This window comes from Drosophila busckii, chromosome 2R (assembly GCF_011750605.1).
Source record: "Drosophila busckii strain San Diego stock center, stock number 13000-0081.31 chromosome 2R, ASM1175060v1, whole genome shotgun sequence".
NCBI classification, from domain to species: domain Eukaryota; kingdom Metazoa; phylum Arthropoda; class Insecta; order Diptera; family Drosophilidae; genus Drosophila; species Drosophila busckii.
The window spans coordinates 23,534,475-23,606,563 of NC_046605.1; the positions used below are offsets into that span (position 1 = coordinate 23,534,475).

The 72,089-nt window shown below is 39.1% G+C and overlaps 3 protein-coding genes and 1 long non-coding RNA gene across 5 annotated transcripts; 2 read left to right on the forward strand and 2 right to left on the reverse strand.

Moving 5' to 3' along the window:
* The first annotated feature begins 13,237 nt into the window (after positions 1-13,237).
* Positions 13,238-20,067, forward strand: LOC108603175 (protein abnormal spindle). Its single transcript, XM_017991735.2, has 6 exons — positions 13,238-13,314; positions 13,383-13,559; positions 13,638-13,850; positions 13,917-18,852; positions 18,913-19,205; positions 19,266-20,067. Exons 1-6 carry the CDS (start codon positions 13,300-13,302, stop codon positions 19,524-19,526), a joined length of 5,895 nt encoding a protein of 1,964 aa, XP_017847224.2. The 5' UTR covers positions 13,238-13,299; the 3' UTR covers positions 19,527-20,067.
* A 34-nt stretch (positions 20,068-20,101) lies between these two features.
* LOC108603177 (allatostatin-A) lies at positions 20,102-25,612 on the reverse strand. Its single transcript, XM_017991737.2, has 3 exons — positions 25,461-25,612; positions 20,368-20,776; positions 20,102-20,302 (listed from the first exon to the last, which is right to left on the reverse strand). The coding sequence occupies exons 2-3, from the start codon at positions 20,759-20,761 to the stop codon at positions 20,232-20,234; spliced, it is 465 nt and encodes a 154-aa protein (XP_017847226.1). The 5' UTR covers positions 20,762-20,776; positions 25,461-25,612; the 3' UTR covers positions 20,102-20,231.
* A 29,971-nt stretch (positions 25,613-55,583) lies between these two features.
* Positions 55,584-60,461, reverse strand: LOC108601617 (chorion peroxidase). The gene is made up of 6 exons (XM_017989516.1): positions 60,163-60,461; positions 59,379-60,106; positions 59,044-59,319; positions 58,098-58,970; positions 56,856-57,878; positions 55,584-55,633 (listed from the first exon to the last, which is right to left on the reverse strand). Exons 1-6 carry the CDS (start codon positions 60,444-60,446, stop codon positions 55,584-55,586), a joined length of 3,234 nt encoding a protein of 1,077 aa, XP_017845005.1. The 5' UTR covers positions 60,447-60,461.
* An 8,699-nt stretch (positions 60,462-69,160) lies between these two features.
* Positions 69,161-70,226, forward strand: LOC108603178. Of its 2 annotated transcripts, XR_001915285.1 has the most exons (4): positions 69,161-69,319; positions 69,402-69,605; positions 69,670-69,813; positions 69,894-70,226. It is a non-coding gene; the product is annotated as an uncharacterized LOC108603178 (long non-coding RNA). The 2 variants fall into 2 exon arrangements; XR_001915284.1 differs by having other exon boundaries at positions 69,670-70,226.
* Positions 70,227-72,089: the final 1,863 nt, after the last annotated feature.

The window sequence follows — 72,089 nt, forward strand, 5'->3', positions numbered from 1 at the left end:
CTTTTACACCAATTTCCCAATTTATTCGCTGCAGCTTGTTTCTTTCTCGGAGGCAGGCTTTTTTCCCCGTGCTTTCAGCCAGAAACAGCCTTTTTTCACGGCAGCACGGATCAGAGCAGAGGCAACCACTGTTGCGCAGATCCTTGCCAAAGTGGCTTTCAACGCATGAGGGTCGGTACGCTGCGCAGTGCGCTGATATTCTTTCTATGTATGCGTGCCAGCCCTTAGAGCATAGTGTGTGAAGCAGCAGCGGCCAGCGCACTCATAAGCAAGCGTGAGTGCTTGACACACATGCTCCACTTTTTAGTCGATTTGACGCCTCTATGTGTTGTATGCTTAGTGCTACTGCAAAAAATAAATTTCACTTTTTTACAGAAAATATTCGAATTGATATTATTACAACCTGAAACATTTCTAATACAATATCTATAATAGGTATCAATTGTATGAGTTTGTACTATGTCTTGGTTGTACAAATATTTTGAAATGAAATTAGAAAATGCTTTTAAAAGAAATTTTTTGGAAAGAAATATCAACTCTGCGGAGACATACAAAGCGTCAATTAAGGTCAATTAATGTGCGTCCAACTGCATGTCGTAGAGCTAATCATTGTGATTTAATGGTCCTAGTCTCAATGTGCACATTTTTGCAGAGGACTTCGAGCTAACTTTTTTATTTTAATGACTGAATTTCATCAATATTTAATTTCGAAATAATATAAAAAAAAAACCTTTTTTAACACAATAGTCCGTACCTGGACCAGGTGCAGCTATTTGCTTATGTAGTCCTATCATATAGTATAGTGGGTAGTTTGGTACGGATATCTTAAAAAACAACAACATTTTTAATACAAGAACATGGTTTTTAATCAATTGTTCCTATGGCAGCTCTATGATATAGTTGTTCGATTTGAAAACTTTTTTGACAAAGTATTAGAATAGGATAATTGACCACAGAAAACTTTTAAGTTTGGTCCAGATCGCTTAAAAAACAACGAATTTGCATATCCTAAAAAATTAAAAAAGCGCGGTGTCACGCCGATTTTGCTGGCACAGTTTCCTATTGATCTTAGAAGGCTAATGAAAAAATCTGTTGGTTGGATGCGTAGAGCAGGCGGATGTAAAAAAAAAGCTTCGATATTTGAAACCCAAATTTTATCAAAATTTTTAGTTAAATATGTTTTCTTTTAGATAGATAAATGCTGCATTTTATTAATAGATGCCACATAGCGAAGGCAAACTGCAAAGTTGTAGGTTTACTTGCTTCTCTTTTAGAATTTTATTAATGTCAAACAAATTGTTCAAAATAGACATGAACATTCTCAAATTTGAGTTCCAGCGTGTCTGGCAATAATTTTTAATGATGTTTGTGGTTGATTCTGATTTTTGAAGTAATTAAACATTTGTCGGAGTTTTCTACAAGCTCGGTTACTTCAAGGATTTATTAAAAGAATGTTCCAAAGCATTGGCAAGCAAATGGCTCTGCAATTCAACCTTACTTTTTTTCCAAGGCTTTTACAATATTGGAAATATTATTAATCCATATTATAAATTCCAAACTTGGAAAACAATGTCTGTAGTTTATAGAAAATGTTTTCAAAAGTTGATCGCTGGAAATTCATTAATTTCAATCCTAAAATTGAGTCGAACAGTTGCAGTGCTAAGTGACACCTAAGAAATTTCAATGCACATACAGTGGCTCTAACCAATAATCGGACATGCCCTAGTTGAATATTTGTATGAGCTTTTTTATACACTTTGACATTTTTGTAAAAAATGGAAAAAGGGTTATTATGAAGTTGCTCAAATGTATGTAACAGGGAGAATGAGGCGTGGCAGCCCCAGAAAGTATATATATATTCTTGATGCAGCTCGACGAGTCGAAATAGCCATGTCCGTCTGTATGAGTGCGTGTTTCACAGCAATTATAAGAGCTAGAGCAACCAAATTTGGTATGTAGGTGCTCCTATATCCGCAAGTCGAAAATAACGATATAAGGCAGTAAAAAATCGGAAATAATTCACAAAATTGCCTACTCATGTTGTGAAAAAATCAGAACGATCGAATAAATAACTTAGGAATTATTTATTTTCAATTTTCAATATAGACAGCGGACGAGCTGACGCGCCATTCCAAAGTCGCTGCCGACGCAGCAGCGGCTATCTCCAATATCTTGTCATCAAGTGTGAAGCTTGAAAGCAGCCGGTTGCGTTTTTCAACCGCTCTGTAGTTTTTCCCACCGAATTGTCATTTATCTGTAAGTAACAATATTTTTGCTTAGCGCAGGTTGTGTACGGACAATTCGCTTACCTGGGGCGCAGTACTAGATATAGTGATCGTTCCCGCCAGCGTCCTAATCGCTATCCAAACCCGCGTCCAGCTACGCCCACATTGTTGCGTCGGGGCGTGCCATCCCATCGGGTGCAGAAAGTAGAAAGTTCTTATGTCCCTTTCTTCGCTTGCTTTTTTTCTCCCAGACCTAAAAAAAAAATGCTGGAACCAGCTGAGCCTGCGGCATCGAACCAGTGTTGAGAAATCCTTGATTACCAGCTGATCAGTGAAGGGACAGCTGTTGTGAAAGCTTTTTAACAAAAAGCTTTTGCTATCCAGCCCTTGTGTTTAAAGACCTCAAGCTACGCCAAGGAGCGGATGGCATACTTTTAGGCAGGGCCCAATTCAATAATCCGCGCCCTACGCCGGACCTTGAGGCAATCTGGAAGGCTTCATCCGCCGGTCAGCGTTGCCAAGATCGCCGCCGCAGCGCTTTTTACCAGGCCAGACGCGTCTCGCGTGTAAATAAACAATAAGAAAATCTGGAACATTAAGCTATGAGTGAATTAGACACTCATACGGTGGTCCAACGTCAGCAAGACGAGCGTCGGCTCTCTCTGCAACGCAACAAGGCATACCATTCAATCGTGTCAATGCAAGACAACGCGACCGCAAACCCAACAAAAACTAAACAACCGCGATCAATAACACCAAGCCTGAGTAATAAACTCAATCCAACATCGCAAGGCACGGGGCGCTCTTGCTCTCCAGCGCTCTTGTTGGAAAAAACCCCATACCCTTCCCTCATGCCAACCTGCTTAGCCACGGTCACCAGTACAGTGACGTCATTATCAACTGTAACGGCAACTTCTACAACAACTACAATAGTATCGCCTGCTCGCGCAATACCATTTACTGTATTTGCTGTACAAGCAAATAATGCAGCACCTTACACAATTGCGCTCTCTTCAAAACAATGTTCGGTCGTGCAGACTGGTATGGACAAATAAAACGTAAGCTTAGCCCACAGAACTCTAGACTCGGTAATCCTGCTAAAATAACTCGCGGCACCTCAAAACAATCTACAATTGAGAAGCCCATAGAAGCAAACAGATCCGCTATTTTGGCAGATAAATCCGATGATATACCTCCTGAATACATCGTGGGGGACAATAAAAAGCCTAAGCCGCCGCCGATTTACATTCGAGAGAATCTGAATCTAATCGGTCAAGACAATTTCCATATAATTCCATTAACAAAGGGAAATATTTACGAAACAAAAGTTCAGACTAATACGGAAGTAAGCTTCAGAATTTTTTGGAAGTATTTAAACGACAATAATAAAAACTTCTACACGTAGCAATTAAAAAACAGTAAAGGCCAGCAAGTAGTACTTAAAGGTATTAAGCCGGAAGTACCACCAGCTGAAGTTACAGGCGCACTGAAGGAGAAAGGTTTTAACGTTAAAAATGTTATTAACATTTTGAATAGAGAAAGAAAACCTCAACCTCTTTTCAAGGTAGAACTTGGACCCGAAGCCAAATCCAAGCCTCTGAAGGAAAATGAAGTGCATCCTATTTTTACTCTCCAGTTCCTACTACACCGCAGAATAACGGTAGAAGAGCCGCATAAAAGAAAGTGCAGTGTAATAATTGTCAGGAATATGGCCACACAAGGTCTTATTGCACGCTTCGTCCAGTATGCGTTGCTTGTGGAGACCTTCATGACTCCCAGAAATGCCCAAAAAATAAAGATGATCCCAACAGCAAAAAATGTGGAAACTGCAGAGGTAACCATACGGCTAACTACAGGGGCTGTCCAGTCTACATGGAACTGAAAAGTCGTACACACCAAAGAGTGTCCACTGCTCGCTCACATATTCCATATGGAACGCTAACGGCGTCTCACAGCGCAAACTCGAGTTAACTTAATTCCTTAATAATAACCATATCGATGTAATGCTACTCGCAGAAACTCATCTTACAAATAAATATAATTTCTAAATTCGAGGCTACTTCTGGGATTCTGATTAGAAATCGAATCAAGCACTGCTTCCACAATAGCTTTGCCACTCACTACATGCAAGCTACATCTATAGATGTACAAATGGATTCCCGTTCTTTAAAGCTTGCCGCCGTATACTGTCCTCCTCGGTTTACAATATCCGAATCCCAATTTCATGGACTATTTCAACTCTCTGAGCGAACAATTTATAGCAGCAGGAGACTTTAATGCCAAGCATACGCACTGGGGATCTCGACTTTTGACTCCAAAGGGAAGGTAGTTGTACAATGCAGTAATAAAACCAAGCAACAAGCTAGACTGTGTGTCACCTGGGACACCCACATATTGGCTAACAGATCCCAGAAAACTGCCGGACTTGATAGATTTTGCAGTCACAAAAAATATTCCACGCAACCTTATAAGCGCCAACTCCTTATCAGATCTCTCTTCTGATCACTCGCCTGTACTCCTTCAACTAAATCTGCATCCAGTTGCGGTAAATAAACCATTCAGACTAACAATGAATAAAACAAACTGGCTTAAGTACAAAAAATATGTAATATTGAGTTGAATCCACGTTTGAATGACGAAGCTGATATCAACTTATCCACAATCACCAACTCTACAAACGCAAAAAACATCGTACAATTATAGATACACGAACGTTGAAATTGAGCAACTTGTTTTAGCAAAGCGACGCGCACGGCGTGAATGGCAATCCAACAGATCACCATCTGCAAAACAAAGGTTAAAAGACGGCTCTCAGCTGCATTACGTCATAAAGAAGAAAGGTCCCGAAAACATTATATAGAGCAGTTCTCCCCAACGAGTTCCAAGTTCCCACTTTGGAGAGCACACTCATCACTCACACTCAATCGAACCTGCAATGCAATTGTATTTAGGCCATATGAGTTACTCAAAATCATAAACGAACAACTCAATCCAAAAAAATCTCTAGGATGCGACCTAATATCACAAAAAATGAATGTTGAACTTCCTTTCTGTGTTGTTCAAGCTACTTGCCAACTCTTCAATGCAATAACGAGACAAGGACACTTCCCAGAGAGATGGAAAAAGTCGATCATCATAATGATACCAAAACCAGGCAAAGACCGCACAATTGTCTCATCATATAGACCAATGAGTTTACTAACGTGTCTATCAAAACTCTTCGAAAAATGCTTTTTGGCACATATTACCACATATCTCAGAACACACAACAAAATCCCGACTCATCAATTCGGGTTTCGAAAAAATCATGGAACCATTGAGCAAGTCAACCGCATAACATCAGAAATCCGAAATGCATTCGAACAAAGGGAGTACTGCACTGCGATATTTCTGGACGTATCACAAGCTTTCGACAGAGTATGATTAGAATTTAATGCAACAAAATACAGAAAACGATAACAACTTAAATCATTGCCTGGTTCCAAGCACTAGCCTTAGTTAAGCAAATTCTCAGTAGGATGTAACGCTGCCATGTGCGATGACTTCATCATCAGAGCCGGAGTCCCTCAAGGCAGCGTGCTTGGACCAACATTTTATCTTATCTACACTGCGGACATCCCAACGAGCAGGCAACTACTCCACATCCACTTTTGCTGATGACACAGCGATTCTAAGCCGCTTGAGATGGCCCAAGCAAGCAACGACGCAACTTGCTATACACCTGGTGGCAGTGGAGAAATGGCTATCCGACTGGCGGATCAAAGTTAACGAACAAAAATGCAAACACGTAACATTCACACTTAACAGGCAAGACAGCCCTTCACTTACTCTAAACAACAAAGTGGTTCCGATAGCAAATGAAGCAACATATCTTGGCGTACTTATTAAACGGAAGCTAAGCCCCCTAATGCCAAGAGCGAAAATGACCCGCAGCAATATGAAGGCAGCTTCAAGCGAAAAACTTAACACCACCAACAGATTTCGAATTCTAGCAGACAACTCAGTTGATCTGCAGCCCGAAGAAGCCAAAGCCACCTCCGATTTAAATACGGGAGAAAAGTTCCAATGCAAAATTGTGAGCAAAATTATAGAGCTCATTGGACAAGACAACTTCCACATATTCCTTGTAGGAGGTAATATTCGTGAAACCAAAAGTTCAAACGAAGTCAGAAGAAAGCTTTAGAATATTATCCAAGCATCTAAAAGCAGTAAGGGCTTACAAGTGGTCTTTTAAGAGCATAGAATCAGATGGTAACACTGCAGAAATAACTCTAGGCTCTTACTATGATGAAAGGCTTAACGCCAAAACAGTTCTTCAACATCTTAAACATAGGATGAAGAAAAGCCCAAGCCACCCGGCCTCTTCAGGTTGAGGCTGGAGCTAGACGAACATACTCTTAAAAAAACGAACGTGCAACCCTACTATACAAAACTTCAGTTTCCTGCATCGACAGAGATCACTTAGAAGAACCGCATTACGCAACGGCCTGATCATGTATGAATCGTCAGAATATGGCCACACACGGTCTACTGCAGCACTCCGCCCGGTTTGCGTAGTTTGGGGAAGCTTCACGACCAGCCACTGCCTAGAGCACGCAAGACGACGTCTACTAACCAAAAGCGTGCGCACTGCGGTGGTATCACACAGCTAACTACAGAGGATGCCCAATATATAAGGAGTTAAAAAGTCGAAAGTCCACCCAGCGAGTCACCCGCCGCGCTCCGCAATGTACGGCTTACGCCATCTAAATCACACCCAGACGTCTTCTTCTCGTCGGCAACCAGATCGTCGCTTGACTCCGAATCCTCAATAAGGAAAAATGTGACATTTGCAAGCGCTTTAAAATCAGATTGCACCCCACTGCGCCAAATACATTGCACCAAAAAGCACCTAACTCTGAGATAAATATGGCAAACAATTATATGGAACACAAACAAAATAACCTTGGGGCACTGTTCTCTAGCATGCAACAAAGCATTATGGAGTTCATGTCCTTCCATGCGGACAACTTTGCAAGATTTTATGCGTAATCAGAATCTCTTGATACAAATGATGCTTACAACAGTTCAAATAATCAATGACCAGTCTAACGTATATCCACGAGGAATGCTAATGGCGTTTCACGGAGCTAAACTTGAGTTATCTCGAATTCCTGCTCGACAAACAACATGATACGTCATAGTCTATTGTCAGGATGCACATTCTGACCAAAATATAAATATACATTTAAGAGCATACACTTACTATGGACAACATTAACAATCCCAGTATGCAAGGCACGACGGTGGGACATAGATATCACTGATCCGAATAACCGTATCAGCAGCGATACACGTGTTACAAGGGCGTTCGCAGAATTATTTTACAAGCCTTTAACACAATAAGAAGAATAAAACTGGTAAACAACTTATCTAGCCTGAGGAGAGGATATTGCCCCCTCGTATTCGCCCAATGACTGAGCGACGAGTTTCATGAGATTCTCTCGACTCACTAGTGCAGACCATCTCCTAGCAAAGGTTTGGACTTACATAGCAATGCACACACACTGGGGAGTCTCGCGGTGTGTGGATCCAAAGGATAAGCCAGTCTATAATTCTGCATAGTATAAAAATGCCAGGCAATACAAATCGACCACGTTTCCCCGGTTAGACAAACATACTGGGCCAACAAGACTCCCCAAATAATACGTGCCTGTAGGCGATGCTAAAGGAAACTTCGCACATTACCAGACAATTGTACTCGACATTGATCAGTTGCCGATGTACTCCAGGGATCCTCAGTGCTGAACACTCACCCGTCTAATTAAATTTACATCAGATCTGCCAGTTACTGGGATGATCAACCGCTTAAATTGACTTCACACAAAACAAATGGATCTGCCGGTATAGAAATATATAAGCTCCACATTTACGTAAATTCTGTACTTCAACGTTAAAGATAGATATCGATCAGCCTTATGGTCAAAAGGACTAGAAGTCCAACTTGAGCCCGACATTGCAAATCTTCAAAAGCACAGGTGCAGAAAATCAGCAAACGGGAGCAACTCGTTCTAGAAAAGGCGACGCCTTAGGCGAGAATGGCAGTCTCACAGGTCGCCATATTCACGTCAAAGGACCTATAAGAACGCCACCCGCAGGTTGTCAGGTTTAAAACAACAAGAAGCAAATAATCAACATCGCTACATCACAGCAACTATCATCCTCCTTCTACGAAAAACTCACTGCTGGACATAGGCTCCTTCCACACTGCTATGCCCAACAACAGGAATTACTTGTGTGCCCTATTAAGAACACCAATAGGCGGTGCGGCCCGCCAGTGATTGAAGACGTCCAAAACATTTACAGGAACTTTGAAAATGCTGTTTATGCAAATACTGGCCGCAATTCTATTCACAAATACCAACATTAACAAGTGACTCTCACCTTCAACAAGAGCCAATGGAATTTCGCCCAACAAAATCGCACACATCATCAAAAATCAGTTGAACCCGAACAATTCACAGGCTTCCACCAAGTCAATAACCGCAAAATGATTAAATTGAGCTTTGCCCATATTGTGCAGATTGCACCCAACTCACACTGCGCCACTCTTCTCAATGCCATCACCCAAGCTTGTAGTGACTTCCCAGTAATGAAGATGCGGATAAAATGTCAATAAATTAATATGATAGCAAAGCCATGGCAAGGATCACACAAATCATCGTCCATCCAGACCCTATAAGCCTGCCTTGCTCCCATCATTTTGTCACAAACCTGTCTTTGAATATGCTTGCTGACTCGGCATATATATACTCCCTGTCCTATTTAAGAATGACATTAACAAAATTCCCATTCACCTCATTTTGGTTAGTTTGTACGTAGCCAGATAATAATCTCGGACAGGCAACATCTAATCGAGCAGGTTAATCGTCCACATTAATCATTGATATTATAAGTAAGCGCATTTCGAAAACGAGAACCCCTATTGCACTTGCAATATTCTAATAGATAGTGTCAATGTCTTCCAGCATTACGTAAAATAAGAGGCTGGACATAGAAAAGGACTAAACAGCATCCAAGCTCTCAGTAGCAACGCTTCTCTCATCTATACCAATCACAATTATATAGATTGTATCTAGTTAGATATGAACTAGGAAATTGCGATTGTAGTGGAGATAGCAATTTCATGCTTGGGTGACGGACTTTGTTGATTCAGAGCTGGAGTGTTTCCCACAAGGCGTACAGACTTGGACACACATATATGTCCGTTTTACATCAGCATAGATTTCCAACAGGTATAACGAACTACAAAAAGTCACTGCTGTACAATACAGCTGATCTCTCTAGCCGTTCGAGGGGTGCCCGTATGCGCGCTACAGCAGCAAACTGGCTATTCATATGGCGAAATATGAAGTCCTGCTTTAAATTTCCGATAACTTCAAACCCATCTGGACCTATGGCTCCCAACTATGGGGATGAACGCTAGCTATAGCACATTAATTATTGTCAGAGAGTCCGTCAAAACAATACAAAAGAATCTAAATTATGTCACCCAGTAGAGATGTAAGCTGAAACACAAGGTAAAATACGTACAGCAAGCTTTCTTCGCTGTGCAGCTGCTCCCGTCTGCGTCGTTAACGACCTACAACATCGATTAGAATCTAGGAACGTGCAATCCTAAAAAAGTTTAGGAAAACTGTTTAATGTCTTGTTATAAGATTTGTATACTTATTGTTAGTTTCAATTTAAGAGATTCAATAAAAACAGCAAAGTTTAAAAAAAAAAAAATAAAAATTTCTCAGCACTAAAATGTCAAGATAGGCAAATCTGTCCCTTTTACCATTTATAAAATGAAAATTCCCTAGTTCTTTGCTCGACAAGCAGCCACGGACCATGAAAGATACCACTTCGTTTTTTACGGTCGCTTTTATATTTTTAGGGCTAAATTTGATATTTGTTTACGCCATACAAACTTTACCATCCGACAAATTAAATTTGCTTTAATCATTGACTAAAACCTGGAAGTATATATGTATAAATGTTTTTGTATACATGTATAAATCTGGTGATTTCAGCAAGTACTAATTCCCAAATTAAAGTTTACATGCTCAAGGCCTTCCAGTTTTAGATCCTTAGGATTTTGTAGTGCGCTGTCACATATAATCAAAAAAAAATAAAATACAACAGCTAACGAGTCACAGTTCGTTTTCGCTGTAGCGTCAGTACCGACTCCGCGGACTGCGTCGGCAGCGACGTTTTTATGGCGCGTCAGCACAAGCGCAACCCCGCTGTCTATATTGAAAATTAGAGTGTGAATAATTTCCTAAGTTAATTTATTCCGATCGTTCTGAAATTTTCCGCATCTGCTGAACAAACATGACAAAGCGTATTTGTGATTTTTTTTCAGATTCTTAATATTTTTTTAATTTCTTAATATTTTAGGAGGAAATAAAACAAAATAAAAAAAAGCGATATGTCCTGGATATAGAAGCACCTACATATCAAGTTTGGTGGCTCTAGCTCTTATAGTTGCTGAGAAACACGCACTCATACAGACGGACGGACTATGACGACTCAGTTTGTCTTGCTGATCAAGAACATATACATACTTTGTGGGATCTGCCACGCCTTCTTCTCCCAAATGTATATTTACACAACTTCATAATACCCATTCCATTTTTTACAAAAATGTCAAAGTGTATAAAAATATGATATGATAAACATAATTACAAGAATATTATTAAATATACAGTAAAAATAGCGATGTAGTCATCATATTATAGCAAAATAAGTAAGTAAATAATTATCATATTTTAGACAGTTTTAAGAAATAGTTCTATTATATAATAGCAGTAAGCATGCAAAACATATTGTATGCTTAGTGATAATAGATATAGCTGTATATCTTGTCGAAAATGATTTGAAATTTGATTGTGACGATTTAATGCAGGGGTGCCCAAATGCTGCTAATGGCAAAGCATTTTACCAACACACAAAAATAAAAACATACATATGTATATATGTACATATGTATATAAACGCAAACGTTTATTTTACTTCGACTTGAATGAAAAAAAAAAAACAAATAAAAAATACATTTTCATAATCGTATTTTCTACCTAATAAATTCTCAATATATATTTTATTTTTTGTCAATGATAATTTTAATAAGGCCTCCAAATGATTATAATCTATGATAACGAAAGTACGAATGACTTTTTTCAGTTCACATTGTTCAACCATCTAACAACAATTTACATTCAGATTACCGAACTTGCGGTAAAGCCTATGAAAGTGTTATTGCTCACTTCACAAAGGTGCCGAGAATGAAAAGATTACGGAAAATTACGCTTGTAGTATATACATATGTATGTATACACGCATATGCTCTTCCTATACTCAAGAGCAATTACAAAAACAAATGAACAATAGGGTTTTTTTCTTGTCAGATCTGACTTTTTTGAAAGTGTGAGTGCGGGCAGTGGGCTTCTGGCTTTTTTGAAAATGAAAGCAGCTTTTTTAATCTGTCGTTGACTAAAAAAAAAAGGTTACCTGCATGAAAAATACTAGTACATTTATTCATTCAATTTCATCAGCTTTTTTCACAGTGATTGCCCTGTAATCAGCTTTTTTTTTGCCTCAATCCAGCTTTTTCGCCTCGGAAAAAAATGGCAGCACTGCCCTGCTCTAAGGCATGCACACACACAGATAATGTCAGCGCGCCTACGAAGCCCACCTATCCTCATGCGTTGAAAGGCACTTAGGCAAGGATGTGTGCAACACTGGTTGCCTCTGGTTTGATTTCGGCAATGAGTGTTCGGGTCGCGAGATCAGCACGAAAGTTCACGAAGCATGCTCAATCGTCCAAAAATTGTGTCCTGAAACTCTTTTTAGTCGATTTGACGCCTCTATGTGTTGTATACTTAGTATTATAAGATAGCGGATTGCGCTCTTCGTTTTGATTTTTTGGTGTACTTAGCTACAGACGCTCTCATTCACATCGTATACAAAACAAAAAGAGAGAGCGTGAAAGCAGCAAAAAGGAAGCTAAGCTAAGGAACTTATGAGCAGTGCTGCCATATTAGCTTAATACAAGCTAGATGTAGTATATTGAAATGATATAGTTAATAGAATATCCAAAAATGGTCACTATATGGCAAATTGACTTTATTGAATGAGATTTTTTAGCTCCTCTTATGAGTTTTGACGCACATTTTGACGCTTATTTTAGCTTGTTTTTATTTTCAAAATCTGCAAACACTGCTCATGGGCACAATCCGCTACATTATATTATTCTACCATACTTGGGCTTAGGCACCACTGATTTTGCGAATAGACTACATTTCTGGCGATTTTCGATAAGTTTCAAATGACCGATAATTAGCAATAGATCGAATGAAATGTTTAAGAGATGAATGAGTTTTATTTAGATTTTTAATATTATATTCCCAACATAGCTATTTTCACGTCAAACTATGCTATTTTTATTTGAAAACCACCCAATTTGCCAATTCCCAAACATTTTTTTGTTAAGTTTGTATTAGATTATAGAGAAAAATACCCATTGCCTTCTGCTATTTATTAAGAAATCTAGACATTTTTGACTATTGTGGTCTCTATGTTAGCTATAATAACCGAAAGTTGGCAGCACTGGCTGCCAGCTACATATTTATATTATATGCTGCTACTACTGCTCTTAGGCTACCTAAAATACATGTGTCTAACGGATCTTGCAAAATTCGTAATTTTATTGATTTATTTTAATTTAGTTGCAATGTAATGTAATGTATGCAGCTATGTTTTTTTTTCAAGAAGCAGCACTGTACGATACATGAACATGGTGTTCATTAAAAATAAAATTTTTCAATTATCGAATATTACCATCAATATATCGATTCGGCGGGCTTATTTAATCCCATCGCTACTTTATAGTAGCCATTGTAAAGTAATTTGAAATGCTAGCGGCGTCTGTCTTTTAATTTTAGTTTCAAAGACTATTGAAATACGCATTGTATTTTGATAAGATTTACATATGTTATTTACACATACATTTTTGAAGATAATATAATAATAGTGTACCTAATTTTCTATTGCGATGAGTGCCTTTGAGGTTTGTCTTTTAACGATTGTAATAAATATGATCATTTTCCAATTCCTTTTTGCGGTATGTGTGTTTAGATAAATGTGACCCCTTCCCGACTTAGGAAAAAAAAACGCCTAGAAGGGCGCGAACCAACTGTTGTGGTCATGGCGCCATTTTCAGCCAAAGCTATTGTTCAATTCGAGGATGTGCCTATTTCCAAAACAGCTAAAAGAATTTTACGCGTTCTAAATACCAGCGATGAGGACATAGAGGTTAGTCTATAATGCTGATGAAAAAATGTCTGAATCATATACCTATGTATGTGCATAATTTGAACTCTTTATAACAAGGTCAAAGTAAGCCGTCCCATAAAACAAGAGCATCATCTTTGTATTCAGTGGCTGCAGCACACTATTCCCAGGTGCGATGAGGTATCTATGGAACTTGTGTGGAATCCACAGAATGAAACTGCATGCAAGGAGACTTTACAGCTGCTTGATAATCGCAATTTCCGGAAAGACGTTGTGGTTATACTAAAATCAAAACACAATCAACCCGAAAAGGTAAAAAGTTACACCTTAATTTCGACTAAAATGTATTAAGTTTTGTTTCTATTCCCATACATAAAGCTTGCACGAAAATTTCCCACTATAGGTAAAAAGCTGCAGCTAAAATCACCCACTGGTAACCGCAAATCACAAAAATCCGTTACATCAACAATGTCTAAAAAAGAATCTATTATTACGCACGCACGAGCTACAGTTTATAAGTCGGCCCTTCATATTGGTACATCAACCGTTTCACAATCACCACTTATCGAACGCAATATATTTAAATCAGCATTAGTAAATCCCGCGATCCAAACGCAGCACGAGCAGCCCGTAGCTCAATCACATTTATTACCGCTTTCAATTTGCTCCAAAGAGAATGTCAGTCCTGTTCAACCCAGCAACGTCCTCAGCATAATTGAGAAGATGAAATTTACTCCATTGGCTGATAAAAAACCCGTAGCTACATCTACAGCTTTCATAGACAACCTGAAAGCCTGGCCCACACCTACATTGGAGAGAAACATAGCACGTCAGGTTGACAGCAACGATATATGCCCTCGTAGTCTGAATCCTGCGTTGGCTGAGGAAATCATGGATGTTTCCTGCTTGTTAGCTAGTCAAATGGCAACAAACAAAACATTCGATATTAAGATATCAGATTCAATTAATTTGTCTGTGGATACCTTGCACTCCAAAAAAGATGAGATAGTGATGCATACGGCTAATGAGACTTTAAACCAAACAACAACTATTTTGAATGCGCCAGAATCGCAAGTATTAAGTTGCATAAGTGAAGAAGAAGATATTCAAGCAGCCAATAATTATATGGTAATTAAAGCACATCCTGAAACTAGAGCACATGATATGAAAAAAGATATACAATTAGTGGGGTCGCCATTGCGAAAGTACTCTGAGTCAATGAAAAATTTAAATCTGTTGTCTCCTCAAAACAAAATTGCAATTCAGGGTTCGATGCCAAATCTGAACGAAATGCTGCCACTACGATCTATAGAACAAAACCGTTACTATGAGAATCATCAAATATCTAATGATTTAATGCATCGCAAGATGCCATTCCTAAACAGCTCATCTAGCAGTGAAGTGAGCATTCTATTGCATCACGATGTGCAATTTAACCAATACGAGATTTTAGCCCAATCTAGTCGCTTCAACCTACATGAAGTCGGTAGTAAAACAAAGCCTATAAATCATGCGCTCCAAAGTATCAAGCGACGCTCATGCGAGCTGAGTCTATCAGATGCAACCAGCAATGAGACCTTACATCGCAGTGAAACAATTATTATCTCACCGCCCAAGAAGCAACGCTTTGATGTGGTAATTAACACACCAATCAATTCGTTAAGGCCGGGCATTAGGTCATGGCCGCACCCACAATCTAAGAAGATTAAGATGCCACAAGGGTTTGATAAAAAGCCAATGGCTACAATTAATGCGAAAGAGCAGAAAATCCATACAGAAAAGCTTTATGATACCGCCCTGTTTTTGCAATCGTGTATTAATCTCGATCCGTTTGCAGCCAGTACAACTGCTGATCCATTTCTAGCAGCAACCATTTATCTTGATGAACGCTCTGTTGAGCGGCATCAAATTGATTTTAAAAAGTGGTTAAATGCCTTAGTTAGCATTCCTGCTGATCTCAATGCAGATTGTAACAACAAAATCGACTTTGGAAAACTATTTAATGAGGTTCGAAATAAAGAATTTTCTTTGGCACCTACTAAAGAAGTTCAATCGATGACTTATTTAACCAACATTCGCCTGGAGTCATTACGTCGAGCTGCCGTTGAATTATTTTTAAGCGAGCCAATGCGTCTACCATGTTCCAAAGTGGCTGTTTATATACAAAAGCAGGCAATCCGCATACGCTTGGATCGTAATTTGCATCTGGATGTTGTCATGCAGCGTTCAATGCTTGAGTTGCTGCTATGCTTTAATCCGCTCTGGCTACGACTTGGCCTTGAAGTAATTTTTGGTGAAAAAATTCATCTGCAGTCTAACCGCGATATTGTTGGACTAAGCACCTTCATTCTGAATCGCTTATTTCGCAACAAAAGTGATGTTAGTCGATTTAGCAAAGCGTTCATGCTTACCGAGCAGTATTCGGAGGCAATTAAAAAGCACACATTGCAAAAGGTACTATTTTTGTTATTGTTTCTCGATCAAGCCAAGCAGCTTCGTATAGTAAAACACAACCCATGCCTATTTGTTAAAACATCTCCATACAAGGAGACGAAAGACATACTTCTGCGATTTTCCTCAGAGCTTTTGGCAAACGTTGGCGACATAAGCCGGGAGCTGCGTCGATTAGGTTATGTTCTTCAACACAAACAAACATATCTCGATGAATTCGATTATGCTTTTAATAATCTGGCAGTTGATCTGCGAGATGGAGTGCGGCTGGCGCGTGTAATGGAGATCATTCTTTTGCGAGAGGATCTTACTAAGCAGCTTCGAGTTCCAGCTATTTCCCGTCTGCAGAGAATTTATAACGTTAAACTAGCTTTGCAGGCCTTAAGTGATGCCAACTTTCAGCTGGCCGGGAATATTTCGGCGGCGGACGTAGTGGATGGTCATAAAGAAAAAACACTATCACTTCTCTGGCAATTGTGTTATATGTTTCGTTCGCCCAAATTTCATGCTGCTGCACGTGTGGTGCAACTGTGGTGGCGTCGTCGTTGGTTAAGCGTCATTATATATCGTCGCATTTGTTACAAAAAGCACATGATCATAGAACTTGCTACCATCCGTATACAGGCCGTATTTCGAGGACACCAGACGCGCAAAAATTTAAAACTCTACAAGGAAACACGATTGCTTGCTGCAATTGTTTTACAAAAGCATACGCGTAAATTTTTGGCGCAGAAGCACTTTTTTTATGTGTATAATTGCATATTACGCATTCAGGCTTGGTGGAGAGCTCAACAACTGGGCAGCAGTTGTCGCCAAAACTTTCAGCAATTGCAAAATTCAGTTTTATTTCTGCAACGCACATGGCGTCGGCGTATTTTTGTACGTCAACTTCAGTCTGCAATGCGTAGTGAACGATTGCAACGTGAACAGAAACATCAAGCATCGGCTATTTGCATTCAAATATATTGGCGAGCGCACTGCCTTTCCCAGCGAGAGAGACAGCTTTTTATTCAAAAGCGTAATGCGGTAATACTATTGCAACAACGTTTGCGGTCAAGGTGGTTAATGCATCATTGCCGTAGAGAATACAAGCAGATGCAACGATCTGCTCTACTTATACAGCAACGTTTTCGAGCTCATCAAAAGATGCTGCAGGAAAAACGTGCCTATGCAAAATATCGTCAGTGTGTAGTAAAATTACAAGTGCATTGGAGGGCCACACTATATATGAGGCAAGCGCTCAAATTCTATCAAAAGTTAAAATTCAACACAATTGTAGTACAGAGAAGGTGGCGTGCCCGTCTGCACATGCAACAGTTGCGAATGAATTATCTTAAGCTTAAGCAATGCGTCACTCTCTTGCAACAACGCTATCGTGGCCGTCTGGCTATGCTCAAGATTCAGTCCATCTATTTTAAAGATCGTAAATGTGTTATTAGACTGCAGCAGCGCTGGCGAGCAATTTTGGAGATGCGTAGGCAGCACATCTTTTATCTGAAACTTAAATTTTACACAAGTGTGATACAGAGGAAAATTCGGACAAGATGGCAAATGCACCGAGAATGTCAAGCTTTTAAGCAGCTTAAATGCGCTGTGATTCATGTACAACAACGGTGGCGAGCTCGTATACTAATGCGACAGCTAAGAGCGGACTACCAGCGGCTTCGAAATGTAGCAATTTACATACAGCGCTGCTTCCATGCATTAAAGGCCATGCGCCATCATCGTAAAGAGTATCTTGCAATCCAGAAAGCCATTTCTTGCCTGCAAATTCACTGGCGCAGCTATTTGCAAGCAACGGAACAACGTCAAATGTACATTAGTCTACGTCGAGCAACCATCACTTTACAACAACGCTTTCGTGCCAAAAAGTCTATGCGCAAGGAAAGAAACACTTATATACAGTTAAGGGTGGCAGTAGTTCAGGTGCAGCGGCGATTTCGCGCTCAGGTAGAGATGCGTAAACTATCTGGGGTCTATCAATACCAATTGGAGATTATTGTACGTATTCAGCGTCATTTTCGGTCTCGGTTAAGTATAAAAGAGAGTCGCTCACAGTTTCAACAAATGCGTCGAGCAGTGCTAAATATTCAACGTTGGTGGCGTGAATTGCAAAAAATGCGTCGCATTAGAAAGGATTTTCAACGTATACAGTGGGCAAGCTTGTTGCTACAGAAAAAATGGCGAGCCACATTATTAGCTCGCCGCCAACGAGAGAATTATGTTCATATGGTTCAACAGGTGTGCTTTTTGCAACAGCGTCTGCGCCTATTGATTCAGATGTGGCATCAACGTCGTCAGTTTAAGAGCTTTCGGCAGTCGGCTATTGATCTGCAACGACGTTACCGCGCCCATCGGATCATGAATGTTACCAGAACAAAATATCAGCGGCTTCGCTCAACTGTAATATGGATGCAGCTAAAATTTCGGGCAAAAAAAAACATGCAACAGCTGCGTGCTGAGTTTTTAAAAATACGCAACATTACAGTACGTTTACAGCAAAAGTTTCGGGGTAAACGCTTAAGAGTTACGTTTCAACATCTGCGAAGTAGTACTCTATTTTTTCAGTCACATGTACGTGGTTTTTTGGCACGAAAATATGTCCACACGCTTATGACGCCTGTAATGAAGGAACATCTGAATCAGAAGCGTGCGGCTTTGGTTATACAGCGCTATTGGCGTGGTTATCGTTCGCGCTGTCATCTACGAAACGCGGGTCTGCAGCTTATACGACAGCGTCTTACAAAGCTGCGTCAAAGAAGTGAGGGTATGAAAACAGTGCGCGCGAAGGTGCAGGAACTAGTTCGTGTACTACGTGGACGATTTGTAGCGTCGGAGGCACTGGCAGCTCTTAATCACTTAGGTTAGTGAGGATACCTTGGCTTAATGACTTACAGACTTTACAAATGAGAACTAATTTCAGATCGCCTCTCGCGCACGGTGCCTCATTTGATGACGTGCTGCTCAGAGTTTTTATCGTCGTTTTGCTATGGTATCATGGCACAGGCAATACGTTCGGAGGTTGACAAACAGCTAATAGAGCGATGCAGTCGTATAATTTTAAATTTAACACGATATAATTGCAACACCTTTCAAGAAAGCGGTCTGGTGACCATTGCGCAAATGTTGTTGCGCTGGTGTGATAAGGATAGCGATATATTTAACACTCTATGCACGCTAATTTGGATTTTTTCCCACTGTCCTAACAAACGCAAGGTATAAACGTGTGATGTATAAATATATAAATCTTAATATAAATTTAATGCAATTTACTAGATAATACATAATTATATGACAAACACTGAGGCTATTTACATGGTACGTGAAACCAAGAAGCTTGTCGCTCGCAAGGACAAAATGAAGCAAAACGTACGAAAAGCAATCTGTGGACGCCATCATCAAATAGAAAATTTTATGACCGCAATGCCTCAAGTGGATCCAGATTTCGGTTTTATACGGCGGAATCCATATATATTCATATCATCAGTGTTTGCATTTGAAACGATTCTTAGCAAGCTTGAAATTAATCTTTTTTAGGCATACCAATTATCGTACTACATTACCCAGATATCAAGGATATCTCTTAAATTCATAGTGAACAATTATCTTAACTTAGAGCGTTATTTGAATTATTGTTTTATGCCCTATAAATAATTGAAAAATCTCGATTATGCTTGCACATTTATTAGGACTCAAGACGCTTGCTTATTAAAATATATACACAAATTTAATTATATACAAAAATGAACTACATTCTTTAAAAATTACAAATAAGCATTGACATTTCTTGGATATAAGTACATACATATTTTAAAGACCAATCGTGTACATTTCGATACAACGACTGCGCTGTCTTGACTGACTGTCGCAATGCTGTAAGCTAGATCTAAATCCCAATAAATCTTTTAAGTGTTCTTAATACGTTATATTTTAGACCATTAAAATTCAATTTCATTTTTGACTTTTACATCAAGAATACCTACAATATAACTAGCCATAGATTATAAGCTTTAAGAGCAAAATTGGAAACATTTGTTATATTTTAACACGAAGCGCACACATACAAAAACGTTTTTAATTTTTTAGATAAATAAATTAATCTTCGTATTTATATAAGTTTTTGTTTAGGTGACGTTTCATAATTATTTATTTATTTTTTACTTGTATACTTATTTCGGCCTTTTCACGAGATACATACGGTTGCAATGTTGTCTTTGTATATTGTGGGGTTTAATTGAGTTCTTAACGTTTGCCAAGACCGAAGTTAAAGGGCTGCGGTCGTGTTGTTCGCTTGCTTTGTCGACTTTCCCGTCCTGTAAATAAATCATAAATATAAGCCTGTTAATTGTCTAACGAGGACACTTGATGCAATTTTTACCTGCGGCTGATACTAAGGTGTCTGGCATTGGCCTGTAGTTAACCTCATTTTCCTGTTCGTAGTCGTAGTCACTGCGTTTTCCCAATCCGAATGAATATGGCCGCGACCGTTTTCCCAATCCAAAGTTATATACAGGTAATCGTTTCATCCCCACACCACCATTCGTATACATATATGCTCGGCGCCCCAACCCAAAAGCATAGCGTTCCACGCGTTTATTAATGTCACTGTCATTGTCGACCATATCTGCAGCGCCATTTATAAACAAATTGTGGTCGGAATCACTGTCGTCTGTAGCCTGGTTAGGTACATTTTTGCCTATTAATGGACTACAACACATGTAGCCGAAGCAGCATAGAGCCAGCAGCATTATTTGACCGTGCAGTGTATTCATTTTTTGTTGATAAGACTAGGGAAAGCATTGAAGAAACAAATCAATACATTAACGGTTAAATTGTTGCATTCTTTATTATTTAAGGTATTTCTAACTACAACAAAAACCAAGAACGCGCATTGAAGTTGGGGAAGTGGGGACAACATTAATTTCGCGAATTGCTGCGTCAGCAGCGACAATTGTATTGTATTGAAATTGTGAAACACTTCTGTTATTTGGCCGATCCTTATGAAATTTACAGCATCGGTCGAGACAAAGCTTATGAAATTTGAGATTTTTCTGTTAAATATTGTGGACATGAATGATTTTTTTTTTTTTATTTACGTGCAAGGGTCCTGCCCTCCCTCCAAAAAAAAGTGTATTGTCGCGGATCATTCTTTATGTGCACACATACGAAAAAGGTCTTAAGACACATAAATACCCATGCTGTGTTATTCCCCATTATTTAAAAAATATTCCCACTTTTAACGCCTTAAACAAGTGGGCGCAATCAACTTTTATATACACTTTGACTAGATCATCACAGCAAATACATGCATGCCGCCTGCGTCGGCAGCGACGTTTGTATGGCGCGTCAACCAAGCGCACCCGACGTCAGACGAAAATTAGATGTAATAACCAAGAATAATCCGATCGTCTCGGAAAGTTTACATCTGTGAAAAACCATACAAACGCGATGATTCTTTTCAGATTCTTTAAATATTTTGATTGCTTAATATGTGGTGGAATAATTTTGTTTTTGATTTGCGGGAGAAATAAAACATAATAAAAGAGTTGTGGTATACGGAGAACATGTTACTGTAGCCTATAGTTGCTGCGAACGTGCTCCAATTCAGACGACATGGATATGAATCGACACAGTTTGTTGCTGATCAAGAATACTGTTGTGGTGCACCTCCTTCCCTGACATTATATTCCAATTCTATGGGAGAGAATTAGTAATTCGATTTCGAAGAATATTCACTAGGCTTATGGTGGCGTCGCGATCATCTGTCCCCGCTGAGACACACACTTTTAGATATATAGTATACAAAACAGATAAAAGTTAATTGTAAAATGCCTATAAGACACAAAGACATTACACTCCACGTACACTATGCAAATTATTCGAATGCCAGAATCAAACACGAATAGAACGTGCGAAAGAATGAATCGAAACGATTCACTCTGCCATTAACGACCAGAATGCCAATAAGATCAAAGTCCGGGTTGCTCATCGCGGGCGTTACTCTCAATTGAATGCCAGCGCACGGTCGGCAGTAACGAATGCTTTCAATAGGATTTTCAACCGAGCAGCAGGATCACTAAAATCAGATAACTATGGGCCAAAAGTACAGTACAAATGCGCTATTGAATGCCCGACGAAACAAGGCAGACAGATTTGTCAATTTTACTCTTGATCGATGACAAGATCAAATCGTTGGCGTTGCTCATCAGGTTTGCTGCCATATTTGGAAGGCGTGGACGCACATCAGCTGAGCTGCCATCGAATCTTCGACGGGTGACAGCAGCGATAGCAAGAGATCTCGACAGCGACAATGCTGCGAGAGAAAATCATAATTGGGATGAGAATCACATGGCGCATAAGCAACTTTGGATGGCAGTTGCCGAATGTGAGTTAACGGCGTATTCGAAACTATGCGTGAGTCTTGATATGCTATCCGAATTTCTTAAGAACTCCCGTTAGCGTCCAAATCTCAGCTGCCATGAGTTAATTGCAAGCCAATTGTCTATCATGTGAAATGTAAGAAATGAAATTGCAAGAATGACGATGTTGACATAAAAATGGTTCTATTGCAACTGGCCACTCATCACTCCAACAATCGGTTATGAGTCGCTGCGCTGCCTGTCACACACGCTAACAGGGACGCATACATAGAAAAATCAGCGGCGCGCAGCGTAGCCACCTTCATGAAACCTCTAGGCGAATGATGGGCAACACATGCTCGATTTCGCAAATGATTCTTCGTTGCGATTTGATCAGCACGAAACTTCACGAAGTATGCCTGGGGCTCAAACGTCCAAAAATTTTATGCAGCACATTTTTAGTCGATTTGACGCATCTATGTGTATGCTTAGTGCTTAAACACAGCTTAAAAACATTGTGTGTTTAAACAAGTGGACAAATTAAAGTTGGCGACCAACTTTAGAACCATTGACTAGGCAAGCACACGATGCCTCAATGAACACATATAGCACACAAACAGCGACACTCTTGCCGCTGCTCGCACGACGTTGTAGGCGCGTCAGCCCTCACTGCGCGCGGTAATTGAAAATTAAATGTAAATACTCCTAAGTTTGATCGCTAAGTCGACCATCCGTCGAGGACAAAAAATACTTTGGGGTCTGCACTCCCTTCCTGCCTTTAACATGCATGAGCAACTTCATAATACCCTTTTCCATTTACAAAAACAAAGTTATAAAAAATGTAATAATTCGGTCGTAGCAAAGCACAAGCAATAACATTTTTCATTTTAAGCTATAAAGCATAAGAAATAAGTAAAATTTGCGTTCGACTGCAAGCATGCCAAGTTAAAAATTAATCAGTAAGGCCTTCCACACGTATTTTATTGCGGTCCGGAATTGCTGAGGCGTACGCTATCTGATATTAAATTAACTTTTTGTATCCCCGCGTAGCTGCGACAGTAAGCTGACGTCGAACTGGAGCCTATAACTATTAACAGCTACTTTAAGGTGCCGGTTTTATTAGCCTTTCGACACTGTTAAAGCATATTGTCTTTGGTTTGAGGCTCATAATTGAAACTACACAACGCAGCTGGTTCTCTTTGGTCTTTTTGCTGTCGTTCAAGTCAAGCAATTAACAAAAAATGAAAACTTTATATTCATTAATCAAATCATTTGAGTTTGTTTTTTGTTGACTATTAGGTTGCTTTATACAAAATGTTGATGTACTTGCCATCAAATGGCAATGCCCTTAACATTACTATCAGCAGGATAGAAATTCACTTGCAAACGCAACTTGGAAACGCAACTTGAACCTTCATAAATAGGAGTTTTTTGTGCAGCAAACAACAACAAATCATGCAACAGGTTACCCACATATACACAAAGTGCGTGGAAGACAGCTGTGACCCGACCATGATTTATATTCGTCCTATGCAGCTGCCGCATTTTCCACGGTGCATAATAAAAGAAAAACTCGAATCTATCGTCGCGTGGATAATAGGCAGAACACAGTCATATTCGTTGAGCTTTATCAAGCTCATGTTGACATATGTACATATATATTTGTGACACTATCATAAATCTGCAAGCTAAAATATTTTTGTAAACACATTATTTTATTTTTTGTTTAGGACATATACACCGGATACTCTCAAATATATACATACTATAAGTATATGTACACTAGTCAGCATTTATATTATATTTTGCAGCGTTTTCCTATGTATCTTTTTATTTCTTCAAGTATATTTTTTCAAATTATCTATGGTGGTTAGTTAGTTTAAAAATATATGGATAAAGTCAGATCTGTATCATATTAATCCATAGAAAATTCATATATTTATATTCAAATTAGTACCACCGAAGTACCACCAAATTATAGAAATTATTGCCCCCTCCTTATCCTTACAGAGTTACATACATATAAATGTAATATGAAATAGAATAGTGCATAAAAAAAGAGACGGATAAATTCCAATGCTTCTGGCTTTTGAATGTAGCTTGCCATCAAAAAGCAATTTAAAAAAACAGGGTTATATTTACTCTACATAGTGGCTAATATCCGATGTGCCAAGAATATTTGCCTGTCAGTGAAAACGTTCGGAAATTAGAAATGTTTTTTTTCCATTTCCAAGTTAAATTTGCAAAGGATGAATACTATAAAAGTAAGCATCTAACTCTTAGGCGTTCACTAATGCTTGCAACGAAGGTAATTTAAGCAGATGTTGTAAATGAAGGCATACATCCTGACATAAGTAAATGCAAATAAGGTAAAAAATAGCTCGTGTACAGAATATTTAAAATGTACGAAATTTCATGCAAATGTAATATTAAATTTAATTAAATACCGTTTAAAGCTTTCCCTCATACAACCTATTAAATAACAAAAGCGTGTCAAATGAAGTCGCTAAATTAAGAAATATAAATTTACCAGCATACTAGGTTGAATTACATACGTTATTGCATCAAACTAGATGATATGTACACAATTATACGACAACAATGATAGAAAAACAATAGATATTTATTTTATATTTGTGTAAGAATAAAAATAAGACAGTTATGTGCCTTCAGCAAAAATAGCCATATATACATATATGTAAGTATTTTCTGTTTTTGCACATTTGGTTTAATTTCATTATGAGCGATGTTTGTCTATTGTATGGAAAACATATATTAATGCCGTTGGCTTTTTGTCGGATTTGTTAGAATTTTAGTCTTTTGGCAAATTCAATGTGGCATTTCATTTTTATTCATGACAATTTGTGAATGCAAACCAAACGAAAAAATTCATATTTCTTTTTTATTCTTGTCAAGAGCTACATACGTCTAGTTTTATGAAGGTTATTTATAATTTATGAATTAATTATTGTTCCTTGCATCATTATATAATTCCATTTTTTTTAAAGGATTTAATGATAAGCTTATATTTTTTATTTAAATTATATGGAATAAACAAAAATAAATGTTAAATACTGTTGTTTTTTCCAAATTATTTATTTGAATATTTTACCTTTGTTCAACCGAAATGTACAACGTATTCAAAATATAGAATATGAATGCACTTAACTATTTGAATTTAATGAAAAAAAATGTTATAGCACAAACACATGCAAAAGTAGTGAAATCCTTCTGACTGCCGACGGGTCGTTGCGCGTTGACAGATCTAATGTCGGCTAAGTTGTGAATCCAAACTCGTGGATGCGCCCAGTTTTATATGCTGTGAGCTGGGGATGCTTGCTGTTATCAGCCCAACACCCACGGGAACAGCAGCTACGATTAATGAGGTGAATAACGACAGTTCCGACAATGTGTGTGGTGAGTTTTCGTCTGTAAGTTCGACATCGTCAACATGGTTGCATCAGATATACTAACACATACTAACTTATATATACTTAAATACATACATACAATAGCAACAAGTAAAATATTTGTTGTACCATACTGTGTACAATAAGAAATCATATTGCATTGCAATATAGACATCTATATGTCTAAGGATGCTTTGTATGCAAAGGTTATGTATCATATTTTACTCAAATATAAAAAAAAATAGTTTATTAAGAACATTTTAAATATTCCGTCCAAGAAAATGGGGATATGTAAGAATAACGAAACCTACTTACACCTATGGGGAAAAAATGTTTTTTACTTCCCCCATGTGAAGTATAGATGGAATACAAATATTAATATTAATATTAAGCAAAACAAAATATTTTTAACGATTTTTTTCAAGACAAGTAAGGTGTTTTTAAATCAGTTAGTGTAAATAAGTTAGGTAACATTTTGGTTTGTTCTCAAACCACATTTCTCGCATTGTTCGACAATCGATTTCTTGGTAAATTTATTTCTCAAATTAATAAATCCTACTAACTAGCCACAGGCTAGATCATTTAAAGATTTATTGGAGAATTTAAAAGTGTAGTGTACAAAAATGGAACAGTAAAATATTGTATGTACATGCATACAATACGTAATTTTTTTTATGATTTAAGTCGAAAATACATTTGTAATTAATAAATTAAACTAATATTATTACTTCATAAATAATCAAACATTAAGAAATCTAGAATTTTTGTTGTGATCCATTTCTACAGTAAAAATCGACTTGGGTTTACTTACAGCTTTTTTTTATTTATTAAGATCTCAATTTTTAAAATATTTTCATATTCCGGTGTTGCCCTTGTAAACATGCATATAGTACATGCATTCATATGTACATATTTATTAAAGGCTGACTTAACCACTGATTCATAAAGCCCACGTGAATTTGAGTAAGTACATATGTATGTATATACATACGTGCATTTATACATATGTATGTATGTACCTAAATATAAATGTACATACTTAAATATGTATGTATATATGTATGTGCGGAACTATTTCAATTTTATTGAAAAATTGTCAACAAGATGGGCTGCGCATTAGTCAAATGCAGGCAAGCTTGCCACATTTGCTTTGTGGTAGTTTCTCGAGGGCAGGCAACCAACTGACAGTTTAAATGACATGCATGTATGTAATTTGTTTGTGTTTCTTTGTTGCCTTGCAAAAAACTCCAAAGGGAATCTTTAAACTTGTAACATACATATAAAAAACGACACGTTCTGGAATTTTATTCTGCCAACGCTGCACTATGGGGGATTTTTTCGAATTTTTTGGCATAAACTCGAAGTTTAACACTAGAGAGCTGAAATTTAGCATACATATGTACATACATACAATACGTAAATTTTTTGATGATTTAAGTCGAAAATACATACATATGTACATATGTAATTAATAAATTGAAAACGCAACTTTAGTTTTCCGATTTATAGGGATTTGATAATCAATTATACACTTATCTTTGTTTTTTGGAAGTTTTGTGTGATTTATTTTAGATTTTCCCGTTGAATATTATGTGACCTAAATAAGACTTAATACATAGACTGAGGTCATTCCTAGAAAAGCCAAATTTGGTAATACAAGACTTTCCTAAGCTTTAGCGCTGATTACTTAGGTGTTGTTTTAGAATCTAGGCAGTAAAGTAAACATTGCACACCGAATGAGCAGGGCTACAACTGTTATGTTTGCCTGTAAGAAGGCTTAAGTAAAGTACACTATAGTATAGAACAATGGCTATACTAATAGTGACACGATGGCCTGCTCTACTTTTGAACCTAACCTAATCTAACCTGTATTGTGAATCGGCGGTGCCTTAACAGCCCCAAAAAATTGCAATTGCGCAGAAGAAGATGAAAGCGTAGATCACCTCTTCTATCATTGCTCTGCACTTAGCAGCAGACGAATTCAGTTCTTAGGGTACTTGTTTCTATAATGTTTGTAAACAATAGTTCAAGTATATATGAGTGATTCTAGTATTGAAGCTGAACAGTATCAAATAAGAAGAGAAAACTGAGCGGATTTTGTTATGAAGTTATGAAAATATTTACAGAAAAATTGTAGAGAAATAATATGGAAATTGATCGAGGAGTAATCACTCAGAGCAGATTGTTCCAGTAAGAAATCTTGAATAACCTTGGCTCAAACATCTCCCGGGCAGGGAAAAGGTTCAAGTTTTTTATTTGGCTGGATCTAAATTATTAGTTAGTATTAGTTATATAGTTGTATATAATATTTCTTGGAGGGATGTTAATTATCAAGTTCGATTTGAGTGACATATTAAGTAAATAATCAAGATCAATAAAATCGTGGTAGAAAAAGGTCACATGAAAAAAGACCTGTTATAACCGTTGTTTGTACAACATATACATCAGGGCAGAAGGTAATTCATGTGATTTCCAAAGTATTGTCATTGGCCACATCAGAGCTGTTAAGTTCAATAGACGCTCTCTTTGTGTGTAACCCTACAAATTTTAAAGTACATGCAAATTTGTAAAAAAAATCCCTTGATTATAATTGTACTTAAAGAAATATAATTCATACTTTCGGCTTTATAATTATGAGCGAGATAAGGCCTATAGGGTCATATAGTCAATAAATTGTTGAGAGGATAGATCGTTTTGTTATAGATTTCGTTGCCTAAATTGAGGCGAAATTGAACAGTAGTTGATCCGTTATAGTGTCCCATACTAAACCTAAAACCCTTGGCGACGTCAGTTCCGTCATAGAATTTCAAAGTTTTTTGTCTATCAGGTTATCCTGAAGAACCGAAGGAATAGCGAACCCTTGCTATTTGAATTCTCGTTTGATCTTTACATCTTGATCGATGCCATTTGCTTTAAAGATTAAGTCATCTACATAAAAGTATTGTGGCAGAATCAGTAGGGCAGGCCACGGGATCAACTGAGCCGACAATCTGAGCTTTCGGTTGGGAATAGCCGACCGTAACCAAAAGCTCTGTATTGTTGATCGGCCGACCAGAGACTCAAGCCCTGGGCACTTGTCGTCCCTAGGCGTCTATTAACACTAGGTTCTCTTCGACCTTGGCTTTCTTCGTCTTGGCTGAACATCCGGAGAGTCGACAAAACACGCTCTTGTACTGAATTACAAAATCTGCTAGCAAAAAAGCAATCTTCAAAATAAAGACAATTAAAACACTGCTTTGCGACATTTATTTTACAAACCCCCGTACCTAAGCCTTGCTAATATTCCAGATGCCCACCTCAACCGCCTACCGCCAACCTGCCACAGGATTGACTCCACTCGGCTAACCGGTAGCCTAGCACCGGGACACTAACAGACTTAGTGCCACCAACAACAAACTAAATTTCGCTATAGTCTAATATAATTTTTTTGACAAGGTGAGAGAATTTCTCTTCATCATTGCACAGTGAATGCATGGTGCGATCCCAAATAAGATAGGAGGCCATACGTCAGTGTATCTAATTTTTAAATTTGTATATAATCTGCTGGGTCATTGCGCTACACTATGTATTGCAAGTAATTATCAGGATGCATTTTACATGTCTCCGATCAAAGCAATTTTAAAAAATCTAAAATGCAAAAGGCTATATATGATTTTTGGTTGACTGTTATCATTAAAAGACACCAGAAGTTGATTTAGCCAAATCATCAAAGATAACCCTCAACGTGGTTGGGCTGTCTGATTAGTCGCTCCTTTTACTTTGGAGGTTAGCGACATGTGGCCTAAGCCTACATTGATGAACGCTGCATTCTGGGCTGACTTTTTCGAGTTTCCTTTCCAATACTAAGAAGCTGCACAAGGCGCGATGATATTATTCTCGAAGATTGGCAAATTTATTTTATTCAATTTCCAAACATTTTTTAACAACAGTCGTAAGTTCAATCTGACTGTCCAGTGTGCAGGTGTTCTGTACAAATGCGGTAATGATGCATGGAGTTGGTGTGCTGCCGGAAACCATCCAACCAAACTTGGTTTTCCGAAACCTTGGTAGATCTGGAGCGAGCTGAACTTGCTCACCACACAAAAGGTCAAAAAAGAGTTCTGCGCCGATTAGAAGGCTTATACGTTGAGGCTTATATGTTGGTCAGCTATCTTGAGGCTTGAAGGGATACTCCAGTGCATGGGGTCAAATTTAAAGTGGCTGTATGTCTTCGGTGTTGTGAGTGACAACGAAAGAAAACATTGCATAATATCCTACATCTTGCGACTGTACGGCAATTTTGACGGTTCTATCAGGTAAGAGGATTGAGACAGCCAGATATTTGTGTATGCGAGCGTTTATATTTTAGATGCAATTGGTTGGCAAGCCTTGAGGTTACAAAGCTAAGCTGGGATGCGGAATCAGAATGGCGCGACCTGGAACCTGACTGTGTATATAATATGTGTAGCTAGCAACACATAGTCAGAACTAGAAGCTGGGAGGAAATCAATGCAGATGATTGCTGATTCGACCTTTCGGCCATAGCTGTTGGCGTAGAGGTAACCAACTCGTTTTTCACTTGCATGTGTAACAAGGAGTGGTGCCTTGCCGTATCTCTTTTCACACTTTGCAGCACAAAAAGCGACTTCAAGTGTGCCTGAAAATGAAAAATTTTTTTTATCAATTTCATAACTATCCCCAATTATCTCGATCGAATTGTCAGGAGCCGCAAAGATGATGATTTTAAGTTGTGGTTATCCTTTCGTTCTTGGTCACCATGGTTGAGAACATCGCCTCAAAATGCGACCCATCCATATAATTGACACTAAAACGTGGAAGATGTGGGTCGGGCACTCGTGTTCTAGTAGTCGCACCTGGCATTGCTTACGCATGCTCTTCGATGAAGTGGCGAGCCGTTGAATGCGGAGTCCTGGTACAACGATATGGACCTAGATCCCGAGAGAGCCTTGATATAATAATTACAAAAGTGATCTCTATCATCTGAAATTAGCAGCATTAGGTCGAGCGTTTCGTAAGGTAAGTCATTGCACACAAATTCGACTAGCTTTAAGATCCGATTCTCAAAGGACGGCAATCAACTGCCGCGTAACTCACTAGCTTTCCCAAGAGAAAGTGGATTCTGGGGAAACGCGTCGTTTGGCATAACGATTCTTTAATTTACTCTTTATCTTTTTAAAAAGTTTCAGTCTTTCAGTGAAGTAGAGAGCTGAACAATGTAGCGTAGTAGTTCAGGATGTACTGCAATAATTGCGCATTACATAACATTATTTTAAAAAATTGTTTAATGTGCACTGCCGGGTGAATTGCCAGCCCATGGCTATGCAATGTCTAGCTTAGGTTGGGGATCGAAGCCACCTGGGTACTTATGCCTAGAGGCTGCCTGGGCTGGGGGACCATACCCAAGCGTCGAAGGCATGACTGCTACCACCGGCGGCCACGGACAAAGCGACACCGACAAGACAATGTTCATGAAACAGCATAGCCTCCGGCAATAAAAGACAGAGGTAAGATGACTCTGTTAAGGCGTCTAAGAGCAGACGGTTGTGCTCGAGAGGAATCCTGCCCAGCCCGAACTTCAAATAGCCATTATCGAAAAAAATTATCTATAAGGTGAAAATTTTCCTTTCGGATAATTTTTTTCGATAATGACTATCTGGCTTATTGTGGAGTCGGCAATCAGCAAGGCCACATGAAGTGCTGAAGCGGACAGAGAGCCCGTTCATGGCCGTGCTTGATCGCATCAAGTGATAAAAAGGCGCCAATGCGTTGGATTGTGCCAACGTGGAGTCGCTAAGATTCCTTCTAGACACCGAAACCTTGGTGTTTGTGCTCAATTTTGCTCTCAATAAAATTAACTTCTACAAGCGGTAGCAAAAAATTCTTAAATGTTTAAATATAATAATTTTAATGTAATCGAAAAGTACAAGTTATCGAAATGTTCAAACGTTATCAAAAAATTTAATAATTTCAAATTCTCTGCAAGTTATCGCAAATTGTAAAAACTATTGATAATTGCATAAGCAAGCGAATAGGCAGATAATACAAAATTATTCGTGTGTGTATGAGATTGGTATCGTTTCTTTACATTATCTAAAAATACCTGTAAATATATGTAAGAATTTCGTTAACACATATATTTACAGGTATTTTTAGATAATGTAAAGAAACGATACCAATAGAATAGGTAAGAATTTCGTTAACACATTAAACGGATTTTAACAAATATTATTTTTGATCTAAAAAAGATATAAGACGGAATAGAATTGTATTTTAGAGACGCTGTATAGCCGAACCCATAAAAACTTGAAACCTGAAATTTTCATCAAGATTCTATTAAAAATATCTTAAGTGCTTCCAAGGCTTGATTTTCCGTCGAAATTCCGGAAAAACAAAATATTTCACAGCGTGATGAGCGTCTAAAATTTTCACTAAAAATATATTAAGAGTGTGTTTACCGTACTGAGACTTCAGGGAAATCCGAGAAAACGCAATTTTCGACATTTACTTATTTATTTATTTATTTTATGTCAACTATGAACAGTCGACGATAAAAAATATTTATAATGCAATTCAAATTTTAAAATGATGCTTTTGTTTTTTAATTTGATAAACTTATTGATTTGGAGTGTTAAACAGATCCAACATTCGTTGCAAGGATTGGGGAAAACCCAATCAGGTCTGGGTTAGTGGGAATTATTAATAGTTAAAAAAGGTAAAATAAGTCTTTAAATTAGTGTTAATTACTAATAGTTAAAAAAGTTAATATAGATCTTTGAGTAATACAATCAGAGGCCTTTAAGTTGACAACAGAGTAAAGTTTGTTGTAATCAGTACAGAGTACTCGAAGGAGTTCATGCAGTGAATAATCATTTGTGCAAACGTTAAGTGATAAAGGAACAAAATTTTGTGTGTCAATTTCCCCTTTAACTAATTTAATAATAATATGGCGGTTAGCTAACGATGGTAGATTAATTAAATATAGACGAATAGTATAAGATGGTAGATCAACTCCTGGAACCTAGTTAACTTTTAACCTAGTTAAAGCCTCGCAAAGCATATAATAAACATTTTTTTTTTGACAGATTCAATACTATTCTGGTGGTTCGAGTATTGTGGAGACCAAACACAAGAGCATATTCCAGAATCGAACGAACAAGAGATGCATAAAGTAATTTAGTTGTCTAAGGGTCATCAAATTCTAAAGCCGAGAACTTGAATTGCCTTACGGACAGTTAGAGAAACATGCTTGTCAAACTTTAGCTTTCTATAAAGGAGAATACCTAACTCATTTACTTCTGCTAATCTATTGAAAGCTAAGTGGTCAATGTGGTAGTTGACTATGTGAGGCGAGTGTCTATGGAAGGACATTACTTTACATTTAAAAGAGTTAAGTTTTAATAAGTTGTATTTAAAGCGGTCAAGATCTGTCTGCAATAAAGTACTACTTGACATCTCTCTAAACGATAGGCATGGCTTCACATCATCAGCATACATTAGAACGTTTGAATTCACAATGACTGAGGGCAGATCATTGATAAATAGGTTAAAAAGCAACAGTCCAAGGTGACTACCCTGAAGAACCCCAGACGTCACAGACACTGGCATGGAAACCGCTGACTTGAAAACTACCTTTTGAATTCTGTTAGTTCGGTAATTAGATACCCACTTCAAAAAATTCTTTGGAAATCCGATAATATTTAATTTATTTATTAAAAGGCGATGATTAACGGAATCGAATGCTTTACTAAAATCAGTATAAATAACATCAGTCTGAATTTTGTTTTGAAAAGCTTTAACCACCCTTGAAGAAAACTCAAGTAAATTGGTGGTGGTAGACTTTTGTTTAACAAAACCGTGCTGATAAGGTGATATAATTGAACTACAGAAATGCATAAGTTGAGATGTAATAATTTTTTCAAAGCGTTGAGGTGTCGCAGAAAATTTTGAAATACCTCTATAGTTGCTTACGTGACTTTTAGGACCATCTTATGTAATGGAATAATGAATGATTCCTTCCAGATTGAAGGCAATAAGCAATATTTAACGGACAATGCAAAAAGTCTATATAAAATTAAGTATATGGAACCAGCGCAATATCTAAGTACGCAACCTGGTATGCCATCTGGTCCTGGAGTGAACACAGGTTTCAATAAATTTAGTTAACGCAATATCGATTCTTCGGTAATCACAGGCTCTGGAATAAAAATAGATTTTTGTACGTTATAAGGAGTCGCTATTAACAGAATAAGTTGTTTGAAAAAAGTCTGCATTTATTTGACGTCGTATTTTCATATCACTGAATTAGGTATTAAAGAAGATTTACGTTTAAAATTTACAACTGTTTAGAACTGTTTAGGATCAGAAGCAAACTGAAGCCGACAGCGACAGAAATAATCGTTGAATAAGTTGAAATTAGACTTGGCAGTAGAATAGCGTGAAAAATCAACACTGTTCACTGTACGCTTATATTTTTAAAGTATCGCGATTTTATATTCTTTAAACCAGCTAACTCACGGGTAAACCATAGAGGCTTTTTAGACCTACTAGGCTACCTTCGACGAACGCATTTGTAAAGGCGTCTTAAAAAATAAACAAAGCAATTTGTAAGTTATTACTGGAAAACAAGTGAGTCCAGTCATGATTTATAATAAGGTTATTTAATTTATTAAAGTCGGCTAAGACAAAGGGGCTTAAATGCTACTGTACTGTATACAGTTTGCTTTAGAGCCGGCAGTTCTATAAGCAGTTCCAAAGTTGGATGAAAGGCATCTTCGGGGAGCACAATCGGATCAATTCTGCTAACAGTGAAAGCTGAAGGATCTGATACAAATATTAAATCAAGAAGACGGTTGTTGCAATTACGAACGTTATTGATTTCATTAAGTAAAAGATCAAGTATTAGTAATACTCATGAGAGCTAGTAGGAACAACTAAATTATTACCAATATACATCTAAAAAATTAAAATCTCCCAGTACACATAAATAATTCCTATCAGAGAGCATAGAGGATATTAATTGTATATTAGATAAGTGTTCATTCATTAAATTTTCTACAGTTATAAGGGCTTAGGAATCTTTTCTTGAATGTAAGAAGTTACATCTTCAACGAAAGTATCCGAATGAAGCCTAGAAGGCTAAGGCTAAAAAGAGCTTAGGAGTTGGTCGGGGAGTATGGAAACTTTCAGTGGGCGGCGACCTAAGAATCTTTCTAACAATTTTGGATGACGGACCAGCCTCATCATCATTTATGACTATGCTAAGGTAAGCTGGAGTAACAGATGTTACTGGACAATGTTAGATTGTTATTTTTTTTAGGTGTTACAGTCATCACCAACATAGATTCGTCTAAGACTTTAAAAGCTTTAAACTGCAGTGTATTAAAGCTCTTTCGCAGAGCATCGAAATTAAGTTTAGTCTGTCGCATAAATCTAGACATTACGGCCTCGGCTTCCCGGCAAGATTCACATGATTATTTTAAGCCGATATTATTGACAATCGAATCTTTAACCTTAATTGTGAAACCTACACACTTGACAAGTATAATATTTATCGCACAGCCAGCATCCGATGCACTCAGCATTTGCATCGCTTTGGGATGTGCAATTTTAATTTTTATTTTAAAAATGGAAAAAACCATTAAAAACTATTTTTATTTGCCTTTTTTTATTTCCTAAAAATTCTCTTAAATTGAAAAAAAATAATAAGTTTACAAGTCTTATAACTAAACTTAATCTAACATTTTTTTTTGTCTGCTTTAGGATTGCATAAGGGTGCGAGGAAAGCTTGCTGGAGTATATTTGCCTATAGTTGTAATTGTCTTCTCTTGGCTTCGAATTACGTATGGCATGTGTGTCTTCTGTCGACATACGTCACTTCCTTTGCTTGTGGGAGCGCGGAATTGCTTAGTGCGAGCAGTGGGAAATTTGGCCTGTTTGGGGTAAACGTAACATGCTTGCATTTTTGTTCGTTTACTTTTATTTGCCAGTCAGAAAGCCATTTCCCCACTTCGACCGTATGAAGCGCCAATTACGTTGATGCATGCATAGGGCATTAGGACCGGCTGAGAATAGCTGTTTTCTTTTTGGAATATCTGCTGTGTAAAGAACATACAGCATTAATCCATTCGCGCTGTTTTGCGGAACTCCAGCTCCAATATTGTAGTCGACATAGCAGATAATTCTATTACACCCACTGCAAATTTCCGGTCGTGTAAATATGCGTTGAATCTTCTACCCAAACTCTATTGAATATTTGGGATGCATTTAAAAACATTGAAGTATAATATTCTCGATTTTCGAATGCACTTCTTATTTCAGATGTTATGCGATTCACCTTCTCCATAGCACCGTGTTTTTGACGAAACCCAAATTGATGTGAAGGGATTTTGTTAAAGATTTTTTAGATATTCATCCGAGTCTGCACCCCTGGCGGACTCCAGGGTGTTGTCAATGTTCTCGATGTCAGCTTCAACGTTGAGTACAGAATTTAGCTTAGGTTAGGTCAATCTAATTGGTTGATATTCTTTTTCTGGATGGCTGAGTAAATGAATTAGATCGGGTAAGTGGACAGATAAGAGATCCGATAAACTTTTGCTCCTAATCAAGTTTCTGGGCATATTTTTGGCAATTGCTAATCGAGCAGTTTGTTTGGGTCTGTTCGCCAGTATTTTGGCCTACCGGGGGAAACGTGCTCGAGCTTGTTACTGCCATTTATAATTACATTATAAAGATGCTTTTCTCTTGGAGTCATGAGGCGTGAAGCCCAGTATGTGTGCTTGGCCTTGTAGTCTCCAGCTGCCATGAAATGGTCTCCTAGTAAGCCGAGGAACTGCATATTATATTGAAACTTGGGGGGTAATACACTGTAGATAGAGTCAGTTTGTTACCACTCATTTCATTTCTATTTCCTCGCCCTCCTCCGCAAATGAAAAAAAAATTCTAAATAAATCACACAAAGCCTTGTCATGCTTTTGACCGAAACCTCAAATTTCAGAATGATCGGGTAAACAACTAAGGAATTATTTACATTAAAATTTTTAATATACTCAGCTGGGTGCACTTGCTTTAGCATCAGGATGGTAAGTTGCCTCTTAAATTGAAGTTATATATGTTTGTCAGATGTGTTTCTGACAGCTGCATAACGTCGATATGTTCGTCGAGCAGGAGTTGAGATAACTCAATTTTATGCTGTGAAACGCCATTAGCATTCTACGTGTATATACAGAGGGAGGTCATTGATTATTTGGACTGATGTGACACAAACATTTGTATCAAAAAGGTTTTGATTACGCCGCATTGACATGACATGGCTTTGCATTAGGTTAGAGAACATTGCCTCAGGGTTGTTTTGTTGCTGCTCCATAGGTTAATAATTGTTTGTCATGTTTATCTCTAAGTGTGGTGTTTTGGTGCGATGTATTTAAAGCAATCCTGATTTAAAGCGCTTGACACAAATTTTACCTTGTTGAGGATTCGGAGACAAGTGACGATCTGTGATTTAGATGGTGTACACCCGACCACTTTCAGAGCGCAGCGTCGCCACCCGCTGGTATATTTTATTTTTCAACTCCTTATATATTGGGCACCCTTTGTCATTAGCGGCGTGATTACCAGCACAGTTGCTGCACCTTATAGTGCTAGAATGGTTTATGAATGCTGGGTAGTGTTCGGAATCATGAAGCTCTCCACACGCCGGGCGGAGTGTGCAGTATGACATTGTACAGGACCGTTGCGTTTTTGTTTTTTTTACAGTAATTCCACGATGCAATAGAAAGTTTGTGATAGGATGGTTTTTGTTGCTTTTGTTTTGATCGTTGATTCCAAGATGGCTTTTGTTGCCGTCGATGATACATAGGGAACCTGTGCTGCTAACTATGGGATCGCGCGGGCTGCCGATACCATTGCGGTTCTTGTTGTAGTTGTTGTTGCGGTAGTTAGAGAGACTGTTGTGCTAGTCAACGTAGGTGAGAGTATTTTTTTTAGGTCATTGTATGCTTGCGTATGCTTGCTTGCTGAGCAAGAACAAGCTCGCTTGTTAAGTGCAAGTGTTCTGTAAGTAACGTGCGAAAGATAAATTGATGGGGTCTTGAGCTTAGCCAACTTGTGGCTTTGCTTGTCTTTTATTGTTTGATTATTAGGCCAAAAACAAAGAGTTGATAAAACTAAGAACTGCGCTGTTAGAGACTCTGCCGGAGGGCAGCAAAACAGTCGGTATTAGTGTAAGTATGTATATATAGAGCGATCGCGTATTCCAGAAATGCCGACTTAGCACTGATACTGCCCGTTTCATTCCTGTGTGGTCGTATTACTCTACACAATAAATAAGTGTGCTTATGTAAACATTATGACAAAGTGCTACAATGTATTTGATATTTAATTTATGCATTTGTATAATTGTATTTGAACATACTACACTTCGTACTTCTGGTTTGGGGTAATTGACCGCTCCAGAAATACTGCATCAGCTGTATTATCGGTCTGCTAAAAAAGAGAAGTATGCGTTGTTTCGTTTCAAAGCGAGCAGGCGCTCGTCTTGCTCACCCTGTCCCTGGTTACGAAATGTCGCTTTGACTCATCTTCATAAGTGCAACTTAATTTATTTATTTATTTTTTTTTTTTTGTATATGAAATTATTTTTTAACAATTAGTAAATAATTAGGTTAATCAAATATTTAGTGCGATTTCGTCGCACTAAGCGTCTTTTCGCGTTATATACTAATTATTACGACTCTCACTGCACTCTAGACTTGTATAATCTATATTTTTCCGGAGTTCTATAAAAACACGCCTGCATGCGACGACGTTATAACTCTTTTTTTTTGTGTTTTTTTTTTCTTTACATATATTATATTATTAAGTGAAGAAGCAGTACTTCAAAAGTGTACTATAACATCACATACACTACATACATTTTTTTTTTGTTTTTTATACACTTTGACATTTTTGTAAAAAATGGAAAAGGGTATTATGAAGTTGCTCAAATGTATGTAACAGGGAGAAGGAGGCGTGGCAGACCCCACAAAGAATATATATTCTTGATCAGCAAGACGAAACTGAGTCGATATATCCATGTCCGTCTGAATCTTGGAGCAACTGTTTCTCAGCAACTATAAGAGCTACAGTAACCAGGTGGGTTCTCCTATACCCAAACCCAAACCCTTTTATTTTATTTGTTTTTTATTTTCTCCCCCGCAAATCAAAAAAAAAAAATTAATTACACCCACAATATTAAGCAATCAAAAAATATTTAAAAATCTGAAATAAATCACAAAATTGCTAGTAATGTTTCGACCGATTGTTGAAAATTCAAACTTCAGATAAATAACTTAGGAATTATTCACATTTCAATTTTTAATATAGATAGTGGGGTGCACGTGCCATACAAACTGACGCTACAGCGAACGAGCTGTGACGCGTTGGTTGTTTGTGTGTATGTGTTTGTGAGTGCATACGTGTGTTTGTTGCGATACCCTAGTCAAAGTGTATTAAATAGTTGGCTGCTGCCCAACTTTAACCTGTCCACTTGTTTTTTTTTTTTATCCTAACAGCATAGTGATGCCCTATACTGAAGACGGTATAACTGTTATAGAAAAGCCTTAAAAGTATTTAACGTTGGGTCTGAACCTACGTTACTAGAAACAGAGCAACAAGGTATTCTCCGGGTTGGTGCAGAGCTCGAGAGTTTCCTTGGAGTCGCCAGTGTCATATCATAGAATCATTTAAGACGACATTAAGGAGAGCGTAGCTTTATTAGAACAATAAAAAACCAGAGAACGACAGAATTGCTCGCTTTTCAGTCCATTATTGACCTAAATTTGAGCACACTGAGAATAAGCTCTAGAGCAGGGGCGTCCAAACGCTTGCATAGGGAAGAGCAAATCACCAATACACTAATTCGAAAACACTAACACTATTTCATACACTGAAAATAAATGAGTTATCACTTACTTGTCCAAAGTATGCGCAGACAATGATAATTTCGTATGTCCAGTGCAAGCTGTTTTAATTTTTTTTAAGTGCACGCATTTCGTCAAAGCAACAACAAAGTTCGCAAAAAATTTTCGACACAACAACAAACACATGAAAGTGTTGTTGCAACCGCTCGCGCAGTCGAGACAAGGCAACAACAAACACATGAAAGTGTTGTCGCTTTGCTCGCACAGGCGAGACAAAAAAAAATTCGAAAAATTGTTGGTGTAATTTGCATTGGCTTATGGAAAGAGCGCGTATATATACACGCATTTGCTCTTCCTTTACTGAAGAGCAATTACAAAAACAAATGAGCACACTGAGCATAGGGCTTGGACGCCCCTGCTCTAGAGTGAAATCAAATAGACGCCTACCATGTAAGTTATCCATAGAAGGCGATGAACTATGGGAAAGATAGCCCATGGTGGAAAACTCTTTTGAAAACTCTAGAAAAAGGGGTGGGGGCTATCCGGAGGCGTTCTGTCCCCATTATTGTGGAGCCTTGTAGCTGATGAGCTTCTTGAAACACTTACAGAGAATAGGTTTGACTGTCATGGCTACGACTGGTATGCGTACACCTTATGTGAAAGTGTCAACTGGGATTACAAATACTACGGTTGTTGCATTCACTAACAGATAGTAACTAGATTTGTTAAAGCCAATCAAAATTGGGGATAAGACCGTACAGCTTGCAACGAAGTTAAGTATCAAGGTGTAATAGGTGTACCTGTAGCTTATCTAACAGAGGGAGGCACAATATATCTAATAAGTCGCAGGCCAAACATACATACTTCAATCAATAATAATAATAATAATAATAATAATAATGTGCAAAGACGAGGCTCAGAGAGTATATCCACTATTTCTATCTACATGCGTCAAATGCCGCCAACACTGTTAATTGGGTTGCTAATGATTCTGCTAGATGCGTGTCAGTTATGCCTTTAATTCTGGCTTTGCTCAGTCTTGTCTAATCTTATCAGCTTGCTGTTCCAGCAATTTTAAGCGCTTGTCAGCTGCGGCTCTTGTATTCCTTAACAAGGATGACCATATCTTCCTTGATGGTTGTGTTGACTGACATCGATCAGAAAAAGACTTGCGCCATTGGTGTAAGAAAATTTTTTTTTTTTTTTTTTTCAGTAAGTGTAGAATCCGTACTAAAAATGTAACTTAACAACACAAATCTGATAGTTTGGGAAGTCTTTTTAATGTCGTCCCAAGGTCTTGGCCAAACCTTGCCGTTTAAGCAGTCTAAGTGGAAGGGCAGGTAGCAGGCGTCGTGTCGCTGCAATTTGTCTCTGTATCGGCTGGTGTGGCGACCGATTTGTTCTTCAATTGTGAGTATTTTCAAGTCCCTGTGTAGGGTAGAGCCACACACATACCAGGGGCAGTCTGTTATCTGTTGCAGCACTCGGTTCTGTAATACCTGGACTCGCTTAAAATTCGACTTAGCGGCGATTCCCCAAATCTGAATTCCATAGAGCCATATTGGCAAGATACAATGTGCATATACCGCCCTTTTGCACATGAGCGGTAAAGTGCTCTTTCGATTAACCAGCCAGCGAAGTTGTTGGATCCTGTGCTTGCATCTTTTTACCGTAGCCTTCAGATGTGGACGAAAGGTGAGGCGCTTGTCCAAAGTAATTCCAAGGTATTTCGCTTGCGACGGCTGGTCTAGAGTGACTCCTTCTAATTGTATTTCAGGGGTAGTCATGATTAGTCTTCTGAGAGTGAAACATGGGTTTGTAGTTTTGACTTTTAAATTCCATCGTTTGCACCATTCCGCAAGAGTATCTAGATATTTTTGTAGTCCATTGGCTGCTTTTATGTGACAGTTGGAATTGTATATAACTGCGATGTCATCTGCATAGGTCGCAATAAGTGCCTTGGAGGGAGCTATCATATGTTGACAGTTGGGGCTGGGTATACAGTATACAGTTTACAGCGAGTAGAGCAGAGGTCCAAGAACACTGCCCTGTGGTACTCCTGCTCTCATTATATAATTATTTGAATATGTGTCCCTTACTTTGACTTTAAATTCACGTTCTTCGAGATATGTTCTTAATATACCATAATATACCTAATATACCATGTGGCCGGTAGTAAGTGCTTAATTTTGGACGGTAAGCCATCATGCCACACCCTGTCGAAGACTTGCTGCATATCAATAAAGACTGCGTTGGAGTATTCCATATCATCAAAGCCCTGCAGTATGTGCTTCACCAATCTGTGGACTTGTTCTACAGTGCCATGTCCTCTCGAAAGCCAAATTGATGATCTGGCAAGATACTGTTTTGTCGCATAATGTCAGAAATTCGGTTGGCAATGAGTCTCTCCCACAGTTTAGACAGAGAAGGTAAGAGACTTATTGGACGATATGACTCCGGATCAGCCTCCGGCTTGCCGGGCTTGTGTATCATTCACCAATCTGTGGACTTGTTCTATAGTGCCATGTCCCTCTCGAAAGCCAAATTGATGATCTGGCAAGATACTGTTTTGTCGCATAATGTCAGAAATTCGGTGGTCGCCAGTTTCTTTGGCCGAGTGGGTCATGTGGCCACGATTCCTCTTGAGCAACAAAGGAGGGTCAATTCTAAGTGGTACACCACTATTTGTTTGCCGTAAGTCATCGGAAAAATTTGTAAAACCAACCGCCTAAGACGAATCATTCTTCATCATAGCAGTGCGAGCTCTCACACATCTCATCAAACAAGTGAATTTTTCAGCAGTTAAAACATTGAATTGATATCTTCCACCAATCCTGACTTGGCACCCAATGACTTCTTCTTGTTTCCGAATATCAAAGGTAAGCTGCGTGGACAACGAATTAAGAATGGCAAAGAAGCAGTTAAAGCGTTCAAAAACCACGTTTTAGAGGTGTCTCAGGAGGACTATTTTGAAAGAATGCAAAAGTGCATTAATCATCAAGGGGAATATTTTGAAAAACAATAAATCCTTTTTTTTATTTAATAATGTTTGTTATTTGCTATTCCCGAAATATAAATAGTGACCCTCGTATCAGTTCCCAGCATTTTAGTAAGGACCTTTCATTGCTGTCGCTGCACATTGACGTTATGCTACTGTCAGAAACACATCTGACGAACATATAACTTCAATTTACGAAGCGTAACATTCTACGCAACAAACCATCCCGATGGTAAGGCATACGATGGGACTGGTACCCTGATTAGAAACCGTATTAAGCAACACTGCTACAAGAAGCGTGGAGAAAATTATATACAACAACAACCAACTTACTCTAGCCGCAGTATATGTATTACCTTCCTCGTTTCTCTACAACTGAAAGAGAATTCATTCGATTCACTAGAAGACCATTTCTTAGCCAATAGCCTTCACTGGCTTATCAACGCTTGCCAGTCGCTTGTCTTAGTCTTGAATATAAGGTCCTACTATACAATTCCGTACCTCTGGCTTCCAATTATGTGGAAACGCCTGCAACAGTAATCTTTATCCCAATCAAGTTTTGACTCCCAGAGACGTAGCAAAATATTTTTGCCTTTACCACCGCTGAGGCAAATAATCCTAAAGGGAAGATCTGTGCCAGCTCCTATTTTCATTATTTTTATTTCATCCTCCTAGCCCGCAAATCACCAAAAACTATTTACATCTACAATATTTAACGGCAATATATAATCTCAAAAAAAAAATTACAAAAACGCTTTGTCATATTCTTGCCCCTGAATTTCAAAAGGAATCGATAAGTAATTATTTATATTTAAATTTTTTAGTATAGACACCGGGATGCGTTTCCTGACGCGTCACACAAGTTGCTACAGCTAAAAAGGAGCTCTGAATAGTTGGCTATTTTGTGTATATGTGTTTCTAAATGTGCTTGCTGCGATGCCCAAAGTGTATATAAAAGTTCGTTACGCCCAACTTTAATGCATCCACTTGCTTAGCAAGCACCTAGATATCGGGATGCGATTGCTGAAGCGTCATACAAGTTGCTACAGCAAAAACGAGCTCTGAATAGTTGGCTATTTTGTGTATGTGTTTCTAAATGTGCTTGCTGCGATGCCCAAAGTGTATATAAAAGTTGGTTACGTCCAACTTTAATGCATCCACTTGCTTAGCATGCACTTAAGTAGGGACAGCAGCTTCTTGTTGAACTTTAAAAGGATATTTTTTTCAAATAGTGTCTAAGAAACCATATATTCAAATATTAGTTGAATTTAAACTGCCTACTACATACTTTTTACAACATTAAAATACACATTATTTTCCATTCCTTTGGATTTTAATACTACTTTTACTTTTAAAACTTTTTAATTGGGTTTGGCTACATTTTAGTTCCATTAAATAACCTTAAGTAGGTCCCCAGTATCAGGACAGAAATGAAATTTAGAACATAATTGTTCTCTGCGGTTGGTGAACAATAGAACAGCATGACACTAAACACAAAATCAATTAGGGACAATAGCAATTACGAAATAATGAGCAAGAATGATGTCACGGAAATGTTGCAACAAACAAATATAGTACACATTAATTACAATATACGGGAAGCGTTCTATGCAAATTTACATGCAATATATTGAAGGCCATTAAAGAGCAGTAGAGAGAGCAGCAGCAAATTCACTTTGGACTAGGTATCGCAACAAAAACGCATGCACTCAAAAACACATACATATAAAACAGCCTACGCGTCACAGCTCGTTTTCGCTGTAGCGTCAGCAACGACGCCGCCGCTGCGTCGGCAGCAAGTGCACCCCGCCGTCTATATTAAAAATTGAAATGTGAATAATTCTAAGTTATTTATCCGATCGATTTGAATCACAATCGGTCGAAAACATGACTAAGGCAATTTTGTGATTTATTTCAGATTTTTAAAAGATTTTTGTACTGCCTTATATATGGTTTTTTTCGATTTGCGGGGGAGGGGGAGGATATAAAAAAACAATAAAATACGAAAATTAAATTTAGCAACATTTTATTAAACTATAATATTTTTTCTTTCAGTTGCTGGGAAACACGACTCATACAGACGGACGGCACGGGGACAGACGGACATGGCATATATCACTCAGCTCATCGAGCTGATCAAAAATATAAATACTTTATGGGGTCTGCCACGCCTCCTTCTTCCCGTTGCATAAATTTGAGCAACTTCAAAATTCCCTTTTTCCATTTTTTACAAAAATGTCAAAGTGTATAAAAATAACGGCGATGACGGAAAACATAGCTGCAGTTAAAAGGCATAAAGTTCACGGCTTTGCACACCAAAATACATATGCTCATAAATTTCCCTGAGGTCTAAGTCATGTTTGGTCAGCATATGTTATTATCTGCAGCATATTTATGCCTAGCGGGCAAATTTTACAACGCTATGTTAAGATTTGTGTTTGTGTAAGATTTAAGATTGTTAAGATTTCCCTCAAAAAGCTAAAAATTGGAACATAATGATTCACAAGTTCTTATCGAGTAACTAATTATAAACTAACTAACTAATTTTAAAAAATGATCAAAAGTTCTAAAATTCATTTCTGTTTTATATATTTTTGTCATTGTGTGGCACCAATAAGTATACATATTTGTACATAGAGGTTACGCGGCATATAAGATACAAAATTGTGTGGCGGGTGTTCCAGCCTGAAACCTACCTGTTTGTTTGTTTTGTAAAAGGTAGCATCCAATACATACACTGGCTACATTTGGTCGGCGCAACTGGTACTTGAACCAGTTGGACTACGGAGAGGGAATTCCTTCGTTGCGCACTATTGAAGACTAAAGTCACTGCGATAGCTTCTACTGGGTGCGATGGTAGAATGAGAACACAGTTGTTTATTGTTTAAACTGATACTGAGTCTGATTTTATATTGGAAAGGTATCAATATTTATACATAATAAAAGCTTAGTCAATAGTTGTGCAATTATAATTTGTGTGTCAATGAGTGTATTAATTGGTTGTGGGTCATTGTAACGCAGCATAATTGGCATACTGCCGAGTTGACTGATCGACTGTTGTTGGCCCATAATGTATGGTCAGCATATTGTGTACGATCAGCAATATTCTGTTGCTTACCAATGGTTGACCTGGGCTGGCAAAAACCCTCCAACTGAACCGTCCCCGAGGTTGCCGGCTGGGCAATGGTCATCGTAGTGCCTTGGAGCAAAGGCCAACCTGCGCGATGTACCCGGACACTACGGTGTCTAGCTTAGGTTTAGCGGCAACGTACACTGATGGTGGGGGGTGCCTGGCGGTAGGCCTAAAACGCTATGGGTGATTCCCGGAAACAAAATACATAATCAAAATGGAAGGCCGTAAAGATGAATCCAGGGCTGGGAAGTCAACCCAAATGTCGGTGGGAGCAGCGGCTGGAAGGGGGGGGGGGGGGAGAAATCCCCCCACCTCTAGCATGCGTCATGGCATGGTCTCTAGCAGGCTAGTTAGTTGCAAGTTACTGCAAAACTGAACGCAGTACCGCCGTCGATACAGTCGTGGGCAGCAAAGATCAATCAGGCACTGGCACCTCAAAGAAGCACAGGCCTGTGAGATCAAAAGCGGCCAATAAGGCCAAGTCTAAGTACAAAGCCGCAAGATAAGCAACCGGCTCAAGAAAAGTGCCTACCTCACCCCTGAGGAGAGGAGCCATCTGGCCTGGGCTGAATATCAAATAAAAAATAGCAGCAATTATTTCACAGAAAAGCCGTGGCAACAAGTCAGGACCAACAACAAAAAAAGACGAGCAAGCTGAAAAACGCCAGCTCTCAACGGAGTCTGAGAATATGGGTGCGCCGTCAGGCAAACGCAAAAACTCCCAGTGCACAAAAAACGCTCCAGGAATCCAACTGCCAGCGAAATAGCTAAACGGCACCTAGTGGTGGCGTTCATAGACAGAGCCGACCCGGAGGGAAAGATGTCGGCAGAGCAGTGGCAAAAGACCGAGGCGAGTCTTCTGGATGCTCTGCTGGCTACCATGGAGCAAGGGTGTGCTGCGCCTACATCTTTTGATGGGGCGGGGTGGTTCCGTGTCGTGAAAATCCTAAGCTGTAAACATGACAACACCCTAAAATGGGTCACAGAAACAGTGAAAAAAATGCAGTCCCCATGGGAGGGTGCTAAGCTGGAGGTGGTGGACAGATCAGATCGGAAAGGTGGCCGAGGATCTGGTGATACAAAAAGTTGTATGTATGTACGGCAAGATGGCGTGGGGCGTAGGCAGCCTATACCTGCGCCTCAAGAAACGCCACCCGGACGATGGAAACACGAATACTCTCGAGACAGAAGAGGTGGAGTGAGATCTTGGTTTGACGATCAAGGCCATCGATAACCTAGATATGCAGGACACGACATCCTTTGTCGAGTCTCACGCAGACGACGAAGGAGAAGGTTGTGCCGACAGCACTATCATAGAAGTCGCATCGGAGCTAAAGTCAATGTCATAAATATAAAGTGATAAAGTGGCAAATACTTCATAAAAAGCAAAAACTCGGCGGCGGCAGAGCATCCTTTAATAAACCTAATGAAGGGCACCGCCGATGTAGCATTGGCATCCAGCAAGATTAGGTTAGCGTCGAGGCAACACAGGTACTTATGACTATTGAACTTCTAGTAAAAACTACAACATATACCTAACCGGAGACCGCGAGTAAAGCAAATTAGAAGCGGCCAATCATAGATAAGAAGAGCATCTATGGCTTAATCTAATGTTGTGATAATCTACAGGGAATAAATAATAGAGGGCGTATAAAGACGAAGCCACTGACTAGCTATGCCTTTGGCATACTTGGCGCCACGAACGCCAGCGCCGACTGAACGCTTTGGCGTGAAATTCTTTGACGCCAGAAAACTTAAAAGACGACTGCTCAATGCTGGCATGATGCAAATGCACATTATGGCATCTGGGGCAGCACAGATACAAATGTAAGGGGTGAGTCACTCTTAGAATTCTTACTAGAGACTAATGTTGGTATGGAAAACGTCGGAGAGGAACCTATGTACGTATGTGGGCCCAACCTCGTCCAATGTCCTGGACATTACGATTAGTTCAGGTAGAGATGCTAAGGTCACGGAATGGAAAGTCCTACAAAGACACTCCTTTTCTGACCATAAATATATACAATTTAACGCCCAGTATAACGGCTACAGGCCAAAATTAGTGTACAGAAACCCTCGGAATACCGATTGAGTAAAATATAAAGAAAAGGTTAAGATAAGTCTAGCAAGATGTTCCAAAATTGCCTCAGTAAGTGACCTAGAAAAGGTGGTGGGCATACAAGGCGACATGCAGACCATCAACACAAAGACGAGAAGGTAAACCACCATGGTGGACACCGGCATTAAAAGACTCCCGCAAGGAAGTCCATGAGCTCTTCAGTCTTGCAAAACAAGCGGACGAAAGATAGTATGGAATGAATATAAAACGAGACTACGACAGTTTAAAGCTGATGTAAGAAGAGCCAAGAGAAGCTGTTGGAGAACCTTCTGTGCAAACATTGAGAAGGTCTCAGAGACAGCAAGGCTCCGAAAACTTCTATCCAAACAGCCGGCAATACAATGCCAACTCAAAACAGGGGATGACAGATGGACAGAGAGCAGCGAGGAGGCACTAAATGTTTTACTCACTGCTCATTTTCCAGGCTGCACAGACACAGAAGACAAAGATGACACCCATATGGTGACAACGAGAGGGACAATTCCCAAAGACCTAACAGATCCCGTCAGAATACAATGCGCCATTGACTCATTCTTGAGTTATAAGTCCCCGGGACTAGATGGGATAATTCCAGCCATGCTTAGGACGGTCAAAGAACACGTCACACCATGGCTAAAGGCAAATGTCCATCGACCATCAGCTCGGTCATGGAAGGAGCACTAAGAGATGTGCCAAGGTGGTCCACAAGAGCAAACCTGGACATCAACGCGGATAAGTCTGAGCTGGTTCTTTTCACCAAGAAGTACAAAGTTCCCAGATGTACTCCGCCCAAAGCCACCGTTGAACTCTATACATCAGAAAGAATGCCGGGTAGCACTTGAGGCTTTTCACCCGGGCCGACATACTGGATCTACATCTCAGTAGTAAGACCTATACTGCTACATGGAATACTAGTTTGGTGGGAAGCCACTAGAAAGTAACATTCCTAAAACAAATGGAGAAGATACAACGGCAGACACTAGTCTGCATAACGGGGGCACTAAGAAATAGTCCAACAAAAGCACTAGAAACCATCACGGGTGTCCTCCCCCTAGACATTCAAGCACGCCTAACGTCAAAAAAGGCTGCGCAACGCCTAAGTGCGACGGGCAATATAAAAATCCAGCTCTTTGGACATAGCTCAATCGGTAATGGATAGGGATATACAACAGACTTCATAACTCCCCGAAACAATTTAAAATGTGTCCCCACTATGCTGGGACCGGACGACTGGTGCACAGGTCTAGACCAAAGTGCAACCAATGTATACACAGAGCTGATCGGGAGATATTAATATTGGGCTTATTGTGCGATGACGAATGCCAGTCAACACATCCACTATTTCTGTCTGAATGCGTTGAATGCTGGCTGTTAATAGTGATAGTTGAGTTGTTAATGCCAAATAATTTTTCTGTGAGATGTGTGCCAGTATGCCTTCCTCTGTTCTGGTTAATGTTCTCAACCTGTTCTTCTAAAAGTCTTAAGCGTTTGTCCGTTGCTGTTCTTGTCCTTTTGGCAATATTGATTGTTGAGTCGATTACTGACGTTTGCATTTGCAGTTCAGCATACATAAAAAATTCTGTGATATCGAGTCACATGTGTCGTAGCTGCTTAGTTGTGGGCACATGAATTTTAACTCATTAATTTCTAGGTTTAACGTCTTCATGTCTTGCCAATATGGGTCTAGCCCGTAGTATATAACCATGGTCTAATCTGAGACGGCTCTTTTTGTGGTCCCGATTTGTTCGTAGTATATCCCGGCCTTCGTGATGAATTTCTTGACCGATGTTGACTGTCCTAGTGCTAATGGGGCCATAAGGAGTATAATCAGGAAAGTTGATGTTATGCTTGGTAACATTAATTTTTTATGTTGGATGATTGGTGCATCAGTATTATCTGTCTCCTCTGCAGCACAGATGGGGCGTTTTTTGGCCATGTCTTCTGGGAGCAGTGGTGCAAGTTTATTTATAGGGCGCTTGTAGATGCCTGATGCTGTCTTAACGTCTACAACACGAATGTGTTATCCTGTCCTGGATATGTTTTCACGATTCTACCCATAGGCCAGCTCATCACGGGCAGATTATCTTTCTTAACAAGAAACTAACTAATAATCGTTTTGCAGACTTGACTGCAGCTTCCCATAGTCCTCCAAAGGTTGGCGCTCATGGTGGTATGAATTTGAAGGTCACTCGTTTATTGTTGCAGTGGTTGATTATTTCTGCTACCCCGTTCACTAAAAATTGATTGTTCCAATTCCATTGGTTGGTTGTTGGCTCCAATAAAGTTGGTGGCATTTTCACAATGAATTGTTTGACATTTACCGCGATGGCTTAGGAATCGACGCAGAGCTCCTAGGAACGCATTTGTTGTTAGGTCGCTTACCAGTTCCAGATGTACCGCCTTTGTTGAAAAGCAGCAGATGTTGTGATGAATCCAGATTGGTCCGCAATAATCCACACAAGTATTTAGAAACGGGCGTGTTGGTGTCACTCGGTCAGCTGGGAGCTGTCCCATGATTTGGTTCATCAGCTTGGGTTTTGCCTTATTGCATTTTACGCAGGTGTGAATGATGTTTCTTGACATAGTTTTGTCATTCAAAATCCAGTATTGTTGCCTTGCGGTTGCTCGAAGGGCTTGTGCATGTTGTTCTCATGCAGCTCACGCAGTATCATTTTTACTATAGGGTCGTTGTACGGTAGCAAAATTTGATGTTTTGCATTGTAAGGGATAGGGGCTTGCTCCAATATACCTCGAACTCGCATAAGTCCATCAGATCCTATTATGGGAGATAGCGATGAGATAGAACTCTTTTTGTCCACTGTGTTGTGGCGTCGCAACATTTTTATTTTGACTGGAAATTCAGCAAGTTGTATTGTGCGCAGTATTAGGTTGCGGGCTTGATCTATTGTATTTTTTGTAGCATAATCGTAACATATAGGCAACAATGCGTTGCAACTTGTAGATTAAATGACTGTACCTGCAAGTGTATAGTTCTTCGCCTATTTTTTCAAGGTTGCTTGGTAGGCATTTTTGTTTCATGAACCATACATGAGAACAGATCATAAAATTGTTGATGTTGATTCGTGTTAAATTTATGTCTGTTTTGGATTCATTGCAGCTCTTTGCTTGCAATGCCAACTGCACTTTTCTTTCCAAGGTAAGGTAGGCTTCTAAATCATAGCCTCCTTCGCTTGGATTGTTATATTCTTCATGAATATGGAAGTGCAACTCTTGGGTATCATGCCAGAGAGCCATTAATGAATCCAGCGCTAATTTTCCGCTAGATTCGTTGAGATCATTAATATTTCTTATTTTCATCGCTTATTTCATCGCTTTGTGCCGTCTGCAGAGTGCTGACAATTTTCGGCCTGCATCGACATTTAATTGTTGACCATCAGGTTCTTTTTCGATCTTTTTGCTATGAGACTGTTCCTGTGTATCTACATTGCTCTTAAAAACCTGCATATATTTTGCATAGGTTTCTTTTAAGTCTTTTGCAAATGCCACATAGTCCTCATTGCCGTTGGCACCGACAACTTTCATTATTTGGTTGTCGTTTTCTTCAAAACGGTCCTATGCTTCCTGTAGCATTGACATCTTCGTTTTAAAGTATGAGCCTTTTGCCTTTTTCTCCACGGACTCTTTCTTAAAGTTCCTTATTATTCTTGAGATTTCTTCGCCAATCCCTTGGTGGACATCCATCGCTTCTTGAATGTCCATGTCTTATTTGTTATGATTGACCCGTTGGAAGTACGCTTCTGCTCCAATAAATTGGTCGAAATACTAACAGACAGGAATTATGCAAAAAGTAAAAAGCTGTTTTTCTTTGTTTTTATGTTTTTTATTATTATTTATTTATCGTATATATATATCTATGTTGATGTTTTTGACGAGTTATGCAAGTATTTGATCTGGCTCGTGATCAGCTCGCCACAGGGTTGAGCAGATGTACTGTGTATGCTGATCAGGACTTGTCTCGGCCTTTTTCTTGAAGCCACGAACTCGCCTGGTCGCCAAATGACTCAGTGATTCGTTATATCTTGTCGCCTGGTTCACAACTTCAAACGTCAAGGCTTTGTTGAGGCGTCGGGGTCACCAAAATGTTTGTTTGTTTTGTAAAAGCTAGCATCCAATACATACACTGGCTACTTTTGGTCGGAGCAACTGGTACTTGAACCAGTTGGACTACGGAGAGGGAATTCCTTCGTTGCGCACTATTGAAGACTAAAGTTACTGCGATAGCTTCTGCTGGGTGCGATGGTAGAATGAGAACACAGTTGTTTATTGCTTTAAACTTGATACTGAGTCTGATTTTTATTGGGAAAGGTATCAATATTTATACATAATAAAAGCTTAGTCAGATAGTTGTGCAATTAAATTTTGAGTGTATTAATTGGTTGTGGGTCATTGCAACGCAGCATAATTGGCATACTGCCGAGTTGACTGATCGACTGTTGTGTTGGCCCATAATGTATGGTCAGCATATTGTGTACGATCAGCAATATTATTTTGCTTACCAATGCTTGACCTGCATAACTATTTTATTGTTATTTATGTTAATTGTGTAATATTGTGTGTTATTTGTGAAAATGAAATCTGTATGTTTTTAAGACTATTGATGCCTGAACACTACCGGTAAAAGAAAACTTAACGAAGTCTTAGCGTCGGCATCGAACCGTCGATTGTGATTTAGACAGTGAATGTTGTGGATCGACAAGGCGTGGTGTCGAATCTCAGCAAGAATTGTCTTATAAGTAAGCGCGTTGGTTGGCTGGCAAAATCCTCTAGGTGAACCCTCCACGAGGGTGCCGGCTGGGCAACGGACACTGCTTTGTCCCAGGTTGATACCGGGTGTCTAGATAAGATTGGTGTATAGATTCATCTGGGACTAGCGACCAGGTAACTCTATGCCTATATCATGGCTAGAGGTTACGCTTGGTGGGGAAGGATATGGGGTGGTTCTCATATAAATATAATTAACCAGCCCTAATCCAGAGTGTCACGCGACCCGTGCTCATTGGCTAGTTTGCAGTCGGTGTTAACTGACTGTATTATTACGGACCCTCATCGATACCTGGCCGCCTCCACCTGAGTTACAGGCTCTGGTGGACCACTGCAGCAGAAGAATACTGCCACTATTGCTGGTACCTTCTCAACTTTTGTCTAGAGACAAACTTTTGTCTAGAGTGTTCAACGTCGGGTTTGAACCGACGTTCGTTACTAAGAGCAGAGCAGAGATTCTGGACCTAACGATAGGCAACAGGGGCTCTCCAGGCTTATTCAGAGCTGGGGAGTCTCCCAGGAGCCGGCAATGTCGGACCATAGAATCATTCTATTCGACATTAAGGAGGGTTTAGCCTTCAATAGTAATAGTAATAGTAATAATAATAGATAAGGAACCCGAGGACTGATTGGCTGGCGTTTCAGGCAATTCTCGACCTTAATTTGAACAGACTAAGAGTTAAATCTAGAGTGGGATCAAATAGTGAGGTAAAAAATCTAACTAATGAGATAAATGAGACAATAGCAGACGCAAGAAAGTTGTGCAGAGAGGGCAATGACCTCAAGAAAGGACAACCTGTGGTGTAGCCAGGAGCTAGAGAAGCTGAGAAGAGAAGTTAGGAAGCTGTTTAATACAGCAAAGAAGAGCACGTGCAGTTGGGATCGCTATACTGACAAGCTTACAGTCTATAATAAAGAAATAAGGAAGAGCAAGCGAGCTGATTTTCGCAAGTTCTGTACTAACATAGAAAAGACACCACCAGCAGCAAGGGTGTTTAAATCGATTTCCAACGCAACGCATTCAAAAACTCTGCCTAAAGAAGTCGGACGGTACATTCCCATGAGCAAAGTACTGAACGAGTCGGATACAGAAGCAGAGGGGGAACCAGTCTGGACTGCAGCCAGAAGCCTAACTGGAAAATAGCCTCAGAAATAGTAAAAGAGCATAGGGTACGGTAGGCAATTCACACCTTCATGCCATATAAAGCTCCAGGTGTACTCGGGATATCACCGATACATGTAGAGAAAGGAGTGGTGCTGCTAATGCCGTATCTTATTAGAATATTTAGGGGCAGTAGAGCACTAGGGTATATACTTACTGCCACAGTTATTTTCCCTTGAAAAAGTGGTGGACAACTACATGAGGCTTACGTTTTTAGAAGACTGTCCACTACATAAGTACTAACATGCGTATGGAGCAGGCAGATCTACAGAATCAGCGCTAGTAGAACTCATGAGCTCTCTCAATAAGTCAATGAGGGCAAAGGAGATTGCCTTCGGTGCCTTCATGGGCATAGAGGGATTTTTTGATAACACACCACATACCGTGGTAGTGAGAGCACCGACTAAAAGAAAAGTAGAGAAGGGACTAGTGATGTGGATAGAACGCTTACTAGACTCCAGGATAGCAGCGGTGACAGTGGGTACCTTAACTGTCAGAGCGCAAACTACAAGGGGATGTCCGCTTATGTGGAGCCCACTAGTAGATGAGCTTCTCGAAACTCTTACAGACAACGGGTTTGAATGCCAAGGCTACGCCGACAACATTATCATTGTCTGCAAGAGAAAATATGAGCACACCTTATGTGAGAGGATCATGCTGAAAGTAAAACTAAGCGTGGGCCTGAATATATAAATCCAGCTAAAACCACTATAGTTGCTTTCGCCAATAGATATAAACTGGAATCGCTGAAGCCAATCAAAATTGGAGAAGCGATAATTCAACTTTCCAACGAAGTCAAGTATTTAGGTGTAATAATAGATAGTAGGCTAAAGTGGAAACGCCAATTAAAAAACTCTACCAGGAATGCAACCATGGCTCAAATGAGCTGTAGAGCGTTTTCTGGCAAGAACTGGGACCTCTCCCCAAAGATACTCATGTGGATGTATGTAGAGATTGTACGACCAATTATTAGCTACGGTGCTGTGGTTTGGGCTGAGCAGGCCAAAATGGTATGTGCGAAAAGGTCTCTGAGCAAACTTCAGAGACTGACTTGTACGTGCTTATCGGGCGCCATGCGCAGATGCCCGTCCACAGCATGCCCCACCACTGCACATATTTATATAAAGCAATGTGCGACAAAAGCAAGTTTTAGAATCCAGGGGAGTGTGCAAGTAGGGGAGCGCCTCTACCCTCATGGCACAACTCCCTCAGGACACAATAGATACTAAATACAGTTTCACTAGGCTCTTTAATACTAAAATAATAACAAGACAGAGTGGAAGGGCCTATCTTACGCCTATAATGTGAAAACACATGCCATTAGGTGGTATACAGATGGGTCACTCACAGAAAATAGGGCAAACCAATTTGGGCAAAACCAACAGAGTGACCATTTACTGGGTTCTGGGCCACGAAATGAGGTTCCCAGGAAATGAGGTTGCTGATGATCTAGCCAGGAAGGGAGCAAGCTCTGCATTCTGGGGACCGGAGCCTTTTTGTGGGCTACGGTCAAGTTATGTTAACAGTAACATAACTCTAGAAACTCAGCGGGAGAGCTAGAGCTGGTGGGAAAAAAATCTTTAGGACCCAGACATATCAAAAGACTGATGGGCTATGACACGAAACATACCGTCGATTGGCTGAACTTGAGCAAAAACTCGCTTAGGATAATTATAGGCTTCCTAACGGGACATTGCAGACTGCGTAAACATCTGCACAAAGTAAAAATTGTGGACGATGTTTTATGCAAACCCTGTCTAGACCATGACGAAACTCCAGAGCACCTTCTGGAGGAGGGTCCTGCGCCCTGCAGAGTTAGACATAATTAGTTGGGGACTTATGCCCTAGATACAAGACAGATGAGGAACTTGAAACCAGGACAAATTTTAACATTTCTGCACAAAATAGGGCTGGATAGGGAACAATAACTCATCTACCACTGGGAAGCACAATAGACCTTTTAGGTCGCAGATCAGTTTTACTTCAACTAGTAATAATAATAATAAGCGCGTTGGTAGCAAAGCCTTCCTGTCGTAATCTTTTTCTTAATCTTTAAAGTTGGGCGCAAGCAAATATTATATGCACTTTGAATAAGACATTGCAATAAACACACGCGCGCTGACTCACAAGCACGTATGTACATACAAAACAGCTAAAGCGTCACAGCTCGTTTTCGAGCTTCAGCAGCGACGCTTGCATGACGCTTCTAGCTCTTATATATATCGGTATCGATCAAAAATATATATATTTTATGGGCTCCTCCTTCTCCCTGTTTATTTTTTAAAAAATATCAAAATATATAAAGAGTCCGGCACACAAATAGCAATAACAATTGACTGGCAAAATTAAGTTACAATCGAATTTAAATATTTAGCAAATTTTACAAATAGTTTTAATTGAATTTATAGGGCAAATATTTAACTAGATACATTTAAAATTTAAGTAGAGTAAAGTAAAAATCTGTAATTTTTAGATCTAAAAAAAATTAGAATAAAAGCCAACAGTATTTTGTTATGTATTTTATTGTATTATACGGTATCGATCTATATGCAATAATAATATATTTAATCAATAAGATTTTCCGATTCTCTTTTCAAAGTTGTTTTTAATTTTCCTGCCATTTTACTTTTAAGCCCTTTGGTCCGGCTTTCTGCATTTACATATTGTTGATTTTCTTATTGCAGGTCATACCAAAAAAGGTTGCCGGTAATTCTCACGAAAACGCTATTCTTGCTGTATCTAAAATCGTTGGTTGTGGTAATAGCGGTTCATTTAATAGTTTGTTGTAAGCCAAAGCAACACGCCTGCAAAAAAGATATTATTTTAATATTTTAAGGAATAAGATATATATAAATAACCCACCAATCTGACTTTGTAAGTACACTAATTGGAGAAAATACTGCGATATAGTTATGCATCCACTACACCTATATCCACTTGCATTTCCTTTATGTCTGAGAAAACTTTAATATCATTTTGCTGTGCCTTAAGTACTTTTTTTAAGTACATTGACTGTGACGTGTTATTACCGTCATTTTCATCGAAGTATAGTGCAGTTGTGTTCATTATGGTCGACTTTTTGATGCTTGGTTCTTGTATGTCTTTTAGCGGATCCGACTGCTTATTCCCTATGTAATCATCTTTCTTGATTTTAGTTAAATTTGCAATACCCAATCTCAAAAAATCAAAAAATTTGTTATGTTCTTCAGATCTGATCTGTGCTTCTTTTGTTCGAGCGTGATATGTTTGTGAATTTGTGGTTTGTAATTTGTGTCTCATATAGCTGTTGGAGAAAGGAGTGGCATTTCCGACTTCACTTAATACACGATCATGGTAAGACTCTTCATTGTTATGTGGGTAATCTGGTCTATAAAATGAATGGGAGGCCATGTCAAAGCTTTCCCCAAAATCTTGACGACGTGAATTTAAATTAAAGTACTCTGGATGAATGTTAAAGCTGAATGTACTATCCGCACCATGAGCGCCAGCTACTGCAGAAATACTTCCAAATTGGCCAGAACTGAGGGCACTGGTTGATGACTGCAAAACATTTGATGAAGGATTAACGCCTAGATGAGAATTGCCAGTCATGGTATATGATTGAGTTGAAGGTAATTGTGTAGTATAAGATGAGCTAAAGCTACTTAAACGTATATTTTCAGCATATGTATCTTGATAAGGACGCTCATTGTGCGATGATATAAGTGGTCCGAAAGTTGTTGTTAACGTGGGTTGCCGGTTATGATTGAAACTGTTACTCGCAATGGTAAACAAATTTTGGAGAAAGTTGCTTGGGCGTATGGTGGTCCGTTTGTTATCGTTGTCGTTCAAGTATATAATAGTCGGTGGCTTAGTTTTCATTTCGTAGGTAAAGGGCCGCGTTGTGCTGCTTACATACGCAGTGAGGGGAGTATAGCTGCTGTGCTCTTTGTCGTTACTTGTTATTAATTCTGAATAATCAGTATTAAACGGTGGAATTATTGGTCTTCTGTTTGTTTGTCGTATGTTTATTTCAATTTCATATTGATCATTTATGTGAGGTCCGTTCAAAACTAGGTTATGGGGAATCGACTGTTGGGGCCGGTTAAAATAATGACTTCGCAATTCACTGTCCTGATTTGATTTCTTAGACATTTTTGCTGACTTCGTAGTAAATTGAGTTAAGCTAATATTGAAATTCGCATTCTGTTTATATCTTTTTATTTCTGAAGTAGAAGAGCTGTGTTTCGAATGGAATGGTCGTTCGCAGAAAATTAAACTGGAAGTCTTACGGCTTGGCAGTTCTTGGATGTTGCGAATCTTTCGTTTTCGTTTCGTATCAGATTCAGCTTGAATAACTGAGGAAGAAGCTTGTGTTTGCAATTTCTTTAATTGGACATGCATATCAAAAGGAACCTTTTTAATATTAACTTTTATCTTTGAGGCCTTAGCGTGATTTCTAGATCTCATTTGATTATTTATTGCAATCTTAGATGATTTTTCAAGCTTGTTATTAATTCCGTTTATGCCAGTATCGTTGGATCCTTTATTAAGATTGCTGTCTGACTTGATATTAGATTCAGTCCTTTGCTTCAAGTCAAGTTTATCATTAACTAGACTTATATTCCGATTAATAGTTCGGATTGGGCTTGAAAAAAGATCCGTTAATGTTTGGATAGGCCTTACGAAATTAGAAAATGATACCTTATCCTCTTTATCGAATGAATCAATCCCTGAACTGACCATTTTAAAATCTTGTTCGGAGAGGAGATCCTGCTCTAGCCATGGACTCAAGTCAATATCACCAAGCACTCCAGAGCCACAGCTTTGACGTTCGTTATCCATAAACTCGTGAGGTACAAATATATGCGGCTGAAGTGTTCCCCCTCCAACTGATCTACATAAGACTTGAGCCAACGAAACACTTCGTAGTGAATGCAACTGTGCAGGTGTAAAGGAGCTCTCAAATCCGCCATTCTCATACCAGAACCGATCGCCGCGGCGTGTGTTGCTAAACTGCTGGGCAATAATACAGGCAAAAGTGGGTCCCACCAACCCACCAATAACTGGCCGCTCCGCTATACCGCCAACGAAAAGATCAATATCATGCACACTCCGATAAGCGTGGCCGATGCGCCTAGCTGACTCCGGGCCTACTGCATTGGCTAAAGCAAATGCAAATATAAGTAATTTACTAGCAGCATTGTGTTATTACACATCCATTAAAAAATGTCTTACCAAAGTCATTCCAGCTGAGAATTGGCGTTAGACCGCAGGGAACACGCCATGAAGTATAAGGAGCTAGGCCGTGATCCCGCCCACGTTGTATGTTTATAGCAGCTAAGTCCAGACCAAAAGGAAAGCTAGGTGTTTGAAATAGATGGTTGGTAAGCTCAGGTGTAATGAACTCATCACGTTTTAGTGCGCGTTGTGAGGCCAAACCACGTAGGAGGCGATGCAGAGAGCCTGCAGAACCAATGTCTCCCTTTTGGAATTCCTCATGCAAGCTAATATCTGAAAAAAATTTATTTTTTAATTATATACGGAATTTACGGAATTTGGCACTAGCTTACTATTTCGGATAATGTTGTGATGACGATCACATCTTGTATAGGAGCTCTGTACTAAAGAATGACCAAAACGAAAAGCAGCCGAAGAAAATGCATTGGCTATTGTTGGATTGACTTTAGCATCATAGCCATTATAGTAGCCAGAATCGAGAAGTTCCAAATCAAACAACTTGCACACCTCTCTACCTAGTATAATTGGTAGAAACTCACGATATGTAATGTGTTGAAACATTGCACCTATAATGCGACGCGTTTCTTGATATAGCTTCTCATCGCTCCAATGGGGATTTAGATCACTTAGATTTAAAGAAATACGATTATGCTCGCCCACCCAAACAAGATGCATCGCTAGGAGACCTGGCTGTTCGCCGCTACGTCCATCGCCTGATCTAATGCAGTGTGCCGCAATAGCCCCGCGATGGCACACATCGTCAGCCAGATTTCCGCGTCCATATACAAGTAGCCCATTACGAAAAATACGCGCACTGTCAGAGGACCTGGCATTGTTTGAATAAATAGGTGAGGCATCAATAAATGATGTAGCCTGGTTAGTTTGTTCCCGCCAGGAAAGTACGCAGTCACGACGTTGCGCGGGTGCCGATCGTAAAAACTCTAGGCAACGCACCTTTAAGGGTGATAACCAGGGATCATCCAACGGCACCTTAATAGGAAAGCATGATGGATGAAAGTCTTGCCCACCACAACAGCTGGGTACCGAACCATTAATCGAGCTACGATATGAGCAATAATTTATCAGAGTACCAGAATATGGAATAGACGAACTCACCGTGGCTGGGCTGTTGAAGTCATATCATGATCTAGTAGTTGACCCCATTGCGCTATCATCATTGTAAGTGGTGCCTCACCATCACGTGCACCATGCACTAGCAAGCTGACGAATCGTGCTGAGGACAATGTACTACCATCCGAAGAACTGCGCACGCTATCCACACCATCACCATATTCCGGAGGAAGAAAACGATTAAATGGCATTTGTGAGGCACCCCATCGAGGCCTCCGCTTATTGTTACAGGTACCGTCGTGAGTACGATAACGCTTCGAAGCTGGCATACAAGTAGGTGGATCCCGAACCGGACATAGCGTTTCAAGAGCAGTTCGTCGTAATGAAATCTTTTGCACGTGCGATTGTCGTGCAAAGTCATCTATGTGCCTAAAACTATTATAAGATTTTTAATTAATATTATATTTTCAATTAGCAACTAAAAGGAAGTTAAGCCCCTCAATGCCAAAAGCGAAAATGACCCGCAGCAATTAGAACGCAGCTTCAAGCGAAAATCTTAACACCACCAATAGATTTCAAATTCTAGCAGACGAAACGCAGATGAATTCTGCCGCCGAAAAGGTGTTTAAAAAGAAGCCAGCCACTCTGATATATATACGGGAGAATGCCCAATGCCCTTTGTGAGCAAAATTATAGAGCTCATTGGACAATGTACGAAGCTTTGCCACTTGATTTCCTGTGGGTGAGCGGGGTTAATATTCGGACAAAAGTTTCAAAAAACGAAGTCAGAAGAAAGCTTTAGAATATTATCCAAGCATCTAAACGAGACTAAAATCAACACGTATCAATTAAAAAGCTGTAAGGGCTTACAAGTGGCCTTAAAGGGCATAGAATCAGATATAACACCTGCAGAAATAACTCAGGCTCTACATGATAAAGGCCTTAACGCTAAAACAGTCTTCAACATCTTAAACAAGGATAAGAAGCCCCAACCGCTCTTCAAGGTAGAGTTGGAGGCAGACAACAATACTCTTAAAAAAACGAAGTGCACCCTATATACAAACTTCAGTTTCTACTGCATCGTAGAAATCACTGTTAGAAGAACCACATAAACGCAACGGCCCTGTACAATGTATGAATTGTCAAGAATATGGCCACACACGGTCATACTGCAAACTCCGCGCGGTGTGCGTAGAGCTTCACGACTCCGCACACTGCCTAGCAAGCAAAGACGACTCTAGTACCAAAAGGTGCAGCAACAGCTAACTACAGAGGTTGCCCAATATATAAGGAGTTAAAAAGTCGAATCCACCAGCGAGTAACCACGCCGCGCTCCGCAAATGTACGGCTTACACCATCTAAACCAGACGTCTTCTTCTCGTCGGCAACCAGATCGTCGCTTGACTCCGGATCCTCAACAGGGAAAAATGTTACATTTGCAGGCGCTTTAAAATCAGGGTTGGAGCCCACTGCGCCAAATACATTGCACCCAAAAGCACCTAACTCTGAGATAAATATGGCAAACCATTACCAGCCTATGGAGCACCAACAAAATAACCTTGAGGCACTGTTCTCTAGCCTACAACAAAGCATTATGGAGTTCATGTTCTTCATGCGGACAACTATGCAAGATTTCATGCATAATCAGAATCTATTGATACAAATGTTAGTATCACATCAGTCCAAATAATCAAAGCCTCAATGGCATAAACTTGAGTTATCTCAATTCCTGCTCGACAAACACTTGACATCATGCTATTGTCAGAAGCACATCTGACGAACAAATATAACTTCAATTTAAGAGGCGACACATTCTATGCAACAAACCATCCGATGGCAAGGCACACGGTGGGACTGGTATCCTGATCAGAAACCGTATCAAGCATCACCGTTACAAGGAGCTCGCAGAAAATTATTCACAAGCCACAACAATAAGAATAAAACTGGATAGTGGTAAACAGCTTACTCTAGCCGCAGTATATTGCCCCCTCGTTTCACCATAACTGAAGGAGAGTTCATGCAATTCCTCGACTCACTGGGAGACCATTTTATAGCAGCAGGAGACTACAATGCAAAGCACACACACTGGGGATGTCGCCTTGTGACTCCAAAAGGAAAGCAGCTCTATAATGCAATTATAAAAGCCAGCAACAAACTCGACCACGTTTCCTACGGTAGACCAACATACTGGCCAACAAGACCCAAATAAACTGCCTGACTTAATAGACTTCGCAATTACCAAAAATATACCTCGAAACTTGATCAGTGCCGAAAGTCTCTCAAATCTCTCTCTCATCTGACCGTCCTAATTAATTTACTTCATCAACTCATATTGATGACAACCGCCTTAAGATTACTTCACAAAACCAAATTGGATCTGGCTATAGGAGGAAAAATTATAACCACACATTACGCTAAATCCTCTACTCCTCAACGTTAAAGAAGATATCGACAGCCTTATCAAAACACTAGAGTCCGAATTTTGTCACCGCAGCCCGCATTGCAACCCCTCAAAACGCAACAGCGCCTTTCACTCAACAGAAGACAATCAGCAAATCGAGGCAACAGTTCTAGAAAAGCGACGTCTACGACGAGAATGGCAGTCCTTACAGGTCGCCATTATGCAATCAAGGACTTTAAAGACGCCCACCCGGCGCTCACCAGAAGCGTTAAAGCAACAAGAACAAAATCATCAAACATCGCTACATCCACATACACTATCATCCTCTCTAACGTAAACCTCACTGTGGAGAAGCCATCCAAACTCTATCCCACAACTGAAACCGTGATGCCATATAAGACCTATACCAAAATAGGCGGCTGGACAGCAGCCAAAACATTGCAGACACTTGAAAATGTGTTTCAGCCAAATCCTGCCACAAATGTTCCATTCACAATACCGACATACAAAGCGACTCTTACTTCACAAGAGCCAAATGGAATTCGCCCAAAGGAAACGCACCATCGTCTCAAAAGTCAGTTAACCCGAAAAAATCACCAGGCCACCAAATAACGCCAAAAATGATTATGAGCTCCCGTATTGTGCAGTTTGCAACCTCGCGCAACTCTTCAATGGCATCACCAAGCTTGTTTATTCCCAGAGAGATGGGAAAAGTCAATAATAATAATGATAACAAAGCCAGGAAAAGATCACACAAATCCATCGTCATACGACCCATAAGCCTAGCCATCCAATGCCTGTCAAAACCTTTGAAAAAAGCTGCTGACTCGGATAAATCCATATCTAAGAATCCATAACAAAATCCCATCAATTTGGGTTTCGTGAAAAACACGGCACATAGATAGCTTCACAGCTGACACAGCTAACTACAGTGGCTGCCCAGTATACAGGAGTTGAAAAGTCGAATCCACCAGCGATTGACCACGCTGCGCTCTGCAAACGACGGCTTACATCATCTAAATCACACCCAGACAAGCACATTGACGTTTTGTTACTATCAGAAACACATCTGACGAACAAATATAACTTTAATTTAAGACGCGTTTCAGTACGTTTCTACGCAACAAACCATCCCGTTTTCAAAGCACACTACAATACATACTACCCGACACCGGTAAGCAGAAATTAGAGCGGCCATCATAGGTAAGGAAAGGCATCTATGCTTATCTAATGTGTTAGTTACAGTTCTGACGATCCTAACAGGTCGTGGCGCTTGATGGGCGATAAAGGACGAGCCACTGATGCTTGCCTCTTGGCTACTTGGCGCACGACCATCACGGGTGTCCTTCCCCTAAATATCCAAGCCCGCCAAACGTCAAAAATGGCTGCGCAACGCCTAAGTGCATTGGGCAATATCAAAATTCAACTCTTTCAAATTTCATAGCTCAATCGGTAATGGGTTGGGATATGCAATAGACTACATAACTCCCCCTAACAACTTTAAGTGTCCCTACTATGCTGGGACCGGGCCGAACCGGACCTCTCGCACAAATTACCAGACTACTGCAGCATATTCCAGGCGGAGCTGTAAGGAAAGCCACCGAAGCAGTCCAACAACAGCCAAGGACAACGCAGGAAATTATAAACTTCTTTATAGACAGTCAAGCGGCCATCAAATCCCTGCAAACACCACACATCTGCTCCCGATAAGTTCTGGCGTGCAAGGATGCGATAGATAATCTTGTCTTATGTGTAGCTGAAGCACACAGACTTTTTCTTGTGTGTTTCGTGTGTGTTTTGTACATTGTGTGTGTGGTGCACACACAATTTGTGTTGTGTGTGTGTGCATGTATATCCCATGTTTTCTGTGTGCGCGTATGGTCTCGCGCTTGCGCTTTCAGGGTGCTACCATTGTGTTTGCCGTTCTCTGATACCTACATAGTACATATGTATATATATATACATACATTTTAAAATAGTTACAGACCCAACTCTTTAACCCTCACATTAATCAGAGTCAAGCTCAAATCAAGAATAGCCAGGTGGGCGCTCAGGCCTCAAATTTATGAATGTTATGATTCAAAGAGAAGATAGCAAAATGCAACACATGGCACTGGATGGTATGAAAAATATTGTCTGAAGCTATTTAAATGAAAATAATTACATTTTGTAACACACCGAAATATATCAGTACGGAGGGCTGCGTCCCCTACTTCGCTCGCTACACGATATACATAGATATTTTTTTTATAAACTTTGACTTTATTTATTAAAATGGAAATGTCACTCCTTATACAACATTTTTTATAATAAATGTCTAATGGTATACAAATATAATATGATAGGATACTCATTTTCTTTAAGTCTTTACTCATCTTAAGAAGGTAATAAATGAAGTACCATTACCTTAACTTTTGTATGCTTGCGTTTCGCTAACCTTTTTTGCTACCTGCATTACGCTTCCGAAAGTGGTGCCAGCGCACACAGACTACAATGACGAATCAAATAAATATGAATAGCAATATTTTATTAAAACGACCCACGAACGCAACCGCCAGTGAAGTGGTCAAACGACATCTGATCGTGACCCTTATTGACAGGAGCGACCCAGAGGGTAAGATGTCGGCGGAGCACTGGCAGAAGACCGAGTCGAGTCTTTTGGACGCTCTGCTGGCGGCGATAGAGCAAGGGAGCCCAGCGCCCACGTCATTGGGCGGGGTAACTTAAAGGAGTTAAAGTACTCAGCTGTCTGGATAACCACACCCTGAACTGGGTCTCTGACACACTTAAGAAGATGCCAGTCCCATGGTGCCAAGATAGAGGTAGTGCATAGAACAGAGATTCCGTCGGTACACGAAGGTACTTTTACCTAGGGCCATGTCGACGGAGCAGGCGATGAAGCTCCTGAAATAGCAGAGCCCTAACTTGCCCACTGCAGATTGAAAGGTCCTGCATGCCCCCAAACCACAGAGTGTGGAACAGCATGCGATCATTTAGATCAGTAAGGAGGCCGAAGACAAGCTGTATAAACTGGAATATAGAGTGGGGCGTATGCAGCGTATACCTACGCCTACGTCACTCCGAAGACGTCGACTTAATCACGCTATAGAAAAAGATGGTGAACTACTTGGCGCACGATCAACCAGCACCGACCGATAAACTTCGGCGACTGGTACACAAGAAACGACGAAAAAAAAACAGATGCTCATTGGTGGCATGAACGCAAAGGCACATCTTCATCATCATATGTGAAAAAATTGACATCAATATGATGGGCGAGCCACCATTTAAATTCAAACTAGACCCGAATGTTGGTATAGAAAACGTAGGAGATAAAGCCACGTATGAGGGCCAACTTCTTCCAACGTACTAGACATAACTATTAGCTCAGGCAGTAATGTCCAGGTCAGGGAATGAAGACTCTCATTCCCTGACCATAAATATATTAAATTTATGTCCACACTATCAATAAGCCAAAAGCAGTTTACAGAAATCTTCGAAATACCGATTGGGAAAAAATACAAAATAAGTATGGAACCTAGAGAGAGCGGTGGAGACAATAGGGAGCAAAATTCTAGAAGCATATAAATCAGCATGCAGACCACCGAGTCAAAAACGAAATGGGACATCACCTGGGTGGACCCGTCAACTAAAAAGCGAGCATAAAGCGAGACTTCTGTCTAAGAAGTTTTCAGCCTTGCCAAACAAGCAAATGAAGAGAGGGCTTCGGAATGTTAGAAGACCCAAAAGATATTGCTACAGAACATTCTCCACAAATATAAAGAAGGTCTCAGAGAAAGCAGAGCTTAGAAAACTACTATCGAAACAACCGGCAATTCAATGCCAACTCAAAAGAAGCGATGGCAGCTGACGGGAAGGGAGGGGAACGAGGAGGCGCTAAATTCATTAATCATCGCACACTTTCCAGGATGCACGGAAGTATAAAATGAGAGCGATGAATATAATGCGGTAACAGAAGAGACGATTCCCAGAGAACTATCGGATCCCACTAGAATCCAATGGGCCATTGATTCATTTGCTGTTACAAATCCCCAGGAATGGATGGGAATGATCCAGCCATGCTAAAGACGGCCAAAGAAGACATACCATGGCAAAAGGCAATATTCGAAGCATGTCTGAGGTCGGCTACGCGCCGGTCAACTGAAGAACAGCTCGCGTTTTATTTCTGCCAAAAGCGGGTAAGTGTAATCACGGGCAGACGAAGGACCTCAGACCAATTAGTTTACATCATTTATGCTGAAAACACTAGAAAACTTCTGAAGATACATATAAAAAACTCAGATAGGTTCGAACTCAGCCCCAACCAACATGCATAAACCAAAGGCAAATCGGTAGAAATAGTGCTTCACTCAGTGGTCAATATCATCGAGAAGACACCACAAGGATTATTCGCTGGGTGCGTTCATCAATAAAGGGACATTTGATACAATGTATCAATAGGAGCAGTAATGAAAGGTCTAGAGGCAAACTTTTAAGATTCAGTGGTGAACTCGTGGTTTAAGAATCTGTTGAGCTGCAGAAGAGTTCACATTGCTCGCAAATAACTGTCGGCCGTTTTTCTTATTGCGCTTTCGATGCGAGCACAACCGAAAAGTTTATACTCTCTCGCTCTCGCTCTGTGCAAGAGACTCTTGCTGTCTTCATTTATGTTTTTAACACAACAGTGCGCTTTTCATTGAGCTCTTTGTATGTCGCTCTTTCAATGAGCAGTGCGTAAAGAGCCGAACAAGAATGAGAGTCAGCAAAAAACCGATTGACCGAAAAACTCAACGGAAACGGCTGCTCATTTACTTTCTTTTTTGTGAAAAAGAAATAATATAATTTGTATAATAAAACAATTTAAAATTTTTTTTTTAAATATTTTTGTTTATTGTAATATTAATATATTTCGTCACCAAAACAGACGTTAAACGATTTGCTTGCCTATGCATGTGAATGTATACCAATACATACGCAAAAAACCGTTTGCCTCACTGAACACGACAAAATGGCCTTGGAACAACAGAACAAAACAGAATAGAAAAAAAACGGTTTCGCTCTAAGCGCGAGCAAGCTCATTCAAGAACCCATAAGTCAGTTGAGTCTGTTCGTAAAAAGTCGGGAAAATACAGTTATTTGCAGACAACGAGAAATGGTTGACAGTTTCACATTTGTATCTCTTGCCGTTCGTGAAAGCCATTGAGAGGAAAATGGATCTTTTTAGTGAGATTTTTTTCAGATTTCAAATTTTTTCCTAATTATTGAGCGATAAAATTGAGTTTGTTCCCGCGGATTTTTCCGAATCTTGGTATGTCAAACACATTCAATATTTTTCATGCATTTTACGTGAAAGTTTCAGCTCTTGTCTCTTGGTGTTCATGCAATGGAGTTTGCTAGATTTCCCAGCGGAAATCCAAAAATTGTATCCTTAAATATTGTATTTTTGATTGATTTTTGTGAAATTTTCAGCTCTGTACAGAGGGAAAACTCTTTTATATGTATGTATATAAGTAGATCATAAAAAATTTTTTTTTTGGCAATTGAAATGGAATCCTGGGCTCGAGTCCCGGGGCAAGCAAAGCATTTATTAAACTAAATTTACCACAGGCTTTTTAGATAAAATTGCAGAACACAAACATTCGGAATCTTAAAACTTACGGCTGTGTATACTCTCTGTAGAAAAGAACCGAAGTTAGTTAGTAAGTAGAAAAACGTCAGGTGCTGCACACAAAATTTGTGAAAAACGAAAGTTTATTTGCATCTTAACGCATCTTATTGTTTCTACAGTCTTTGTTGACCAGTATTATAACATACAGTTGAACGGGCAAAAAAAAATAAGCATCGTGTTTATATTTGCGAGAGCGAGATGCACAAGCTTAAACTACCGGAACATTCGAGTGCATGCTGAAGAATAAGAGTTAAAAACAACTTATTGCTAGTCATATTGGGTTCCATTTTGAATGAATTTGTATACATTATTGATATACGATTTTTCTATTTTTACAAATTTGACACTTGTGTGTATATGTGCAGAAAACGAAACCCGGACTCGCAAGCCCACAACAATTCTATAACAATATTATATGAAACAATTATTTAGCTTATGTAGAGTGTACAAGCTTTTCAATAAATAAAATCAATTATGCATCCTCAATATATATGTTGATTTTTCGCGCACTACTTGTCGCCTGTAAACATTCGCTCCGCTGATTAAGTATTCTCTGAAATACAAATTTTCTAATATCAGTTTAGTTTATTTCATTAATTTATTTCTTCTTTTCTTGATCTTCACGCTACTTCAATTTAAGTAGATAATGCAACAATTTTCCAAAAAATCTCAGATTTCAAATATTTTTCAACGATTTTTACAAAAAATTTGACATTTCATATCTTGACGTTCGTGAAATGAATTATATTGAAAGGAAAATTCTGTCTAAACATGCCAAACAAATACAATTTTTAAAATTTTTGATTTTTATCTCTGAATATACCAAACATATTAAATAATCAAAAAATTTATAGTGGAAATTTTGATCTTTAGCTTGTGTGCTTCGTGAGTTCCATTTTTTTTAAGGAAAATTTAGTATTCTTTTTAGATTTTTAGAAAAATTTGGATCTATTTCTCCTCGTTCGTCGCTGTTTTTATTGAACGAAAAATTAATTTTTCCCAGCTGAAATTGAAAATTTTGCTCGTGTGAATAACATTAGATATTTGTGTTAGAGTTTTGGGGAAAAATCAGCTCCCTAGATCTTATCGGCTCGTCTATACAGCGATCACGCATCACGCGACAGGACAAATATGTAAGTATATAAACGTATATGTACTGAGAATGCATTAAAATTGTCTTTCATTTGAAATGTGCGCGTATTGCGAATTCTCTAGATATGCTGTTAGTTGTATTTGCTGTGACGAAGTCGGACTGAATCCGTGTGAACTTCATACAAGCGTGGTTTCGTAACGTTGCTAGTGTTTGAAAATACCAAAGTGTCATCGAATAACAACTTCAAGTTAGCTGAAATTAATTATAACTTAAAGTTAACTTCAAAGTCTCTCTTGAATTTTAATAACAACGTCAAGTTGGCAGCAGTAAAGGCACTAATAAGTTGACTTCAGAGGTTAAGATCCTGTAACGGTTCTTTTTTTCTTTCAGATGTCACAGAAGCAACACGTAAGCGGAAACTCGCTACACTTCATCAGTGGTCGGTACATAGCAAATTAAAACAAGTGAAAAATGGCTGCCCGTAATCTAAAAGACATTGTTCTCACTGAGGAAACGGTGTCGACCCCGACATTTGTACGTACATATTTCTTTTATAAATATATTTATATACGTACATATTTGTTCATACAATTTTAACAATGAACCGGATGAAGCTTCAACTTAAAAATAGTAGCGCGAAAGCTTGCATTGAGAAATTGCACGAGCCCCAAACAACGCAAGCTAAATTTCCAAACCAAAGTCTTTACAAACCTGTTGTAAAAAGTGAAAACGTAGAAACTGGAAAAACTTCACTTCAAACTGCAATCGTATCTCAATTATAGAGTTCATTTACGCTTTTCGGACTTTGCTCAATAAAAATTGTCTCTACATGGTTGTACACATACATACATATGTAATTTAATTTGGCATAGTCAGGCGAAGTTTCGCTGTTTGTGGCTTTTCAATGTCGTGGAGAAAGGTGACTTTGCCAACAACAATGTTATTCATGTAAGACTTGTGAATTAATAAAACTTACGCCCACAAAATACTTTTTACGGAAGGGCACCTAAAACATTTTTCCGCGTTATTGTAATGTGTAGTAGTACATATGTACATATCTAGAGTAATTGAAAATCATGGAAGCTTGATTGAAATTCAAGACCTGCAAATATAGGGAGCTTTGCAAGTTACGGTATGCATTGATTTAGTTCGCTCACCAAATTAAAACAAATTGCATGCAATAACTGCGTAAAGATAAATTAAAGTTTTGCCCCTTTTCATAATATTTCGCTTTGACCAGTCAACACATATAAAGAACATAAACCATTGATTTAGATGTCAGGTTATACTGAAAAGCTAGAGTTTTGTCTGGCAAATGGTCGGCAAACTGCAAACCTTTTTAATTTTGTGCTACGTAAAGACACAACACACCAAGATAAAGTGGACTCAATTTAATGAAATATATAGCTTTGTCGTTTAAGCAAATAAAAATCTTAGATTAACTCTTGCAACTGAAAATGGCAATGAGGTAAATCGTCTTGACCATGCAACAGGTGGATCTGCGAGGAAAGTCCGTTTGAAACCCTAAAATATATATTTAACTGAATGAGCTCAGTTTTTTATTTTTTTTTTCTGTAGTAATTATAAACTTTTATATTTTTATAAAAATAAAATGACTGAAATAAAACTAAAGTGGACACAGAACATACAGAGATTTCAAATTTCAATGTATTCGGTCCTCTCTTGCGCACTCCGGAACTTGCGAACCGAATGGAAAAGGGGACTACAAACTAATTATAAAATAAGTGCCCAAAGGCTCAATTAAATGAATAATAGGGTAAACTTAACAAATAAAAAATACTGCGTGCATCTCTCGAAATCTAGATTATTTTTAACTTTTAACACCGAATTGTAAGGTACTCAAAATATTTGCTCAGAGATTGTTGTTTAATGAAAACTAATACTAGGCTTTAAGTATTAGCTTTTGCTCTGCGAATAACATGCTATGTACTGTTTTCGAATGGATTTTTGTGTTGATCACGAATCCATGGTCAACAATTTTCTATCCAGTCAAGTTTTAAAAAAAATTTGTGTTGAGCTGCACTTTAGCTTGATATACCGCTAAAAACCTGACGTGCTACGAATTTTGTTGACTTTAAAATTAAACGCCTTTTTAGTATTCTTTAAAATTATCAAACATATCTTTCAAGCAGATGCTCATATCTGGGATGCAAAATAAAAAAAATAAATATATTATAAAATATAAAAATTCTGTGGGAAAATCCTGTTGCGGACGGTAAATTTTTACGCATGTTTTCAAATTAAAACTCATACAAATCACGTTCAGTCTAATACCGAAAAAGGTTTTAGAATATACAATAGTATAACCTTATCTTCTGCTTAGAAAATGGAGATAAGTGAAGATAAGTGGTCACGTTAAATAAATATCAGAATTTTTCGTTTTTGCGATCGATACACTTTTTCAGCAAGCTAATTTGTATATTTTTCAACTATTTCATGTTTTTCTTTTATTTGTTCTCACATTTTGCTAATACTTACTTGAAAACAAAACCTTGAAGGCTATAAACACTACCCTAAGTTAAGAGTGATTAGATAAGACAACGAATTGAGATATATCTGTTGAAATAATACTAAGAAAGATATATACATAACACGGTATTCGCAAGACTGTATTTGCATAAAAGTGCTTTTTGGTATTTTTAGTTTAAGCTTTTTCCGCTTCTGAGAAACCTAGAACAATGTAAAGTACATATTCGGATTATGCGGGCAAAAATCCATCTAGCCTAAGTGGATGGCTAGATAATAATAAGTCACAATATGATGTGCATTTTTGTGACGTTGTTTAATTT

Bases quoted from the DNA above. Each gene is read 5' to 3' on its own strand.
- LOC108603175 (XM_017991735.2), top strand. The intron at 13,560-13,637 runs GTTAGTCTATAA...CTTTATAACAAG, and splicing joins CCAGCGATGAGGACATAGAG to GTCAAAGTAAGCCGTCCCAT. The intron at 13,851-13,916 runs GTAAAAAGTTAC...CCATACATAAAG, and splicing joins AACACAATCAACCCGAAAAG to CTTGCACGAAAATTTCCCAC.
- LOC108601617 (XM_017989516.1), bottom strand. From the start codon at position 60,446: ATGCCAGCTTCGAAGCGTTATCGTACTCACGACGGTACCTGTAACAAT. The intron at 60,107-60,162 runs GTGAGTTCGTCT...CTCATATCGTAG, and splicing joins ACTTCAACAGCCCAGCCACG to CTCGATTAATGGTTCGGTAC. The intron at 57,879-58,097 runs GTAAGACTTCCA...CCCATAACCTAG, and splicing joins CATCCAAGAACTGCCAAGCC to TTTTGAACGGACCTCACATA.
- LOC108603177 (XM_017991737.2), bottom strand. From the start codon at position 20,761: ATGAATACACTGCACGGTCAAATAATGCTGCTGGCTCTATGCTGCTTC. The intron at 20,303-20,367 runs GTAAAAATTGCA...ATTTATTTACAG, and splicing joins CACCTTAGTATCAGCCGCAG to GACGGGAAAGTCGACAAAGC.